The following is a 72089-nucleotide window of genomic DNA, read 5'->3' as shown; positions in this document are numbered from 1 at the left end:
TACCAGGCTTTAAAGCCACATCATACTTTATGTATCTTCACCTCTTGTGTTTATTCTTTCTTGCTCTTAGGTGAAGGAGGTGGAATGACCTTGTAAGATTTGAAAGGCTGGAAGAGCCACTGGATTTTCTATGATGGGAGTTGATGACAAAGACTGTTGTTGCTACCTGAGCCAAGCTAGGAAAAGTATCAGCACAGCCCTGAACCTTTGGGGCCAGTCCAACAGTGAATCAACCTAGCAGCTGAGAAAGTAAGTAGGTAAAACTATTGGTGGGGCTGCATTTAGAAGTGAACTTGGTGGGATGAATGCTCTGAAGCAACTTTTTAAAGTTACTGACCCTAGGTCCTGAGGTAGTAGAGGGGAAGATGTGCAGTCAGTTTGGGAGGGATGTTTATACTTCTGTTTTTACTATATCTTTTTAGTAAATATCCCAATGTAAAAAATAATTGATTGAGGAGATATCAACTGGTTGAATTGATAATAGGTCATTAATCATTGAATCCGTGATATTGAGGAGATATATGTGATTGGTATTGTGGGAAACATAACAGAATGGGAACTTAAGCAGATGGTATTTGAAAGGATACCCCTAGAGCCTTGAGAAGAAGGGATACAGTAGATCCAGTACTGAAATCCTGAAATCAGGAAAACTTAAGTTAAAATTCCACCTCAGATACTTACTAGCTGGGTGTGCTGCCAATCAGTGATTAAAGATCTTTCCCTGCCCATTCAGTAGGCCTCAGGTGGGGCTAGTTAAGGGAGACTTAATTAGAGGCAGGCCTACACCCTTTATTTACTAAGTGCTAAGGCTCAGGCCTACACCCTTTCACTGACTGGGTATGAGGCCCTCAGGCCCTAAGAAGAGTGTACCAGAAGGTAGTCATTGAGGTCAGAATTCAGCCCAAGGAGAAGAAGTAAGAACTCTGAGATGACAGAGCTGAGAATCTGTAGACTATCAAGCCATAGAACTCAGAGAGCTGGGGAAAGATGAGAGAGAGCTGCAGAGAGAGTGCAGAGTGGAGAGTGGAGACCAGAGAACTTCGGAGACCAGGGAACCAAGTGGGGAGAGAACGCAGGAAAGCAGACAGTTGGGATTTGTGAGTGTTTGCAGGAAGGCCCCTGCAGGGTGGGAAGGTTATAGGATGACTTGGTTCTTTGCTATAATACTGTGTTATAAATTCCTTGTTGTTACATTGAGGTGGACTTACTGGCTTTGGGATACAACTGTTGCTATGTTGGGTTGGAGTTATTGGTTTTGAGATTTAATTCTCTGGTGTCTAAATAAATGTTATACCTCCACTGCCTTCTACCTAGAGAATCTCTTATACTTTGTGATTCTGAACTATATAGTCATGTTCATGGTCATCTTCGAGGTCATAAATCTTGCCTTACTGTGTGATCATGGGCAAGTCACTTAACCTCTGTTTGCCTCAGTTTCCTCAACTGTAAAATGTAGTCAATAACAGCACCTGCCTTGCAAGATTGCTGCTACGATCAAATGAGATAATTTGTAAAAAGTGCTTAGGATAGTGCCTGGCTATAATTGGTGCTATATAAATGCTTATTCCCTTCCACTTCCCTTTCCTTCCCCTTAGATGACCAGGAGGCTGTGTCAAGGGAGGCAGGAGCCAGTCAAGTCCAAGGGACAATTTTGTTGCTTTTTAGGGAAAACATCCCTGGTGATGTGGGAAGGGGGGATGGGAAAAATGGGAACCCTGTGCCTATCATAGGGAGGAATGTAGAATAAGTTAGGAAAGATACTTTGTAGGTGCTTTTTTATAAGCACGGATTTGTAGCTAATTGGACAAAGCAGAATCCTAATGAGTGAAGAGATGGCAAGATTATTTACATTGCCCAGGTTGTCAACCTGAGTGTTTCTGTGAGCCTTGTTTTGCTATAACAAGATGTGGAAAGCTGAATGGATGACCCAGAATCCTGTTGGGTTAAGAACTGGTTGGGCTTATTTGCATTTCCCAGAGAGGCAACCAGAAGTGCTTTGAAGTTCTCTAGTATAAGGAAGATCTCTTTAAAATTCTCTACTGTCACTATAATAGCATAGTATTTTTTCAGCACCCCTTTAAGGGTGGTTGTGAGTTAAAAGAGCTTATCTTTACTTCATCAATTCCAGAGCAGGAGTGGATTTGCCTAGACCAGCAGGAGAGCAATGAGGACAAAGAGAGGAGCTAGCAGAAAAGCAGATTTTTATGGTGTAGATTGTTCTTGAAGGGATAAAGAATATCAAAACCTGCAGTTTAGTTTTGTGAGTTGTCCTGACCGTAGGGGGTTTACCTCACTCATGCGTCTCCCAGCTAGGTTTTTAAAGTATGTACCTATTCTCTTTCACAGACACTCTGTATATTGGTGGGAAAGTGTGCTAGAACCTTATGTGTAGACTACGATGTATTTATTATTACTGCAATTACCTTATATTGATTAACTATGATATTATAATTATTTTGCCTTCTTAAGTTACTGACCCTTGGGACTAAGGTAGTAGAGAGAAAGATATATGTGGTTTGGGAGAGATGTTTATACTATATCTTACTATGCTGTATACTTGCTATATACTATATCTGTTTTTACTGTATCTTTATGGTAAAGTTTTATATCCTTGTGGTTAAATACATTTTTTTTTTTTATGTTTAAGAGCTAATGTTTTCTTTGTGACTGATTTTGTATCAATAGAAAACACACTGGTAGGTGTTCAAGAACTATAGTGTCAGGTAGGCAGAGTGATTGCCCTACCAAATGGGTCTAAGCCTGGGACTCTGAAAGAGTTTGAAAAAAGTGGCGTTTGAGCTGAATCTCGAAGAAAGCCAGAAATTCTAAGAGGTACAGTTAGGAAGGAAAGCATTATAGGAATGGTGGAAAGCTAGTACAAAGGAACTGCAACAGGAAATGGAGTGTTGCATGTGAGGAGCAGCAAGTAGGCTAATCTGGCCAGAAGGCAGATTGAATGGAAAGGAATGAGAAGCATAAAAAGGAGTGTGTAACAAGAATGGAAAGATAGAAAGGTTCAGAAGCCAGGTTCTGAAGAGCTCTGAAGGCCAAACAGAGGAGTTTTTATTTGATCTTAACATGGTTAGGTCTCTGCTTTGGGAATATCGCTTTGGTAGCTGGGTAGAAGATGGATTGAAAAGAGGAGAAACTTAGGGCAGAGAGAACAATTAGTTGGCAACTTCAGTAGGTCAAGTGAGAGTCAATCGGGGCCTGAACTAGGGTGATGGCTGTATTGAGTAGTGAGAAAGGGATAGGCATGAGCTGTTATGGAGACTGAATAAATAAGACTTGGCAACTGATTGACTATGTGGGGTGAGGATGAGTAGGAGGTTGCAGACTTGGGTGATTGGAAAGAAGGTGGTGCCCTCAATAGAAACTTTCCCAGTCCAGAAAAGTTTTGAGAGAAAGATAATGAGTTCTGTCTTGAATATTTATGATTTGAGATGCCTATAGACCATCCAGTTCAATATTTCCAACAACCATTTGGTGATACGGAACTAGATCTCAGGAGAGAGACTCTGGCTTCCACGTAGATACCAGAGTCATCTGCATAGAAATGATAATTAAACCCATGGGAACTGATGAGTAGTCCTACAAGGGTCCTAGAAATCTTCATCTCCTAGGAGAATAAAAGAGAGATGATGCTTAATACATGTTTCTATATCAGTTTATGGGCTCCTGTGAGTGCTTTATGACAGGTTACTGTATCATGTTTTAAGTATTTATCAGTGTCTGGTTTTGAGTCTTTTGTGTTTTAAGCATTTGTTTTGTGGTGGGGGAAATAAATATCTGTCCTTTATTTGATTTACTTCTTACACCGAGTACTTTCTAGAAGGGACTTTGTTAATCCCTTTTGGGGAGATCCTAGACATGAGCTTTGTTTAGGAACTTTTCCCCAGAGTTCTCTTCTATGGTAGGGGTATAATGAGCCAGTAGTGAGTTCAGGAAAGAAGACTGAACTCTCTCATTTTGGGGTCAGACTCCCTCAGGAAATGAACTTACTCTTCGAGTTGAGAGCTGGGGTCCTTTGGTGAGAAGTGGGGTGTCCTTATGCCATACTATGGATCTCTGTAATGAAAATGTGCAATAAGGCTGTCAAAATAATGATTATAGCCACTATTTGGTTTAGAGGATGAAAAGGTAGAGAAATTCTATGAAAAAAGAAAAACTCTGAGTTGATTCAATATAATTTAATACTCAGTAACTTCAACAAAAATGTGACATAGAGGAGGACTGCAATAAATTGTTTGAAAACATGGTTCAGGAATTAGAAAGGAAAGGGAGCAGAAACAGGTAGACTAAATAGAAACCTCACACTCACATATGAGGAATATACTTTATTCAAGAGAGTTAGGAGATATTGGACATGGTAAGTATCAAATAGCAGCACACAACAAAATGAAATTGATTTTATTTTTACAGATGGGAGATAACTGGTATTGATGTGAGAGTCAATTAGCTGTCTGTGTGTAGTTAAAGCATCGACTTGTTAGAACAGAGATCACAATTAGTACTAATCTAGAAGAAACAATAAAAATTCAAAGAAGATAGGGTATGCGATTGAGGCAACTCCAACTTGACCTATTTAAACAAGCTGTTGATGCTGAGAAATAGGAAATGGATAAAATAATATTGTTTCTTAGGGAAGTTTTACTTGATGTAAATCAATCTCCCCAATGAGGAGATCAAGCAGATTTGATTTCCTTACCAAGCAATGAAATATGGTATCCAAGGAAAACACTGGTTTAGAACGTTTAAACTCATTTGTATAACCTTACAGAGAAGAGTGGTAGATTATGAGCAACATCATTTCATAAAACAGCTAGAATCAGTGGAGGAAAACAGTTTTAGAGAAAGCTGAGATCATTTAAAGATGAAACTGGAAAGAGGATAACAGATGGGAGAAATAGAAAAAAAAGATCCACAAACATGGGGTGTACTTTTTTTTAAACCACAGATTTCTTTCTATCAGCGACAATAAAATCGCTGCATTTGGGCTCAGCAACATAGTCTCCAGTGAGGAAGACAAAAGGGGAAAGAGCTCTGCTGGTATAGACTTAGTATAATACAGGGGAGGTCCATACTGAAGATGTCAGTTTTGAGAGTATTAAGGTATTTATCCTCAAGAAATCTGAAAGAGGAGAGACTATCAAGTGCTTGGGGAAAAAAATCATGAATCAATTGTTATAAGTCCTTAGCAAAAAAAACAAAAACAAAAACAACAGATGAGTAAGAAATCATCAGTAGCCAACAACCCAAATGTCTTCTTCCCTATGTCTACAAAATCTTTATGGGAATAGCCTACACATGAATCAAGCATATCTTTTTTTTTTTTTAAATCAACTAATTAATTAATTTTTAGTTTTCAACATTCACTTCTATAAGATTTTGAGTTCTAAATCTTCTTTCCCTCCTTCCCCTCACACTCCTCAAGACAGCATGCAATCTGACATAGGCTATACATATACATTCATATTAAACATATTTCCACATTAGTCATGTTGTAAAGAAGAATTAGAACCAGAGGGAAAAACCACGATAAAGAAGTAACAAAACTAAAAACTAAAAAGAGACAGAGAAAACAGTATGTTTCGATCTGCATTCAGGCTCTATATTTCTTTCTCTGGATGAGGATAGCATTTTCCATCATGAATCTTTTGCAATTTTCTTAGATCTTTGCATTGCCGAGAAAAGCTAAGTCTATCAAAGGTGGTCATCACACAACGTTGCTGTTACTGTGTACAATGTCCTCTTGATTCTGCTCACCTCGCTCAGCATCAGTTCATGTAAATCTTTCCAGGCTTTTCTGAAGTCTGTCTGCTCATCATTTCTTTTTTCTTTTCTTTTTTTAAAATTTATTTTTAATTTTTAGTTTACAACATTCAGTTCCACAAGTTTTTGAGTTCCAAATTTCCTCCCACCCTCTCCCCACCCCTTCCCGCCTAAGATGGCATGTAATCCAATATAGATTCTACATATACCTTCATATTAAACTTATTTTCACAATAGTCAAGTTGTAAAGAAGAGTTATAACCAATGGAATGAACTATGAGAAAGAAGAAACAACAAGAGAAAAAGAGAGAGAGCAAATAGTTTGCTTCAACTTGCATTCACATTCTGTAATTTTTTCTCTGGATGTGGATAGTTTTTTCCATCATGAGTCTTTTGGAGATGTCTTAGAACCTTGCATTGCTGAGAGGAGCCACGTCTGTCAAAGTTAGTGATCAGTCTGTAATCGTGTGTAATGTTCTCCTGGTTCTGCTCCCCTCATTGAGCATCAGATCATATATGTCTTTCCAGGTTATTATGAAGTCCATCTGCTCCTCATTTCTTATAGCACAGTAGTATTTCATTCATATACCACAATTTGTTTAGCCATTCCCCAATTGATGGGCTTGATTTCCAATTCTTTGCTACCATAAGAAGAGCTGCTATAAATAGTTTTATACACATGGGTCCTTTTCCCACTTGTGTGATCTCTTTGGGATACAGCCCTAGAAGTAGTACTGCTGGGTCAAAGGGTATGCATATCTTTATAGCCCTTTGGGCATAGTTCCAAATAGCTCTCCAGAATGGTTGGATCAGTTCATAACTCCACCAACAATGCAACAGTGTCCCAATTTCCCCACATCTTCTCCAGCATTTATAATTTTCCTGTTTTGTCATGTTAGCCAATCTGACAGGAGAGATGTGGTACCTAAGAGTTGTTTTGATTTTCATTTCTCTTATCAATAGTGATTTAGAACATTTTTTCATATGACTATAGATATCTTTAATTTCTTCCTCTGAAAACTACCTGTTCATATCTTTTGACCATTTATCAATTGGGGAATGACTTGTATTCTTATAAATTTGACTCAGTTCCCTGTATATTTTAGAAATGAGGCCTTTATCAGAGACACTGGTTGTAAAAATTCTTTCCCAATTTTCTGCTTTCCTCCTAATCTTGGTTGCATTGGCTTTGTTTGCACAAAAACTTTTCAATTTAATATAATCAAAATTATCCATTTTGCATTTTGTAATGCTCTCTATCTCTTGTTTGGTCATAAATTCTTCCCTTCTCCATAAATTTGACAGGTAAACTATTCCTTGCTCTCCCAAATTGCTTATAGTATCAGCTGTTATATCTAAATTGTGAATCCATTTTGACTTTATTTTGGTATATGGTATAAGATATTGGTCTATGCCCAGTTTCTGCCATACTATTTTCCAGTTTTCCTAGCAGTTTTTGTGAAATAGTGGGTTCTCATCCCAGAAGCTGGACTCTTTGGGTTTATCCAAGAGTAGATTACTATAGTCATTGACTATTGTGTCTTGTGTGGATTCTGCTGATCCATCACTCTATTTCTTAGCCAGTACCAAGTAGTTTTGGTGATTGCTGCTTTATAGTACTGTTTAATATTTGGCTAGGCCACCTTAACCAGCATTTCTTTTCATTAAGTCCCTTGATATTGTGGAGCTTTTGTTCTTCCAGATTAATTTTGTTATTATTTTATGTAGCTCTATAAAATAATTTTTTGGTAGTTTGTTTGGCATGGCACCAAATAAGTAAATTAATTTAGGTAAAATTGTCATTTTTATTATTGGCTTAACTATGAGCAACTGATACTTTTTCCCTTTATTTAGGTCTGAGTTTATTTGTGTGAAAAGTGTTTTGTAATTGTGTTCATATAATTCCTGCGTTTGCCTTGACAGATAGACTCCCAAATATTTTATAGTGTCTACAGTAACTTTAAATGGAATTTCTCTTTCTATCTCTTGCTGTTGGGCTTTGTTAGTAATATATAGGAATGCCAAGGATTTATGTGAGTTTATTTTATATCCTGCAATGTTGCTAAAGTTGTTTATTATTTCAAGTAGTTTTCTACTTGATTCTCTAAGTAAGTCACCATATCATTTGCAAAGAGTGATAACTTAGTTTCTTTTTTGTCTGTTCTAATTCCTTCAATTTCTTTTTCTTCTCTTATTGCTAAAGCTAACATTTCTAGTACCAAATTGACTAATAGGGGTGATAATGGACATCCTTGTTTCACCCCCAGTCTTATTGGAAATGCATCTAGCTTATCTCTATTACATATAATACTTGCTGATGGTTTTAGGTAGATGCTACTTATCATTTTAAGGAAGACTCCATTTATTCCTATGCTTTCTAGTGTTTTTAATAGGAATGGGTGTTGTATTTTGTCAAGAGCTTTTTCTGCATCTATTGAGATAATCATATGGTTTCTGCTAGTTTTGTTGTTGATATGATCAATTATGCTGATAGTTTTCCTAATATTGAACCAGCCCTGTATTCCTGGAATAAATCCTACCTGGTCATAATGTATTCTTCTTGTGATAAGTTGCTATAATCTTTTTGCTAGTATTTTGTTTAAAATTTTTGCATCTATATTCATTAGGGAAATTGGTCTATGATTTTCTTTCTCTATTTTGACTCTTCCTGGTTTAGGTATTAGCATCATATTTGTGTCATAAAAAGAATTTGGTAGGACTTCTTCTTTGCCTATTTTCCCAAATAGTCTATAAAGTATTAGAATTAATCATTCTTTAAATGTTTGATAGAATTTGCTTGTAAATCTATTTGGCCCTGGAGATTTTTTCCTAAGGAGTTCATTGATGGCTTGTTCAATTTCTTTTTCTGAGATGAGGTTATTTAAGTATTTTACTTCCTCTTCTATTAATCTGGGCAATTTATATTTTTGTAACTATTCATCCATTTCCCTAAGATTATCAAATTTATGGGGATACAATTGTGCAAAATAATTCCTAATTATTGTTTTAATTTCCTCTTCATTTTTCATTTTTGATATTGGCAATTTGGTTTTTTCTTTCTTTTTTTTTAAATCAAATTGACCAAAGGTTTATCAATTTTATTGTTTTTTTCCCATAAAACCAGCTCTTAGTTTTATTTATTAGTTTAATAGTTTTTTGATTTCAATTTTATTAATCTCTTTTGGTTTTCAGTATTTCTAATTTGGTATTTAATTGGAGATTTTCAATTTGTTCTTTTTCTAGCCTTTTCAATTGCATGCCCAATTCACTTATCTCCTTTTTCTCTATTTTATTCATGTAAGCATTCAGAGATATAAAACTCCCCCTAAGAACTGCTTTTGTTGCATCCCATAAGTTGTCTCATTATTGTCACTCTCTTGAATGAAGTTATTTTATTGTTTCTATGATTTGTTCTTTGAAGCACTCATTCTTTAGGATTAGATTATTTAGTTTTCAATTAATTTTTAGTCTATCTTACCATGGTCCTTTATGACAAATAATTTTTATTGCATCTGATGATGCATGATCTGAAAAGGATGCATTGACTATTTCTGCCTTTCTGCACTGGATTGTAAGGTTTTTATGCCTTAGTACATAGTCATTTTTTGTGTATGTGCCATGTACTGCTGAGATAAAGGTATATTCCTTTCTATCCCCATTCAGTTTTCTTCAGAGGTCTGTATATATCTTTTCTAAAATTCTATTCACCTCCTTAACTTCTTTCTTGTTTGTTTTGATGTTAGATTTATCAAGTTCAGAGAGGGAGAGGTTGAGGTCCCCCACTAGTATAGTTTTGCTGTCTATTCCTTCCTGTAAGTCCCTTAACTTCTCCTCTAAGAATCTGGATACTACACCACTTGGTACATATATGTTACGTAAGGAAGCGTCCTTCCTTATCTCTTTTAATTAGATCTATCTTTGCTTTTGCCTTGTCTGAGATTAGGATTGCTACCCCTTCTTTTTTTTTACTTCAGCTAAAGCATAATATATTCTACTCTACCCTTTTACCTTTATCCTGTGTGTATTCCTCTGTTTCAAATGTGTTTCTTGTAATCAACATATTGTAGGATTATGGTTTTTAATCCATTCTGCTATCTACCTCGGTTTTATAGGAGAGTTCGGCCCATTCACATTCACAGTTGTGATTACTATCTGTGCTTTTTCTCCATCCTATTCCACCCCCCATTTATGCTTTTATTTCTCTCTTCTCCTTTTCCCTCTTCAAAACAGTTTTGCTTTTTACCACCGCCTCCCTCAATTTTCCTTCCCTATCACCCCCCTCCCTTTTCTTACCCTTTTCCCTTACTATTTCTTCCATCCCTTCTAACCCCCCCCCTTTTCTTTCCTCTTTCCCCTCCTATTTGCCTGTAGGGTAAGTTTGATTTCTCTACTTAATACAGTATGTTATTCCCTCCTTGAACCAAATCTGATGAGAGTAAAACTCAAACACTGCTCTTCTCCCTCCCTTTTTGCCCTCTACTATAATAGGTTTTTGTACCTCTTCATGTGATGTAATTTATCCTTTTTTGCCTCCTCCTTACCTCTTCTCCCATTACAATCCCTTTGCACCCCTTAATTATGTTTTTTATCATCACATCAGTTAATTTATACCCACACCCTCTATGTATATCCTTTTAAATGTCTTAATAACTATACCATGCTCAAGTTTAACAAGTATCATCCTCCCATATAGAGATGTAAACAATTTGCGCATATTGAATAACAAGGTTTTTTTTCCTTGTTTACCTTTTTATGCCTCTCTTGAGTCTTGTATTTGAAGATCAAATTTTCCATTGAGCTCTGGCCTTTTCATCAGGAAGTTCTGGAATTCCCTTATTTCATTGAATATCCATCTCCTTGCCTGAAAGATTATGCTCTATTTTGCTGGGTAGTTGATCCTTGGTTGTAGTCCAAGCTCCTTTGTCTTTCAAAATATCATATTCCAATCCCTCTGATCTTTTAATGTAGAAGCTGCAAGATCCTGTGTGATCCTGATTGTACTTCTGTGATATTTAAATAGTTTCTTTCTGGCTGCTTGCAGTATTTTCTCCTTGACCTGATAATTCTGGAATTTGGCTATAACATTCCTTGGAGTTTTTAATTTGGGATCTCTTTCGGGGGGGGGACCTTGGGGCAATTTTCCTTGATGATTTCTCAGAAGATATTGTCCAGGCTCTTTTTTTCATCATGGCTTTCTGGTAGGCTGATAATTCTTAGGTTATCTCTCCTGGATCTATTTTCTAGGTCAGTTGTTTTTCCAATGAGATATTTTACATTTTCTTCTATTTTTTCATTCTTTAGATTTTGCTTGACTGATTCTTGATGCCTCCTAGAGTCATTAGCTTCTACTTGCCCAATTCTAATTATAAACAAATTGTTTTCCTCAATTAGCTTCTATACTTGTCTTTCCATTTGGCCAATTTTACTTTTCAAGGAGTTGTTTTCTCCTGTTAGGTTCTGTACCTCCTTATCCATTTTACTTTTTAAAGATTTGTACTCATCAGGGAATTTTTTCCTATTTAGTCCATTGTATTTTTTTTAAAAAAGAATTGGTTTTTCTTTTATCTCTCTAATTTGGCTTTTAAAATCCTCCTTGAGCTCTTCCAGGAATGCTTTTTGGGCTTGCGACCAGTTCATATTCCCTTTTGAGGTTTCAGATGTGGGTATAGTATCAATGCTGTCCTCTTCTGAATTCATATTTTGATCTTCCCTGTCTCCATAGTAAGATTCCATGGTCTTTGCTTTTCTAGTTTGCTTCTTCATGGTGGTTGCTTTTTTCCTGACTTTTAAAGTGGATCTCTGCTTCTGGGGCACAGGGGCTCTGTCCCAAGCTCCTTTTGTTGGGAACTAGGGGCCTGCTTCCTGGTTTTTTGTGTTTTGGCCTCTGGTTTTGTCAGTTAGAAGCTATATAATGCTGTAGTTCACCTAGTGCTGAGCTGGAGCTGGCTGGTGTGTGCCAAGCATTGAGGCACAGTGAAGCCTTTCTGAGTTTCCCCAGGGTTATACTGAAGCTTGCAGCATGAGGTGTGGGGCAGTGGTCTGGCTGCTGGAAGTCTCCTCTTCCCCTAGGGCTGCGCTATAGCATGGGTGGTCTCAGCCGTTGTCTGCACTGGTGTCTGCCAGTTCCCCTGGCTGTGCAAAAGCATGCCTGAAGTCCTGGTGTTTGTGCTTGCCAGCTCCACCCCCTTGGGGCTCAGGGACTCCTGGTTGTCTGCTGAAGTGGGGATTGCTGGGACGCCTCCCGTCCCTGCCAGAGCAAGAGGGTACTTTTTCCCTAGCTTCCCAAATGGAAAGACTGCTGTACTCCTACTTCTGGCTCCTCTATTCCAGGGTTTTTCCTAGGGCAGTATTCTCTGGGTTATCCAAGGTCAACAGGGGAGGGATGAAAGCACTTACAGTTTACCCCATCATCATGGCTCCCAGAAGTTCAAGAAGGTGACTTTCAAACATATAGTCTGTGGGCAGATAGCCCCAGGAGCAGCTGCTGCTGCAGCTGTAGGCTCTGTGCTTCTGTCTCACTTAGCTCTGATAGACTCCCATCCTGCACTAAGAGGTTTGGGGATTGCCACTGCAGTGGGTAATTCAGCCTGTTGGGGTCTGCTCCCACTCTGCTATGGTTAGGCATAGGCTTGCATGCACTTGGCGCTCTCCCAGCCTGGTGCAACAGATCCTTCCTGTCAACCTTCTGAACTCTCCTGGGCTGGAAATCTGCCAAACTGTGTTAGTAGATTCTACCTCTCTCAAATTTGTTTAGATTCACTTTTTTAGAGGTATCTGAAAGAATTTGTGAGAGAGCTTCGGTACATCCCTCCATCATTTCTTATGGAACAATAATATTCTATTACATTCACATACCACAGTTTATTTATCCATTCCCCAGTTGGTGGGCATCCCTTCAATTTCCAATTCTTGGCCACTATAAAAAGAGCTGCTGTAAATATTTTAATATTTTCGTACATGTGGATCCTTTTTCCCATTTTTATGATCTCTTTGAGCTAGAAGTGGTAGTGCTGGATCAAGGCTATGCATAGTTTTATAGCCCTTTGGGAATAGCTCCAAATTGTTCTCCAGGATGGTTGGATCAGTTCACAACTCCACCAACAATGCATTAGTGTTCCAATTTTCCCACATCTTCTCCAACATTTATCATTTTCCTGTTTTTGTCAAGTTAGCCAATCTGATAGGTGTGATTTAGTACCTCAGAGTTGTTTTGATTTGAATTTCTCTAATTAATAGTGATTTAGAACATTTTTTCATATGACTATAGATAGCTTTAATGTCTTCATCTGAAAACTGCCTGTTCACAATGTCCTTTGACCATTTATCAATTGGGGAATGACTTGTATTCTTATAAATTTGACTCAATTCTCTATATATTTTGGAAATGAGACCTTTATCAGAGACACTGACTTTAAAAATTGTTTCCCAGCTTCCTGCTTCCCTTCTAATCTTGGTTGCATTGGCTTTGTTTGATCAAGCATGTCTTTCTTGAAAGTACAGGAAAGTACAAATGTTTAAAATTGTTTTAACATGCAATTGGGAAAGAATAAGATATTATTTTAAAAAAGAAAGTACAGGAAAGGCACACACAGGATTTAAAAAATACATTTTATTGATTCCTTTTGTCTTTACATCATAGTCCCTTAACTACCTACACCACAATTGAATCCAATGTTGTGACAAAGAAAAATAATTAAGCAAAAACATTTAGCACAGGAATAATATTTGGCAATGCACATACTATTATGTCCTTATGGTTCCCTAGTTTTCTGCCTTTAGGGAATAGGGTATGTTTTATTTTCTGGTATCTGGTACTTTCACAGTCATGTTATTCCTCCCCTTGAGAATGAACTCTCCTTTGTGACAAAGAAAAACAAAAAGCAATAACATCTAATACTGAGATTGTGTCTGACAATTTATACAATACTCTATCATAGCAGGCTCCCACTGCTTTACCATGATGTGCAGGAGGTGGGGCAGCTAATGCTTCTCTCATCATCTTTTCTCTGAAACATTCACACCTTGTCTGTTACTCAGAGTTGAGTTCAATGTCCTTTAGTTTCTTTTAGTTATTCTCCATGCTCACAGTTTAACAGCATGGTATTTTTTTTAAAAAGGTCAAAAGAGGAGAAATATTGAGGAAGAGAGAGGGTTGCCACCAACATGAATTGGACAATTAAAAAGTAGATTCTCATTTAGTTTTCTGAGAGTGGAATTAGATTAAAGCAACTATGAAGTCTTACATACCTACACTAGGGTTAGGACAAAGAGTTCTTTGTAATCTAACTCATGGCTAGGCTCTGTGGATAGTAGGCATATATCCACCTGTCTATACATTAAAAGTTCCATAACCATGAGACTTTTAATTTACATTGTTTTAATTATTACATATATTTTTCTCTTACTTCTGTTTATTTCCCTCTGCACCCATTCCTACAAATCTTCCCAGAGAGACAGAGAGGAGAAAACATGGAGGTAACTAATGCAGATGGCTTTCTCAAGAAGTTTAACCAAGAAATGTAGGAGATTTAAGGATAAAACTAACCGGGCTGGTAGAAGGTTGTTGTTGTTATTTTAAGGATAGAGAAGACATGAATGTATAGCAAGGAGGAGGCCAATAGATAGAAAGATAATAAAGATAAGGTGGGGGAACAATCAGCATTGTACTAGGCACTGGGGATACAAAGGCATAAATGAAATAGTCCATGAGTGGTGAACCTGTGGCCTCGAGGCCACATGTAGCCTTCTAGGTCCTTGGGTCCAGCCTTTTGACTGAGTCCAAGTTTTACAAAACAAATCTTTTTTATTAAGGGGATTTGTTCTGTCAAGTTTGGAGTCAGTCAAAGGGCTGTACTTGAGGACCTAGAAGGTCACATGTGGCCTCAAGGCTGCAGGTTCCCCACCCCTGAAATAATTCCTATTTCTAAGAGCATACATATTGTGTGGTGGAAACAATATGTATACTAATAAGTGAGGCAGCAGAATGCACTGCAAAAAGCACTGGATTTGGAGTTAGAGGACTTTGGTTTGAATCCCAATTCTCCCAATTGTTACCTGGGATCTTGGGAAAGTCGGTGGACTTTCCTGTTTGCAGATCTGTGAAATGAGGGGAATGGACCACATGACCTCTAAGGTCTCTTTTTAGATCTAAATCTATTATCTAAATAATATTATTTTTGAAATAGAAATAAATCAATACATTTATATTTTTATATCTCATGCCTAGAATACATTTCCTTCTCACTTCTGCCTCGTAAAAACCTTTATTTTCTCCTCCTTTATGATAGCTCAAACACCACTTTCTAGGTGAAGACTTTCCTAATCCTCCCTATGGCTAATGCTTCTCCTGGCTCAGAGAAGGCACTTAATAAACACGTGAGGGTTGACTGACTCATCTTTTTCTCTCTCCCAGAACCTAGCAGAATGTAAGAGGCACTTAATAATAATGTGGGTTGAATTGAATTGGGTCCCTAGCATCAAATTCATTCATTTATATGAGCTTAAGACTGTATTGTGGTGAAAATCAAAAGTGGGGCAAAGAACAGGATAGCAGGAGATCGACACATTAGTGGTGATTCCAAAAGGGGTTTTTAGGCAAGGGTCTGATGGTAAATATTTAACGACTGGCACTCCCCCCTCCTCATCCCGCACTCCCACCCTGTATTCACAAGTTTAATCTGCTATTTTTTTTTTATGGTTTTGTTTTGTTTTTTTGGAGGGGAGAAGGCAAGGCAATTGCGGTTAAGTGACTTGCTCAAAGTCACACAGTTAGTAAATGTGTCAAGTGTCTGAGGTCAGATTTGAACTCAGGTCCCCCTGACTCTAGGGCTGGTGCTCTACTCACTGGGCCACCTAGCTGCCCCTAATCTGCTATCGTTAACATTTTCTCCATCACTTTCTTCAGTATGGTCAGTCAACAAAACATTAAGTCAAGCCCTGATTTGTAGCATTTGCCTATTTCTGAAGTATAAATGCTCACACTGAAAATTTAACAATCAGCTTTCCTGAGCCCTTATGAGCTGGCTCTAGCATACTCTTATTTTCACAACTCATGATGGATTCATTTTCCTTGTTATAGGTCCAGCACTAGCAATATTATTGTGCTCCTTAATCATAATCTGTGCCATTTCAACTCACAGATGGAACAAAGGGGCCCTGCTTTCATTGGACAATGAATTTTTTTCCATCTCAATAAAGCAAAATTTATTTGTGTCTTGGATCCTTTTTTTTTCTTTTTTGGTCTCAAATCTGTCTCTGAGTGATTTTTTTCTTTGATGCTGTCAGTGGTTGATGCTGGTAGCCTTGAATTTAGTCTTATTGTAAATGAAAGACAACTGGAAGTCAAAGAGGAAGAGGGCAGTTCCAGTGTGTCATCTGTGTTGTGTAGGGAGAAATCGATAACTTTGGCAAAGGTTTGGAAACAGGAAGGCACTTGAGTAAAGTAGGAGATGGCCATCTGCTTTGTGGAAGCATTCTAGATGATGCTCCATAACCTAAAAAAGAATTCTAGAAGAATGAAATGGCTATCTAATTACTTAACAATAATTCTATCAGGAAAGGAAAGTCATTTTTCTGTTTATGCTTATTTTTTTATTGGGCAGGATTCAAAAGATGTCATTCATTTCCAGCTGATAAGAATGTATTAGACAAAACCATAACATTGAAAACTATGAAAAAGTAGCCTACAGTGTGTTGTTTTTAGAAAACGTAGCAGCCTCACTGTGTTTGTCCTCTCAGACTTCTCTTCCTTTTCCTTTTCCTTCCTAATTCTATGTCAGATTCTGTAATGTATGGGAAGGAAGAGAAGAGGGCTCTTGTATGGGAATATCTATTCGTTCCGGCATCATACAACTTTAAATCTTTACTTGAAAGTAACTCTTGGCAAACATTCCAGGACCATGTGTAAGTAGAGAAGGTATCATAAAAGGACTCATTTCCAGATTCTAGCCCAATCAGATCACCTCGAATTTTGCGCCAGAAGTTGAGCATATCTTTCCGGTGCCCAAGGGCAACTCCCAGATGGTATGCATCAGTGGCTTTCTTTACCTGTGAAAGGAGAAGTTAGACATTGGAAATGAATACTTTGAAAGAGAGATAGATAGGGATAGGGACAGCATTCAGTACTTTGAAATACTGTAACTTGAAATAAATCAGAGTAAAGGAAATTTGTAGACTCTCAGGTAGGAGTGACTTTAAAGACTAACCCTTCCATTTTACAGATAAGGAGATTGAGGCCCTGAGAATTTTATTTGTCTAATGTCACATGGTAGGTTGATGGAAGAGCTAGGGCTTAAACCAATGTATAAGCTAATTTTAAGCTCCTTTTCAGTTCTCCCCACTGCCTCTTGGGATCATGTTCTTAAACCAGTCCTATTGGCTAATGCCAATGAATCTATCCATTAAATTTTATTTTTAACTTTATTTATATTTATTTTATTTTAATTTACTTTATTCTTAATATCAAAAAAGGACATTTCTATTCACATAGCAGAATGCACAAAAAGAATTCCATATGAAATTCATATATTCTATGTGAGACTTTTATAGGTAAATCTTCATTTTCTACTGTTTGTTTCTTTTAAAAAAGTATATATCAAAAATTTTACATGTTACTTTCAAAACTGTTCTGTTTGCCTGCACTTCCTTCTGGAGTTTGTCCGTTTAGTCAAAGCCTCTTTTGAAGGTTGGTGATGGAGCCATGTTCCAACAGTCTATTTGGTGTGTTGTTGGAACATAATCTTTCATTGAATAATATCTATTCTTTAAGATAGCTCCAATTCCATTTTCTCAGTGAAAGTTTTCATGACCCACTCCATCCACAGGCTCCTTTGAACTTCTGAAAATAGTACCAATTGTCTGCACCATTCACATGACTGTCTTGTATCATTAGCAAAATTTACACATGTATGTTTTCAATTAGAAATCCACAGAAGCAGGGACTATGTCTAGTCTCTGCCAGCTGGCACAGCAAATACTCTGAGCCTGGAGTCAGGAAATCCTGAGTTCAAATGTGGTCTCAGACATTTATTAGTTGTGTGATCCTAGGTAAGTCACTTAAGCACTCTCTCCCTCAGTTTCCTCAACTGTAAAATGAGGATCATAATATCATCTCCCTTCCAGTGTTGTTGTGAGGGTCAAACGACTGTTTGTAAAACTGTTTGTAAAACTCTCAGCACCAGGCCTGGAACTGATTAGGCACTTAATAAATGCTTGTTTCCTCTCCCCTTACACTTTATATCTCCCATCCATGGCCCATACACAGTATAGCAGATGCTCAGTAATATTTGGCTAAGTAATAGAAGGAAGCATATCTCCCCACATGCTGAAAACATTCTATCCCAAGTCTAGAAGTCTAGAAGGTGGGACTGGAGAGCATTGCTGCTGTTTTTGTCTCTGGGCAGCATGTGTGTGTGTGTGTGTGTGTGCATGCAGGTAAACTCAGAGGGGTAGGGGAGGGAGGGAAGGGCAATCTACAGAGAGAATGCACAGAAAACCTCCAGAGGAGAGCAGTAAGTCTCCTATGCTCATTCTCAATCTGTTTCTGAGATGCAAAAAGCTGCATTTCAGATACTTCTGCAGTGGCTTGGCCATAGGGCACCAGATTTCCTAAGTATTCAAGAAGATAAGCACACCTGAATAATTATAATAAACAAGATTGGTTCTGTAGAAGAGTTGAGAAAACATATCTCTCTCCATTACAGAGATCGGCATTATGTAGATGCAGTATCACATACATTGTCAGACATAGCTGACGTGTTGAATAGTTTTGCTGAACAGCTTTGTTTTCTTCCTTTTAAAATCTCTAGATAGGGGAAGGGGAAAGATGTATCTAGAAACAAATATAGCGTTAAAACAAAAGGCATCAACAAGAAGTTTAAAATTATTTTTTTAAGTTTAAAATTCTTAAAAAAAAGAAGATAAAAGTGCTTATTTACTATTATTTACTCATTTCAAACCAGGAGCAGCTAGTTCTCAGACAGTCCTAGGTTTCAGTCATTATCCTACTGGTTACACTAGTAAATTTGCAAGTGAAAAAGCTCTACAATAATAGTTTGTTGCTGTTGTTCAGTTGTTTCAGTTGTGTCTGACTCTTTGTGAGCCCATTTGGGGTTTTCTTGGTAAAGATTATGGAATGGTTTTGCCATTTCCTTCTCTGGCTCATTTTACAGATGAGCAAAGCGAGGCAAACAGGGTTAAGAGACTTTTCCAGGGTCACACAGCTAGTAAGTGTCTGAGGTCAGCGTCTTCTTGACTCCAGGCCCCAGCACTCCACCTACTGTACCACCTAGCTGTCCCTACAATAATAGTAGCCTGTAGCTAATTTTTTCCTATAATGAGAAGGATTTACATACATTTACTCATAATAAGGGACTAAACTGAGAGAAGACCTAGTCCTTTCTTTTCCACTGATATGAATCAGAAACAATCCAGAGGAGCTTCAGGAGCAGTATTTAAAAGTAAGGAAATTTTTCAGTGCTTGCTTATCTGGAGATAATTATCTTTCCTTACCTGTTGCCGTAGACAGGCTGCTTCAGCTACGGTCCATTGCCGCTTTTTCTTGATCATGTGAGCAATATTGATAATCTCTTCTGGCCAGTTTGAATTTTCTAAAGGTTTAAAGGATGCTGCCTTTATTCAAAAATAAACAAATAAATAAAGAATACATAAATTAGTAAGCAAAATTACCATCCAGTGCTACAATAAAAGGAAAATAGATCTTCCCTTTTTCTTTATATTTTTTTAAAAGACCTTATACTGTTGTTATGCACATCCAGAGCCCAGTGTCCAGTTCTCAGTGTCCAGTGTAGTACTGTGTACAAATATGTTCTTAATAAATCATAGGGTCATAGATTGCAGAGCTGAAAGTATCTCAAGACCCAACCTTCTCATCTTACAGATAAGGAAACTGAGGCACAAAGTGGTTAAGTGACTTGCTAATGGTCACATAGCTCATAATTTTCTGAGGCAGGGTTTGAGCCCAAGGTTTCCTGACTCCAAGTCCAGTGCCCTAATTCATTATGACATACTTCCTCTAAATCTTTTTCAATAACCATGAAGGATAGTGACATACATAGATCCATATAAAACTTATTTAAAATATATAAAACTTTCAGATCCACATACATTTCACCATTAGTCATCATATACATATATATGCATGTACATATATATATATATATATATATATATATACATATATATATATATTTATATATACACAGACACATATATGGCCTGTATTGATCCTGGACAACTCACTGAAGCACTCTCTGCCTCATTTTCCTCATCTGTAAAATGGGGATGATAATAATAGCACTTACCTTCCAGGGCTGTTAGGAGGATTAAATGATATAATATTTGTAAAGTGCTTACATAACACAATTTACATTTGTAAAGGGCTTACTTGGTCCTCTTGAGAATGAACAACAACAACAAAATTACAATAAATCCTCCCACCCTTCCCTTTTTCCTTCCATCCTTCCTCCTTCCTCTCTCTCCCTCCTTTCTCTCCCTCCCTCCCTCTTTCCTTCCTTCCTTCACTCCCTCCTTCCTTCCCTCCCTCCTTCCTTCCCTCCCTCCTTCCTTCCATCTTCAGAGAGTCTGGATTTGCCTGAGTCTGGGGGGTTGAGTATAAGCAGTGAGATAAGTGTGGTATGGAGAGGAAAAGAGTTTGTACTTAATTCCTAGGCATTCCAAATTTCCCAAATTTCTTGGGTTCTCTTTAACTTGCCTTATGTGGCCTTATTTATTTCTCTTAAAGGCAGCAAGGCAATGCAGTGGATGGAGGGCTAGATAGGGAGTCTGGAGAATGATGCTAAGTCCTGCCTCAGATACTGCCTATCTCTGCGACATTAGGTGATTCATTTAAACTCTTTCAACCTCAGTTTCCTCATCTGATGATAAGAGAATTAGACTTGATGACCTCTAAGATCCTTTCTAAAATTTATGATCCTTACATTTCTGAATGGCAGAAGCTTATTTGCTTTTTAGAAAAAAAAATACACTGTCTAAGTGAGTCAGTGTTGTCGTCGTTCATTTGTTTCAGTCCCTTTGTGACCCCATTCGGGTTTTCTTTTTTTGGCAAAGATACTGGAGCGGTTTGCTGTCTCCTTCTCCAGCATATTTTACAGATGAGGAAACTGAGGCACACAGGGTTAAGCAACTTTCCCAGGGTCACATAGCTAGTGTCTGAGGCCAGGAATGAGAGTCTTCTTGATGTCAGGCCCAGCACTCTATCCGTTGCACCATTCAGCTGCCTGTGAACAAGTCAGTAATTCTGTGTGATTCTTTTCCAGATTATGCCTGTATAAATGTTTCTCTTTCAAAGATAACTTTTTTTAGGGGTTTGAACTATATTTAGGTCCGATTGCCTTCCAGAATTGTGATGGTAGAATGAAATAGTAGGTATGAAAGCAAGAATTTAATAAATTGTAAAGGGATATATAAAAATGTAAGCTATTGATTTTATTTTTATGGTGTAAAAGTGGATAGGAAACCAGCCTTGGCGTCAGAAGACCTGGATTCAAGTTCTGCCTTTGACACATACTGGCTAAGCAACCCAAGTAAACTAATTCACTTGTCTAAGCACCAGGCAACTTTTGCAGATTGTAAGTTGCAGAGCAGATGCAGATTGGCATTGGCAGAGGGAAACAAGGCAGAGGCAAATAGGTTTAGTCAAAAAAACAAAAACCAAATTGCTCCACGTTGTCTACAGACAACCAGAGTGTTTCTATCCAAGCCAACATTTAGACATGTCCCAGTTTGCTCCAAATATTTGTCATATGGAGTCCTAACATCTGACATTACTCCTCAACTCTACTGTGCTTTTAACTTAATGTGATATTAACATTGTGATAAAACCCTTCTCTCACCTGTGCCTTCCAGTTTTTTTTATGGAAAAAATAGTCTTCGAAGAAATGTAAAGGCTCCTTTTTCCTCAGCAACTCCAACCTCTGTAAATCTCTGAATGGCTTTCCCATAACTGGCCCATCCATATTTGGAAACAGTGGAAAGATGGGTATTTTAGCATATGGGCTGTCAGAGGGTGGGCTGCATCCTAAGAAATGTAAGAAGGAGATTGGTATGAATCACTGAAGGTGAAGAATAACCACATTAAACAGAGTTTATAGGAACCACTCCCCACCTCTGCAATATGGCAGGAAGACCCAGTGTCTACTACATTCATTTGGTACTCTAGAATCTGGGTCTCCTTCCAGTAGTATATTAAGATTGCAAGTCAAGCTCACAACATTGTAAGACATGTGATATCAGAAGACTCTCTGAATGGAAGAGGCCTGCCGTTGGGATTTGGCTTGGGGCCTACTCTTTATGAATCTGACCTTTAGGACAAATTCTTCCCTTAACCCCTGGTTAAGAACAGGTGACCCATCTTACTCTTGAGCTCTTCCAGGAATTTCAACAAATCCTTCTCGCTCATTATTGCAATGCGGGAGGCATCAGCAAAGGCAGCTGTGCTAGTTCCCTGTTGGGCAATTGACTCCCTCCTGGACTTTCGCCTCTTTTTTCCACCAGCATCATAGCGCCTCCACAGTGGCCTGCTGGCAGTCTCATGATATTTTTTGCGGTAATAACTGAAACACAGGAGATAATTCAGGACGGGTTCTAAGAAGAGGGGCAGCGGTCCACCTGTAAAAATAGCTGAGCTGTCAATTTAAGAATGTTAGATGCCAAGTTGTAATTTATTTTGGTAGTTAATGTTTGTTGAATAGAGTTGAATTGAATTCCCTTATCAATTTACATAGAATAAGCACAAAACCTCATCAAATCTTCTTATTCCTTTGCCTCCAAAGTCCTTAGCCCTTGCCCTTACATCTTAGCTTCTCCCCTCCCTTGCAAACAACATCTTCGTCATGCTGAAAATTATTGGTTGGGCACTCCTTAGTTCCACTGTGGTTCAGTGAGTGTAACACAGCTTCCTCTTTATCAACAAACCATTAGTGAGCACCAATGGGGTCCATGGTACTGTCCTAGATGCTTAGGTACATATGCTAATGAAAAAAAAAGTACATTCATAGAGTTACAGATCTAGAGCAGGGAGGGACCTCAGGCACCATCTGGTTCAACCCCTTTAATTGACAGAGGAGGCACAGGGAGGTTAGCTGACAATATCCTATGGGTAGGAACAGGCAGAGTTTTGAATACAGACCTTTTGACTTGAAAGCCAATGCTCTTTCTACTGTAATACCTATCTTGCCTCCCTCACTTTCCCCTCCTTGAAATCTTGATTGTACAGTTAGCCAGCTCCACGTTATGCTGTTCTCTGCCCTGGACTCTCTTTGCTTCTATATCTTGCCATCCCTTATCCTTTTCTAAACCCCAATCTGGATTACTCCTGCTAGCAGCCTTATCTGCTGCTGAATATTCCTGGAGGAAGTCACCAGCTAGCTGCTGCACATTTTCACCTTAATATTCCACAGGCATCTCATATTAAACATGTCTACAATGAAACTCATCTTTTTCCCCAAATCCTCTCCCTTCCTAATTTTACTAGTTCTGCTAGTGACCCCACCATTCTTCCAGTTACCTAGGTTTGCAATCTTTGAGTCATTCTCTACTCTTCCTTTCTCCTCAAATCTAATCAGATGCCAAATCTTGTCCTTTTATCTCCCTCATGTCTCTTGCCTTTCCCTCTTTTTCTCATTCATACAATTGACATGTTAGTTAAGGTTCTTATCACTTCTCACTTAAATTACTGCCTAGTTGGCTTCAAGTTTCTCCCCTCTTGTGATGGAATACTACTCTGTGCTATAAGAAATGAGGAGCAGATGGACTTCATAATAACCTGGAAAGTCTGTATGATCTGATGCTGAGTGAGGGGAGCAGAGCCAGGAGAATCTTGTACATGATTAAAGACATACGGTATCTCTGATGCCTAACTTTGGTAGACTTGGCTTTTCTCAGCAACGCAAAGTTCTAAGACAACTCCAAAAGGCTCATGATGGAAAAAGTGATGCACATCCAGAGAAAGAATTATGGAGTCTGAATGCAGATTGAAGCAAACTATTTGCTTTCTTTTTTTTTTGTTTGTTTCTGTTTCTGTTTTGTTTCTTCTTTCTCGTGGTTCATTCCGTGGTTATAGTTCTTCTTTACAACTTGACTATTGTGAAAATATGTTTAGTGTGAAGGTATATGTAGAATCTATATCGGATTGCGTGCCGTATTGGGTGGGGAGGGGGGAGGAAAATGAGGGGGAGAAAATTTGAAACTTAAAAACTTCAGGAACCGAATGTTGCAAACTAAAACTAAAAATAAATTAATTAATAAAAAAGGTACAACTTGAAAAAAAGTTTCTCCCCTTTCAAATCCATCCTTCAATATTTTACCAAAGCCCTGTTCTGACCATGTTACTTCTTTCCTCAAGAAACTTCGATGGGTCCTTATTGCATATAGCATAAAATACAAACTCTTCTTTATGGAATAAAGCCCTTCCTGTTTTAACTCCTACCTATCCTTCCAGATTTCATAATACTCCTTTCTTCTGCACCCTATGATCTAGCCAATCTGGCTTGGCTTGCTGTTCTGTGTACATAACATTCCATTTCTCACTTCCATAGCTTATGTTCAGACTATCTCCAGTGCCTGGAAGACTTTCTCCTCACCTCCAACTCAGACTCTCTAGGTGCTTTTAAGGGCTTAACTCCAGTGCCATCTAATTGGTCTGTATGTCTCTAGTTTCTGCCTGTGGCTTATACATTGCTACCAGATTTTTTATTGGATCTTTTATCCCATTGGCATAGGGAACTACTGCTGAGAGAATTCCCTCTATCAGTACTGATTGTTACATGTTCTGTAACTGGTGGTTTTAGAGAGTTTCCTGGAGATAGTTAGAGGTTAAGTGAGAGGTTAATTGATTTGTTCAGGTTCATACTGTTAGTATTTGTTAGAGGAGGGATTTGAACTTAGCTCTTCCCAATTCGAAGAAAGTTGGGTCTCTATATTATGCTGACTCTTCCTATAACCACCAGATTAATCTTCCTAAAATATTTTAACCTCCTCCACCCCCATCCCACCTCTATTTTCTTAGACGTACAGCTCTAGGGTTGGGTTATAACCAGATCGGTTGCAGGGATGCATTTCTGCATTTTCCAGGTGCCTTTTCCTCCATATTTTATGTCAACTTCTGGGTCCTGTGTTTATAAGGAAGTGGTAGTCTTGTCCCTGTGTTACTTCAAGAGTTTTTCCCAAGAAAGAAATTCTTTCCCCCTGGGCACTCACCATACTATGTCTACCATACACTTCCTGGGAAGTGCTGAAGTTTCTACCAGCTTTGACAGCATTTCAAACAGCAGGATCCCCGTAGAATCAACAAGATCCGCGTTGGGGTCAGTTTCTGGGACTGAGGAGAAAAGAGAGACTTCAGAGTGCATTCTTTACTAACCATTTACCTTGAATAATTTCAGCAGTTTCATTTAGTAAAGAAATTATCGGCCATAAACATAGGAGGCAACGAAGTTTAGCAGAAAGAGCCCTGGATGTATCTTACTTATCGCTTATGTGATCATGGGCAAATCACTTCCCATCTCAGTTTCATTTTTCTCCTTTGTAAAATGAAATGGTTGGATTAGGTGATTTCTGAGATCCTCTTGAGACTACTCTGATGTTTTGCGGTTCTGTGGTTCTAACTGCAACTACAACCAAGTGACTCATTCATTAATATGAAAGGAAGTGATTAAAAAGGATCACATTGAGCATTTTCTCTAATTGGAGAGTAGTTTCACTTGACCTAATGTAAAGTCTGAGTTATAAAACATCTTTAATAAAACATCTTTTAATTTGATTTAAAACCTCTTTAATGATGTTTAATATAAAACATCAATGCAGAATGAAGAACTAGGAGAACAATATACACAATGATTTAAAAACTGTAAATAAAAGCCACATAAAAAGGCAATTAAATTCAGAATAAGTGCAATGACCATTACTGAATCCAGAGGCCATGTGACTGACTACAAGTGCTGAATGTGGCACAGGAAGATAAATTCAGATGTTTTATTGATTGGATTTGCTTGATTGTTATTCTTACAAAGGACAGTTCAGAAAAGTCATGGGTAAAAGGGAAGTGGTTGTTGTGTGAAAAAACAAAAAGGCATCAGGAACATTTAAATAAAATGAAATATAGTTCTATTACTGTCTTCAATTTCCAAGTAAATACTGATGTTGACAAGGACAGAAAAGATAGACACTAAACTACATATCTCAAGGGATATCATGTTGCTTCAACAAAAAGAAGAATCATTTGTGATTAATGTGTCCACGTGTCCGTTGTTGGAGTGTAAATGATGCTGTTAAAATAGTACTTGAAATGTTTCCTGTTTGTACGGTAGGCCGATCCCATCTTCTGATGGGCTTACAAAATCTGTTCATTTTCAGATGTGTTCATCTGTAAGTCACCAATTTGGAATGGGGACACTCATTATCTTAGAAACAACCTTAAACTTATTTTTAGGTTCCCAGGTCATCATCCCTTAAAAGCCTATTTGACTTAAAAGGTATCTGTGGTATTTATAGAAAAACTATTTCAACTAACTTAACCACCATTTAAACTAAACCTTTCAACTGCGGGAAAAATTCATTTCTCTGAGAATGTGTTGGAATGAGGGAGGAGAAGGATTGGTCTTAACAGCTGCTGTATCATCAGTTTGGGAGGTGGATAATTTTCTGTCCTCTACATTTGCAAAAGAGAAAGCTTTGTTCTTTCTTTTTTATGGGAGGGGGAATAGGTTCAGCATAAGAGAAGACACCTCTTGAGGTCAAATAATACCAAATAATACCTAACTCAGGTGATAAGAGTTTGGGGCTGCAGACTCACACTTCTCCAATACTAATTCCTATGAGAGTGTCAGTTGGATGACATACTTAATCTGCTTAGCCATTTCAATGGCAAAAGTATCACAGCCCAGTCAATGCATTCTAAATGAGTCCCAGTACAATTTTAGTGTCTATTGTCAGCTCTCTTCCCATTGGTTGAGTAGCACTTTCACTCACCAACAGCTTGGATAAAGCGATCATCATCTGTTAAAACAGTGAGAAAGTCTGAAAAATTCAGCTTTCCATCTCCTGCAATAGAAATCTGGGGATTAGCAAAAGCATACAAAGAATTTTAAACTCAACAGTACAATGATAAGCTGTTTAGAGTACTAGACTTGGACCAAACATAAGTTGAATTTTTTTGGTCTCAGCTCTTAGTACTTTATGCCGTACAGGTAGCAGCTAAGTGGTGCCATGGGACACAGAGCATACAGACTGCTAGGCCTGGAATCAGGAAGAAGTGAGTTCAAATATGGCCTCAGGCACTTTCTAGCTGTGTGATCTTGGGCAAATCACTTAACCTCTGTCTGCCTCAGTTTCCTTAACTCTAAAAAGAGAATAATAATAGCACCTACCCTCCTCCCAGGGTTCTTGGGAGGACTAAATAAAATAAAAATCATAAAGGGCTTGGTACAGTTCTGGCACATAACAGGTGCTTAATAAATAACATTTCCTCCCTCTCTTTCTTCCTCCCTCCCTTCTTTCTTTCCTTATAACCTTAGATAAGTTCCTTAATCCTTGTCTCAGTTTCCCCTTTGTAATATTTAACAGAGATGAATTCCTGTATTTATCTTTTAAAATTTACAGGTACAAGGCTGGGGGAGATCCAGCTGGATCTGACCTCTTAGAGGACTAGTAAATTGCAAACTCAAATACGAGTCAGCAGTGCGACGCGGCAGCACCTGGCATACCACTTAGCAGAGGGCAGGAGCTTGGGAAATGTTTATTGAACTGAAAAAAAAAAGGCAATGTGGTTTCATGCTGCATTAATGGAGGACCATAATAACTCACGTGTATATACACTTTAAGGTTTACAAAGCAATTTATGCATATTATTTATATTATTTCATCTGAGCCTCCTCACAACCCTGTAAGGCACATGTTACTGTTATTCTCATTTTATAGATGAGGAAATCGAAGCTAAGGGAGGGTTATAATGTGCTAATGTGCCTGAGGTAGGACTTGAATTCAGGTCTTCCTGACTTCCAAGTCCAATGCTCTGTCCACTGTGCTACTTAGCAACTCCCATAGAACTATCCAGAAAAAGAGAGGTGATATGGTGTACTCTCTTAATCAAGACCTACAGAAATATGTTCAGTTCTAGGCTACTGGATGGCACAGTAGATAGAGGGCTGGACCTGGAGTCAGGGAGACCTGAGTTCAAATGAAGTCTCAAATACTCACTAGCTGTGTGATCTTGGGGAAGCCACTTAACCTCTGTTTATCTCAGTTCCCTCAACTGTAAAATGGGGATAACAATCGCACCTACCTTCAAGAGTTGTGAGGATCACATGAAATTTTTTAACAAACTTCTGGTACATAGTAGGTGCTATATAAATGCTGTTATTATTATCATTATCAGCCACGTTTTTGAAGAAACATCGGCAAACTGGATTATACTCAAAGGAGGATCACCAAGATGGTAAATAGAATAGAAGCCATCTCAAATGAGATAAAGTGAAGAAAATGGGGATGTTTTCAGCCTAGAACGGATATGATAGCAGTTTAAAAATTTTTAAAGTGCTGTCATAGAAGATTAGATGTCTTCTTGTTTGTGTGTGTGTGTGTGTGTGTGTGTGTGTACCGACATATATAACATTTAAATATATATAACCTATTTATAATATAATGTTAGTATATAATATATAATTTTACAGTATATAATGTAATATACATACGTACACATGCACACGTACACACATATACACAGAGTCAAACTTCTGCTTAAATGTTGGGAATTTTCCTTGTTGGAGGCTCAAAACAAATGTGGTTGTACTCCTGATTTTTATTTGCTATAAACTCCCTAAGGCAGCAGGAGGAGGGAACCACATGGAGCTGAGGGGCCATTTTATTACTCCTAGGCTTGAAATAAGCTTATTATTGTAACTGCCACCACCACCACCACCACCACCATAATCACTACCACTACCACTACCACTATCACCACTACTACTACCACCACCACTAATCAATTTAGGCACTCAGAGAAGCTAAAGAAACACATTAGAAGGTTTTATCAAGGACATATAATTAGAAGTTTAAGTACTTACTGTCAATATCAGCAAACTCAAGTTCTTCCTGGATTTCTTGGTTTGTTAGCTCAATCCCCAATTTAGCTGCAGAGGTCTGTAATCCATGTGTATCAATGCAGCCACTTTCATCCTTCTCAAAACACTCATAGGCATCCAGGAATGCTACAGACATGGAATCAATCCAGCGGTTAGTTGGACTGGGCAACTAGTCAAGCAGAAAGGACGTTATATGCTTTTTAAAGTCAAATGTCCTAGTTGATGCTAATGTAATTAAGCCAGACAATATAAGCACAGCTGGTTCGAAATTGTGTTCTGAAGTGTTGAAGAAAACCCATTAACAGGAAGAGGACAAAATGTCCTTCCCGGAGATTTGAAGTGATTCATGAACCTAAAATTGGAATGAGCTGCAATCCCTGGCTGAAAACCAAACCAAACACCAGTTTTTTGTTTTTTTTTTTTAAGTAAAGGGAACCAAATGTCCATCCCGCTCCCAAATACTACCCACCACCAAAAGAAGTACCCAGCTAACTGGTTCAAACTAAAATCAGCCCTATATATTTTCTCAAATTGCAGAATGGGAACAATAGTAGATGATCATATTCTCTAAACCTTCCTGGAAACAGGAATTTTATTTAAGCTCAAGTGTTTACTTAAACTCAACCTTTATTTAAATTCATGCTCCTGGTTTATAGCCACATTCATATGCCTTGAAGATAAAGATGACTTTACATTTAAATGATGTACCCTATTCCCCTTAGAAACATTGCTATCAGTCTGACACAGTTTTATAATCTGCTTCTTCTCTAAGAGACAACCTAGGACTTTACACATATTTATACAACAATCCCACTTGATTTCACTGGTTAGCATTTGCCCCATATATCTGCCCTTCTTTTAGAAATATACACATGTGTGTATATATAAAAAACCATATATACATATATGTATATACAAACATATGTGTGGGTGTATATATACATATATACACACACACACACACATAAATACATATTTTAAAGTTTGGACCTTTATGATTTCTCATCATGGAATGAAGGTAATCCTGGGTCCCTTAAGGCTAGGCCAAGGAATGCAAGCTATAGCAAGGCCTTTTGTTTTGTTGTTATTCAGTTGGGTCTGATTCTTCATGACGCCCTTTGGGTTTTTCTTGGCAAGGATACTGGAGTGGTTTGCTATTTCTTTCTCTAACTCATTTTATAGATGAGGAAACCAAGGGAACAGGGTTAATGGACTTGCCCTGGGTCATATAGCTAGTAGGTGTCTGAGGCCAGATTTGAACTCAGGGAGATGAGCCTTCTTAACTCCAGGCACTGCATTCTATCCACTGTGCCACCTAGCTGCTGGTAGCAGGGCCCACTGAAGTGCAAAGGCTTTGAGTACAAGGCTAGTCTATCATCTTCAAAGTTCAAAGGGACTCACTGACAAGCTGGTTACTAGGTGACAACATTTTTTTCTACAATAATTCTTGAAGACCATTTATTAAAGTGTAGATGGATTGCAGTCTATGCCAATGGTGGAAGTATTTACAGGGTAAAATCATGGGTCTTTTGAAATATTGAAGTACCTAAAGGGATATTCTATTTTATTTCTTTTGTTTTCTTCTTCACTCATGCAATAAGCCTGTTTTTCCTTATGGACTACATCCCCTAGAAGACTTTAAAAGCATGATTGAGTATATAAATTCTAAAGATTTTCCCAGGGTCTCATAGATGCCTGGGCACCAGATTTTCAAGGTGAAGATGACACACAAAAATATGGCGGGGTGGTAGCCACAGGGAAGGGCTCTCTTCATGCTCTAGCCTACCTCTGCCTTGGGTGAAGATACTTCTCATGTTCCTAACAAAGCCTCCATCAGGTATGAGCAGCAGAGCAAATGGGGTACCCGTAGGCTAAGCCAGTACCTCAGAGAGGCAGCAGGGAGTAGCATACAAATTTCTGTCAGAATTAAGAGCAACAAACAAGAAATCTAGCCCCCAGCCAATATGAGTGACTCAAATCCATCCTCTTCCCTGAGCTATGAGAGTCAGGAGGTTTATTTAAACATCTGAACACTGTATTTATTTTAACCTTGAAGTAGAAGGCAAGAAATAGTGAAGATCTAGCCCAGTAGGCGTGAGATGAACTGAGAGAATTGTTGATTTGCACTTTGTACCATTCTCTTATCTAATCTGATTAAATTACTTATCAAGTTTCCAGCAATAGGGCTATTATATCACTCCCTCTCTTTACTGGCCCCCCCATGTTACTGATTTGTCTAAAAATAGGAAAATACTCTATTTTTGACATCAAATGATATCCTAGAATATTTCTTGGAAAAACAGCAAATATTTTAAGGACCTCATTTTTGGGGATGGTTAAACTCTAATTACATTACCTTCTAGTTGTCCTTGAGTTAATCGCTCTTTGTGTTTAACATGATCCTGAAGAATGCCTTGGAAATCTTTACCCCTGTGTAGAGATATAGTGAGAGATTAAAAACAAACTAGAAACTAGAGGATATTAGTTGCCCTCACCAGTTTAGTTTGTGGGAATGAAAGAAACCATTAAGCAGGATTAGTTTTTTTTTTTCCCCAGGGTCAGATTATGCAGGTCCCTAGCCTATTGTCTACACAGGATGGGAAGGGAGGGAGTACACAGATGCCTGGCCACAGGCTGAAGGTAGAATGCATTCAACTGTGGCCCCCAATTGATGTTTCCAGCTTCAGGGAGATCCATGTTGTGTCAGTAACAGAAATAAAGGTGGGTAGGTCTTCAAACTGGGGGGGGGGGGGAGAGAAACTTTATTGCCATGAACAGTACTCTGTGCGTTGTGCTCTCCCTACACTCACATGATAGCTTTGAAGAGTGTAAAAGATTGAGGAACTCAAAGGGAATAATGTCACTAGATGCTGCTGGCAGATATGAGTAACATCCCTCCCCATTTACCCAAGGAGGAAGTTTGGTACCTTGGAAAGGAGGCTTGATTTGGAATCAGAGGACACAAGTTCAAATTCTTACTCTTGTCACTTGATACCTGACCTTGACCATGGGCAAGTCATGGCAAGTCACTAAGCCTCAGTTATTCATCTCTAAAATGAGAAGTTGGACTAGGTGGTCTTTAAGGTCCCTTCCAGCTCTAAAATGTAGTATCTTAACATAATGTTTTAACTAGTAAGGCAAATGAGCGTTGCCTTCTTTGTGAACATGTTTAAGTGTGATGTACCTGGTAGTTGTAGCAATCCCATGTGACTCTACTTTAGTAGGACTGTGGCTAGAGAAGAATTGTCGTTGTTATATTCTGGCTCTAGTAAACCTCTAGGTCAGGAGATAGGCATAGTTAAATATTATTGCCAGATGACTCTAAGGGAGCAACCTAATTGCTGCATTGTAGAAATGTTATCCTGGGAGGAACACTTTTACAGCTGATCAATATGCTGATACCACACCAGCATATCTGCTCTCCGGATGTCATATGGCCATATGGACTGCATTATAGTGGCTGAGTGGGCCGTATGAATTCTCTTACAGGGGTAGGAACCTACTTTGGTTCAGTTCCACAGATCTTAGAAAATACTCAGTGAAAAGAGAGAAAAAGTGAGTGCAGCTAGAACACCATATAGAATATGTTCTTGCTTCTCTCATGGGACTTTTGATAAGCTTAGATGGAGAAAGTAGAAGCAAGTCTTGAGATGTCATCCCCTTAGAAGTTTATCAGGACAGACTCATTACTGGATGTGGAATAACAAGACAAATGATGAGAATCCTTAAGAGTTTTGGGCATTATTTATAGTTATCATCTTTTTCAACATGATCATTTATTGAGCTTGAAAGTAATAAAACAAGATGGTGAGAGCTCAAATAAATTGTCCACCAATTTAACTGTACTGAGGCAAGATGCGAAGCCATTGTCATAAATGAATGTCTGGCAGTCTGAGTATTCCAAAGAAATAAATGCCTTAAAGCTATAATCAAAGGAGCAAAAATTTGAGATGGAACAAGGAGCACTTTTGAGCTGTTGTTAAAAGGAGTCTGCAGCCACTGAGAAATTATTCTTCTAGAATAGTTTGGAAAAATTGGTATGGATTTTGAACCCAGCCTTCTTTGTCTTTATCTTTGTTCAACTATACCATGTAGTTATATTTCCTTTATTAGTCAACCAGTAATTGAAAGTCTTCAGTATGAGAATCAATTCCAAACCCCAATATAGCTTCTAGTGAATGCTTTCATACAAACAATTTTTAGTCTTGTTGCATATAGCATGACATGGAAGTACGATTTCCCCACAAAACCCTATAATTTATGGTGCTGATGGGTCATCATCATTATCATCATCATCACCACCACCATCATCATTGACTTACAGGTTATGAATGGCTTAGATTCTTTAGGCAGTTTCTCCTCTGGCTATGTGACTTTCCCATGTCCAGGTCAAGATATGAGCCAATCTGAGTTCCCATAGATTTTGGATAACCTGAGAAAATGGGTCAGAGAGGTCTTCTAACATTATGACTTCCAGGGGAGGTTGTATCCTAGGATCTGTGATCTGAAGTGGCAGATACCTCACGACACTTGCATGTAAGACTGCTCTTTTGCTAATTAGACACCTAGACTTAGATTTAGCTGAGTGGTGTAGAAAATAGAGCACTGGATTTGGAGATAGTAAGATCTGAGTTTGAATCCTACAGCAGAAACTTCTAGTTGTGTGACCTTGGGTAAATCATTTATCTCTCTGGGCTTCCATTTCCTTATCTGTAAAATGGAGATAGTAACATCACTTACCTAATAAGGTTGTTGTAGGGATTAAATGAGATAATATATGTAAAGTGCTTTGCAAGCCTTAAAGACCTATATAAATGCTAGATAGTATCATGATTATCAGATAAGGATATAGCCATAAGTAATAACATAGCAGTATAAATTTATAGAGCACTTTCCTTACCTGTGAGATAGTAATAACATCCCTATTTTTAGAATGTGGAAATTGAGTTTCAGATAGGTAAAGTGACTTTCCTGAGGTCATAAGATCACAGATTTAGTGTTGGAAGAGACCTTAAAGGCCATTTAGTCCAACCCCCTTTATTTTACAGATGAGAAAACAGGCCCAAAGAGTAACTTGCTCAAAATTATCCAGCTAATCAATGCTAGAATATGAACTGCGGTCTCTTGACCTCAAGTCCAGAGCCCCTGCCTGACACTATCTTAACAATGAATAAAAGTTTCTAGTGGTGCAGTTGTGGTGACATAATTGTAACTTGGTATTCCACATGCAACATCTGCAGTCAGGACACTGAAATGTAAGAAGTTCAAATTTGTGCTGTTTTCCTTAAGCCTAGAGGATTACAGTGGGTCATTCCATCAATTATCCAATGAGGGAATATAATATCTGAATTATGCAGATATTACATTCCCCTGAACCTTCTGTTGGTACCTTTGTGTCAGAAAGCTGCACATATGGATGGCCTTCTCTGGCCACCAGAGGGCACTAAGCCTACACACATGCCTTTAAGTCCCGGTGCAGGACAATTTAAATAACCTGTACTGCAGGGGTTTGGAATTTAGCTAATACGGCTTGTTGCTCAAACATTAAAAAAAAAAAAATCAATTATTCCAGAGTCATCACCCTAAGTCATAACTTTTTTCTCTTTCTATGACAGCTGACTTTCAGAGGACACAGCTACATGTACATACATACATACATACGTACATTGTGGTCTTCCTCTGAGAATGGCTGCCCCTCTTTCCTGGAATGCTCTTCCTCCTCACCTTTAACTCTTACTTTCCCTGGCTTTCTTAAATCCTTAGCTCAAGTCTCACTTTCTCAGGATCCCTAGGTGCTAGCGTCTCCCCCCACCCCATATTACCTTTCATCTTTTCTGCATATGTCTTTTTTAATTTTTTAAAATTTTTTTGGTTATGTCTTATATGTACCTAGTTATTTACATGTTGTCTGCATTTAAATATAAGCTCCTTGAGGTCAGGGACTGTTTTTGTCTTTGTGTCCCCAGCACTTAACGTAGTTCCTGGCACATATTGAATTAAGCAGCTAATAAATGCCTGTTGTTCAATTAATATAAAAATCTTCTTTTATAAAAAGGAACCACTGCTGAGACGCTTTACACAGATGTGTAGAACTATAGCTTGTTAGAGCTGGGAGGCTTCTTAGAAATCATCAGATCAAATCCCATCATTTATAGAGGAGGAAATGGAGGAATAGAGAAGTAACTTGCCCCAAATCACACAGCGAGTTAGTGACAAAGTTAGAAATAAATGGAAGGATGGCTCACAGTCTCTCTTTGGAAGGCAATTAAAAGAGTGGTTTTTAACAAAATTCAGCATGTAATGTCTCTGTAGAGATTGGGTCTGTCATATTTTTATGATGCTTTGGGGTTAGAAGACACTGTAGGAGAATGGTCTGAGCTACATGTCCTCTGATGCTTTTGAACGTCCTTGGAGTGGCAAGAGATGAGAAGGCAGAAAAAGGCACTGGTAAGAAAGCAGAAGAGGGGGAGAGATAGCAGCTTCAAGACATCTTCCTTGAATCTCTCTTTTCCTTCAATCTGAAGACAAGAAGGTATTTACCTATAGTAGCAAGCAGTCAAATATTGATAGAGTATAGTGAGTAGAGAGTTGGCCTTGGAAGACCTAAGTTCAAATTCAATCTCAGACTCTTAGAATTTGTGTGACCTTGGGCAAATCACTTAACCTCTCAATGCCTCAGTTTCCTCATTTGTAAAACCATGGGGTTGAACTCAGTGACCTCTAAGATCCCTTGTAGTCCTAAATCTATGATTATCTGATTCTAGATAGTAATGTTGTGGTGATACAGATTGCCTGGGAGTGAACACAGCAGAGCCAGACGTCAGGAGCATTAAAAGTTTTTATAATCATTTGAGAAACGCTGAGAGGGCCAGTGTACTCCAAGAATTGCAGCAAGGTTCTCAACTACTCTCTGTGAGTGAATGAACTATTTCTTCCTCTCACAATGTTGGGAAACAGGAAAAAATGAAGAGGCACCAAGACTATCTATTTTCTCCTCCCACTGAATAGAGGCTTCATGAGGAGTATAAAGAGATCATAATACAGCTTCTGAGGAAGAAGCTTCAGGTTGGCTTCAGGAAGCACATTTAGAACAGATGTGAAAGCGATGGTAATGTTTTTTTGTGAGCTATTATTGTATGCCTCTCAATGTCACAATTTTCTGTTTTAAGTAATTTGTATGTGTGTGTAAGATGTGAAATCAAATAATTCAATGACAATTGATCTGGGAAGGAGTAAAATTCAGGGTGATTGGAAGCTCATGGCTATTAACTAGAGTAGATTGAAGCTGAGCCATGCTTTGGAAGCTTGGAAGTTGCTAGGGACATAATATGCCTAAAAGCAACAAAAAATATAATTTCACTGGACATTTGTTAATCTCATATCACCATGCCCACAATGAGCATTTGCAAAAAGACCAATGTGATAGTAACTACAGCATAGGGATCTATATTAGTTGTAGAGAATGAGGAAGCAGAGCAATCCAGCTAAGAACTCTACCAGATCCTCCAAATTAAGTCAACATATACCTTAATACTAGGTATCTTTTATGCAAAGGTGGGCCTAGGAGATGAGAATGAAAAATACATTGGAAAATATGGTTATGTAGCAATGATATCCATTCCATCTTTGTGTAAAGGTGGTTGCTACCAGCTTTACCTTCTTCTTGATGTGTTACTAAAATATAAAATTCTTAGACATTAAACTAGAATGTTTGCAGGATATTTGTTTTGTAAAAATATTTTTAGGTAGGAAATAGAAGAGGCCAAAGGCTTTTAGACTAGACAGAGCCTCAAGGCTATATATTATGAATATTTTTTTTAAGAAGAGTATGAGTAGGTTATGGACATGGCAAGCAGCAAGTGACATCCAAAAAGTGAAACTGATTTTATCTTAAGCAATAGGAAAGGACTTGTTATCAATGGAAAAATCATTTCTGAATCAGGTGTCTATGCAGAGTCAGAATATAGACTTATTCAAAGAAAAATAAAAATCAATACCAAGTTAAAAGAATAAAAATGAGAATATTCAGTAAGCAGTTAGAACTAACATGATCTAGTTAAACTACTGACACTGAAAAAATGGAAATAGATAAAAGAACAGACAATGACTCAACAGACAATTAGGAGGGAAAGAAACAGATAGAAAATGGAAAAGATCTGTATTATTATAACAAACTGTTCTCTCCATCAATGACAATGGATAACCACATTTGGATTGAAGAAGTGAAAATAGTGGAAAAGAAAACAAAACTTGCAAGAGTAGCAGGATTAGATAAAGTACATAAAGAAAGATCCATGGTGGAAATGACAAAGTTTTGAGGATATTGAGGGATCAATTCTCTATTTGAAAGAGGATATTAAAGACTAGGAAAAAAATCATGGATGTTATTACTGTTTAAAAAAAGAATATTTGAAAATATCAATAACTGGCCTACTCTTCTTCTCTACAAAATTTCATGGGAGTAATTTACACACTGATTTCATTCTTTGATGAAGGAATGAAAAGGCAACAGGTAGGGTTTTTCAAACAAGCTTTTAGAGCTAACTATATCTTTGCAGTCACAAAACTGACTAAAAGATATAGGGAATATAACTTTTCACCATGATTATTGTTTGTTCACTGTAATAAAAATATTTGATTTTGTAGAGCAAAACACCAACAAAATGCTCTCCTCCAGCTAGCAGCTTCTGATGTATATGTCAAAAATCAAAAAAAGAATCCTTGAGAAATGTTAATGCTAATTTCATTTACTGACTCTGAGAGCCAGGCATAAAACAATGAGAAAGGTACTTGTTACTGTTATGAAGTGCATTTAGCATAAAGTCCCAATCAAAAATAGATCCTACGTTGTTCACAGCCACAGATATATGGATTCCATGAGGACCAACCCTGACATACTTCACTCTTCTCAGCAACCTAAGGTGCAAGGACAACTCCAGGGGACCCACGATGGAGAATGCTATCTTCATCGAGAGAAAGAACTGTGAAGTTTGAATACAGATTGAGGCGCACTACATGCTCGCCTTTTTTGCTTCTCTTTTGTTTTTGTTTTCAGGTTGTTTTTTTTTTTTTGGTTCTGTTTCTTCTTTTTCATGATTCATTCCATTGGTCATAATTCTTCTCCACAACTTGACTAGTGTATAAATTAATGCAATGTGAAGTTATAAAAAAATAAAAAAAATAGATTCTAGAGAGAATAAAATCCTTTAAATGTTCCAGTCACCCAATAAATATTTTTTAAGCACCTACTATTTGCCAGGCACTGTGCTATGTTCTGGGGATATAAAGAAAGGTAAAAGACAGTTTTTACTCTCAAGGAGCTCACAGTCCAATGGGGGAAAATTTCATGAAATCCCAGAATACTACAGAGCTTCTCAAATGAGATCCAAAACCACTCAAAAGAATTTGGTCTGAAGTTGAGCTATCCTATTTGGTGAGTGAAAGGTCACTCAACCTCATACCTAGCTGGACCCAGATCATGCTTTACATCTAACTAAGACATTTACCAGGAAAATCCAAGTGGATGAAGAATGCCTATTATTCAGATTATGACATGCAGTTGGATAGAGAGTCCAGGGAGCTAGTGTAACAGTACAATTAACTTGAAGCAATGAATTGGGCCCATAATTAAATAGGAGGAGGGGGGGGATTGGGTCAGATTACTTTTGGGAAATTGTTCAGTTCTTATAAAGATGCCCATGTTCTTCCCTTCAACAAATGCTCATTTTAAAAAATACATTGGTGTCTAATTAAGCTACATTGATTCTTCTCATGGTGCTGTATCACAATAAAGTCTGGAATATCACAGTTTTTACAGAACTAAAGTTTCAGGTCACCCAAAGGGCAGTACCAATAATCCTTACTGAATACATGAGTCAATGGGACATGTATGGTAGATGAAACTGCAGCATATTGCCAAGAAAGAACTTCAAAATTAAAATGGTCTAAAGGATATTATAATATAAAATAATATTAATATAGATATTGTAATATAAAAGGATATTATCTGAGAAACATATACCCTGAAAAGGAAAAAGTCTCGTTTATCCTAATTAGTGAGTGGGTTACTAGAAATGGAAAGCTCACCTAGGCTATCCCACTCCACCCCTTTTGTGTGTGTGTGTGTGTGTGTGTGTGTGTGTGCATATAATGCAAATTTATATTATATCCCACTATAAAATAGCTGTCCCTAGACTATGTTTCATATTCTATTCAGCCAAACCAGCAAAGCGCCCAGTCACTATAGGCAACTTGGCATCTGCCTTGCTTCTGCTTCCCCTTCTCCTCACTAGGAGAGACTTAGCCCTCCAGAAATACTCCTCTACCTCTCCCCACCATAACTATACCTCCTTAGTTAATCTATTTTGGCATTCCCTAGAGGTTGACTTTTCCTGACCAGAGGTGGGGTGACTGAGTGAAGAGGACAGTGAGGTGGTGCAGTGGATAGAGTTCTGGGCTTGAAGTCAAGAAGATTCATCTTCATAAGTTCAAATCTGGCCTCAGATACTTACTAGCTTGTGTGACCCTAAGCAGGTCACTTAATCCTGGTTACCTCAGTTCCCTCATCTACAAAATGAGCTGGAGAAGGAAATGGCAAACTACTCCAATATCTTTGCCAAGAAAACCCCAAATGGGGTCATGAAGAGTTGCATGCGACTGAAACAATGCTACAACAACAACAACTGAGTGAAAGCTGGCCCCAGATCAAGTTTCACATCCTCTCCAGCCCATCCATTAGGAAGCTAGGGCCTGCCCAGGATGGGCGTCTTGTCATCCATGAGTATCCTCACTCCTTCCACCTCCAACTTTCTACCTTTTGCTTTTGCTCATACCCTGGGAACAATTATCAAACCATTGCTACTAGAAAGGGATCTATAGCTTCACTCAAAATCTCTGTGGTTCCTCTGACCAAAACCTCCTTCCTTGGACCCCATTCTCCTATGTATTATATCCCCCTACCAGAATACAAGCTCCTTGAGGAGAGAGAGTGTCTTTTTGTTTTTGTATCCCATACCTAGCACATGATAGGTATTTTTAAAATCCTTATTTATTCATTCTTTTAAAGCAAGGGATAACTAATGGATAGCTTGTGTTTTCTACTTGTGTATCCACACAACATCAAGAGGGGTGCTTTTAGCATGTTGAGTGAATACCTTGGGTGAGATTTATAAGACATGGATGAGAATGGCACAGGATGAGATGGTGTAGGGGGTTGTAATTATCATTGTTGATGAGAGAGTACTCACACTGATAAGATCACTGATCAACAGAATTTAGAGCTTTTAAATATTGAATTAAAAATATTGATAATACTTACAAATTTACTAAATTGACTTTTAACAACTTTTTATTGATTGTTTTATATCACCTTCATTTCCAAATGTACTCCTTCCCTACTCCGCAAGTAATCCCTTTCAACCAAGAATAACAAGAGAAAAAGAAAAAGCAGTTCAGCAACACCAACCAATATAATAACCGATTTTGATTGTATCTTGATTGTTTCATACTCATGGTGGTTGGTTATAGAATTGACCAGACTTTTGAAGTCTTTCAAAGTTGTTTGTTGTCATTACATCATCTCCTGGCTCTGCCGACTTCAGTCTATATCAGTTTATACAAGTCTTCCCAGGTTTCTCTGAAACTGTTCCTTTTGTCATTTCTTATGACACAATAGTATTCCATTACATTCATATATCTTAATTGGGTCAGCCACACTTCAAGCGATTGCCATTCCCCTTAGTTTCCAGCAAAGTGGCAAAAAGCCACTTAAAAAAGTACAATAAATATTTTTGTGCATATGGGTCGTTCTATTCTTTAATCTCTAGCCTGAGTATAGGTCTAGCAGTGGTGTTGCTGAATCAAAAGGAAGGCACAGTTTAGTAACTTTGGGGCATAATTAAAAATTGCTTTCCAGAATATCTTGACCAGTTCAAAGCTCTGCCAATATTATAGTAATTTGCCTGATTTCCCACAGCATCTACAACAATTCTCATTTTTTTTTGTTAAAGTTGCCCATTGGATGCACATCCTTTTATTTTTCAAATGAGAAAGCTGAGGCCCCAGGTAGTTACATAACTTGTTCTTCGTGGGATCAAAAGGAAGAACTAGAAGAATGGGTGGGAGTTGCAGTGGGACAAATTTAGGCTTGACATCAAATTCTCTAATCATGAGAGCCATCCAAAAGTAGAAATGGGCTGCCTTGGAACAGGGTGGGTTCTCCAACACTTAAGGTCCTCAGGCAAGGACTAGATACTTTATCTTTAGTTCTGGGATTCTATGTTTTGGATTCCATGGAACATGGAATGATGTCAGAAGAGTCACAATAGCAAGCAACATTAATGGCAATGGACATGGCGGTGAGCTTAAGGTACAGCTTATGATAAGATATGACCTTTGAGGTTGAGAAGGTCTCTCAAAGATGCCATTAAGGACATATTTGACTGGAAAAGGAGATGGGCCAGTGTGTTGGGTGGATCCTTTATGGATAATTTATAGAAGGATAAGGACAAAAATTAAGTTTATATCAGCACTGGAGGGATTATCCATACCAATGAGATCACAGATCAGTTTGAAGGACTGAAGGAGAGGATGATGATTTGGTAAAAACTTAACAGTAAAACTATTATCAGAAAAGTAACAAAAAAATTATAATGTTTTCCTGACTTGTGTTTTCTACAGTGTTATGAAGGAGTAAAATGTCTCTTTCAGAAATAGAGTGGAGAAAAAAAAGAATAGGAACTAACCCCCTTTCTGCCCCTTCATCCCAAACTTATTGAATACCCTTGTCAAATCAGTTTTTTCTTTCTCCCTTTCTACTCTTAGCTTCTTTTGTTTCAATTTGACCCATTTAATGGACTGAAGCTTTGCCTGGGAAAAGCTTCCCATATTTTCTAAGTAGTAGTTAATTTCTTGATTTGGTGTGACTTAATGAACATATACCAATTTATTTAATTTATTTAACGCAAGAGAAGATAGGAGGAATCAATTAGAAGCAGCCGAGAGGGTGTGTGTTGCAAAGACCTCCTGTCATAGGCCTGTGGTTGCTTGCCAGAGTCCAGACTTCTGAAGATATTTTGTGCTCTGCACTGCTTACAGAACTGTAGACTCTCAGAATTGGAAGGAACACTTCTTACAAGTTATCTAGTACAATCTTAATTCAGTGGAGTTTAAGTGAGTTCAATCCAGCTTATTAAGCATTTATTAAATGCTTTATTTTGTGCAAGGCCTTGTATTTGGGAACATAAAAACAAAAAGGAAAAAAAAACAGTTCTTGCCCTCGAGGAGTTTATATTCTACTATGGGGTATAACATGTACATAGATGAGTAAATTAAAGAAAATTTAGGAAATTAGAGAGCCTAAAAACTTCCACTCAATGTAGGGTTTCCCTCTACAATCTCCTTGCTGGCTGTCCAGCCAGCTTACTCTTAAACATATCCTTCCTTCATTGTTGAATAATTCTAAATCTTAGAATGCAAAACCCACTTTTGCATCCTTGTTTCACCCAAAAGTAACTTTCCAAAATCGGGTCCTATGGTTGCTACTTGCATTGCAGTTCAGTCAGATGTAATAGCAGTGTCTCATACTTTTTTGCCTGTGCTTCTTAGATTTTGCATCACACCAACTGCAGAAAACAAAATTTGTTCTACGTCCCAGTAAAGTTTTTCCGAAGATCATCAGTTTCTAATTGGAAGGGACCTCAAAGGTCATGAAGTCTAATCTCCTTATTTTAGAGATGAGAAAACCGAAACCCAGGGATTATCATCTCCAAGTTGTTATAGGCAGGAAGTTGCAGAGACATTGGTTCTCTCTGTCTCCAAATCTGGTTCTCTTTCCACTATCCTGTGCTGTATCCTGTCCTTGTAGATAGAGAGTCTCAAAAGTTGATATTAGTGGTAGTAAGGGATATCTGTCAAAAGCCTTATTCATATATAGTGATTATTATAGTGATGTATCTGTATCTGGAAGGAAGAAAAGGACTTCAGTGGGTCATGATGAGAATGGATTATATTCCAGGCAGGGAATATAACATAATTATCTTTCTATTACAAATTTTTTTGAAAATATTTTTGTGAATAAAAGTCCTCTTAAATATTTCCCCCATCATTATATAAATTCACAATTAATTTTTTTAATTTTAAGGAAGTTCTACACTTAAAACATAATTAGGCCTTAACATTCTATTCCATTCATACAGAAAGTAGATGTATTGTTTTCTGATAGCAAAGCTCTGATTTTGACTCATCTGGGTTCTTGAACAGCTCCCAAAGTAAAAATGAAAGTGATTTGTTTTAATCTGGAGGTGAGTAGCTCCAGAGAACAGGACCAGCAACTTTGAGCAATGGAGAGAGGTGGGATCAAAGAAACATTCCTACTGGAGGAGTAGGATCAGCTGAGGGAATAATGTACTATAACTCACATACATTCGACAAATACTTATTAAATGCCTACTGTGTGCAAGGCCTTATGCTTGGCACTGGGTATGCAAAGATGCAAAAGTATATAGTCCCTGCCCTCAAGGAACTGACTGTTCATTATGTGTATGATATAACCAATAAGCGTAATACAAGGGAGAATGTGATGATGTATTTGTATCCCCTATCCAGAAGAACCTAGCAAAGTACCTCATACACAGTAGGTGTTCAATAAATGCTTATTGATTAAAGCCAAAGAGAGAGAGACTGATAAAGTGCCTAGGAAAACTTGCAGGAAAGGTCATTTTCAACTGATTTCCTTGTCCTCTTTACTACTAAGTAAAGGAAAGCCTTCCCCTACTTGCCTGAAGGAGATTATTCAGGATGACTGCAATTATAGTGCTATCTAGAATGCTCCACAATGAAAATGGCTTGCTAAAGGTGTCACAGCCAGTAAATGGCAGAGCACTGATTCAAACCCAGGGTTCTTTCTGACTCCACAAACATTTTTCCCCCAGCAGGTAAAGGGAGGAGGTTGTAAAAGGGTAGGTGTACACTCATAAGGACTAGTGGCATTTGTTGTTGTGGCCAAAAATGTGATGTGAGAGCTCAGAGGTCCAATGATATTATTTCTTAACTTGGGATCCATGAACTTAAAAGAAATTTTTTTTTTTGATAACTGTATTTCAGTGTGAATGCTGTCCCTCGTAACGTTACGTATTTTATTTCAAGTATATCCAAATCCCATTCTGAGAAGGGATCCATAGGCCTTGTCAGAATGCCAAAGGGGTCCAGGATACAAAAACGGTGAAGAACCTCTATTCTAACTGCTTTTCATTCTGACTTTTTGTCTTTTACTCACCCACCTGATGTGAGTCGATGGAATTTTTGTCAGGGGTTTCAGCTTATACTTTAGCTTAGAATCAGAAGAAGCCGACATTTGGCTGGTGACTCCGTCTGGAATTCAGAAAACAGATTTATTCCTTTGTGCCCTGCCTGTCCCCCCACCCCCACATCGTACCAGCTCAAGACTTTCCTAATTATAGTAACAACTAGCATTTATGTGCTTTAAAGTTTGTAAAGCATTTTACACATGTAATCTCATTTCATCACCACAATGATCCTGCCAAGTGGATGCTATTATTATCCCCATTTTACAGATGAGGAAACTGAGGCAGACAGTCATGAAGTGACCTGGAGAGTCACACATTTAGTTAAGTGCCAGAGGCTGTATTTGAACTCAAGTCTTTCTGACTCCAAGCCCAGCACTCTGCCCACCATATCACCTAGCTGCCTCTATACTATTGTAACATGGACTCAGAGGGAGGAATAAAATTAAGGAAATTTTTCAAAGTATGGCTGGGCCATCACCTGTGTCAGGGTGGGTAAAGGAGACGCAGTCTCCTTAGCACCTCTAGAGAGCTTTAAGGGTTGGGGCAATATCTACCTCCCCATTTTCAACAGTGTAACCTCAGGAAGTCAAGCCAGGTAGGCTCTGAGGGAAAGTCAGTAACTTAGAAATAAAACTTGCCACAAACAAGGAACAATCTAATGTCACAACCAGAGGGAAGTTTGTAACATTTATTTCCATCTTGCAGATGCCAAGTCACTCACAACCTGGGGTGCCTAAGCTCTGCTGTGTGTAGGTTTTTTCTACAGTGTTTTCACTGTCCCATGTGCTCTCAGCCTGGGTGGCCTGTCCTTACTTTTCCACCTTCTGTAGGCATCACTGCCATTCTGTCCTTTGTTGCCCAGTGTGAGGCTAGGAGCAGAATGGTGGTCTAGTTAAGCTGGACTCTTACTGAATAGACCCCAAGGCCATTCCCACCCCCAGCCCCATTTCCCTACTCCCGCCTTATGAGTAATGTCTGATTGTCAGACTTGGGGGGGTCATGGACTGGGTTGGTAGGGACTTTTCCTTTGTTTATATGCTTGGTTTTCATGTTGTAAATTATCTTCCAAAAGAAGGCAATTTCAGAGAACAGACAATGTCTCCAGCAAAGTTGCTGAGGAGGAAGAATGGAAGATGAATTGTTAAATAGTGCAGTCAGAACAAAAACAAAAACAGAAAAACAACTCTATTTGATTTCTTCTGAAGGTGCCCAGTCCACAGACTAGAAAGTAATTGTTCCTGAAAGTTAGTACTTGGGTGGGGAACTTATTACCTAGCCAGAAAGCCCAAGAGGGGCCCCCCAACCCTGACAATATAAAATCTATCCCATCATTCAATATTAGTATTAGTTTTGACTTTTTAACCCCTATGCAAAAGTGACAGGTGGCAAATCAAAACTGGGATCTTGGCATAGAATCCCACTGAGTTCTGAAGTTTAAATAACAAATTTAAACTATGCCACTCACCACCTCTGGGCCTTGATCAGCAAATGATCAAGAGCCCAATAAGGGGTTTATTCCATCATACAGCTGTGACCTCACTGCTCATTCTAGTGGAGAGAATGACGCAGAGGATCCTCGCAATCTCAGAGTTCCAGGTTTTTCAGAGTGGCTTGCCCAGTAAAGGAATACTCCTGCAGGTGCGTGTGTGTGTGTGTGTGTGGTGGAAGTGAATGATGATGAAATCTTAGAATTTTAGAATTGGTCAGAAATTTTGAACAGGACCTATGAGAAGGGAAAAGCTTTTTCTTAAACTTTCCATGAACAGACTTGCTTATTGACAATTATTTGAGTTAAAGGCAGATTATAACTAGCCATTCCATTCCCAGCCCCTGACCACTCTAATCCCTCAAAGTCAGGATGAATGGTATAGAAGGAAAATTTCACCAACTGGTTAAGCTATGATGGCTGGAAAGGGAAGGAATAGGAGATTGACTAATAGTAAATTGTAGAGGAAAGAATACCAATGCTAGGTGTTGGTGATTTCCCATTATAAGTGGATATTGCTGCTGCTATCTCTGAAATTAGGAATTGGAAACCTGTTGTTTCTAAAAGTCTCTGTACATCATCTTTCTCAGGGAAACATTTGAAAACCTAACATGTACCCAGGAAACCCCCAGAGGCCCTATCTAGAACAAGCAAAACCAAAATCCTTATAAATTGGTAAATATTTAGTATTTCTTGAGAAGGTGGATTTAAAGAGAGGAATTAATAGACGTGACTAGTGTCAATTTTACATTCACAACATGGTGTCTTAGAAATCTAATTTGGCTAGGATACTCAGCTTTCAAAGTGATTTTCCTTGAGTTCAATAGATCTGATGACTCCCCTACTATTCCTTATGAACTCTAGTGCCTTGCTCTAGGATAAAATATATGAACTCAGATTTTTAAAGCCTTTCACAACCTGGCTCCATTCTGTCTTTCCAGCCCCATTCTATATTACTTGAATCTAAATTCCAGTCCAAACTGGCCTTCTCTCTATTCTTCATGTAGCTCTCTCTCTCTCTCTGTCTCTGTCTCTCTCTCTCTCTCTCTCTTTGCTTTTTCTCTGGTTGTACTTCATGCCTGGACTGTATTTCTTCACTTTCAAATCATGGAATTCCTTTCCTCTTAAAAATGGAGCTCAAACATCACTTTCTTCTACATGAAGCCTTTCCTCTATTTGCTATAGCAAAGCTTCCCTCTCTGATTGCCTTGTATACTTTTTATATTTACATATGTATATTGTGCTTCTCCCTAATAGACTATATAAATTCCTCAAGAGTAGGGATGTTTTTTGGGATATTTATATCTCCAACACCTAGCACAATGCCTGGTACACAAGAGGCACTTAATATTTGCTTATTTGATTTTTTCAATTAACATTCCTCTATAGCAAGAGCAGCCATCTTTTTAGCTATTAAGTATGGCTAAACAATTACCATAAATATCAATGACACTTCTAAGGTCTAGGAAGGGAAGAATAAAAATGTAAAAAAATAAAGGATAGGAGGGAGTTAGGAGGAAGGAAAGGAGTACTATATGTTTGCAAATCATAGAACACAATCTCAGAAAAATTAAAGTTAAAAAAACCAAATAAAGGGCAATCTAAAGTCTCATGGTGGATATATATAGGCTATTACAGCATGTTGCATGTTAATAACTATGACGTGTGCAAGACATGGCCTAAGAAACAGTACTGAGGATAAGTATGCTTGGGGGGAAAAAGAAAAAAAAACCAGACTGGTGAGGTAGTAAGAATGAGAGACAACAGATGGGCTGTTGTACTGTCTTAGTATTTTTAAGACACTAAAAAATAAATAAAAGCAGAAAGACTATGTAGCCCATTGGATAGATCACCTACAGTGTATTAATGGGGAAATTTTAACTGTACAAGATAAGGGTACTTGGAAATCATGATTTGTGTCAGTGGAGGAAGTGGCCATACTGAAGAAATAGTAGATTCACTGAATGACCTAGGTGAAATCACCCCATGCTATTTTGTTGGTTTGAGACAGTTTCACAGATCGAAAAAACAACTTAAAATCAATCTTCACCACTTCTAATTTTGCCTCCACCTTGTTTTTAATCTTTCCATCTAGACATACACAACCTTCCCCACAACTATTTATGTTGTTTGCAGGGCACACCTATATCCTTGAGGCACCCCAGTGGCACCCAAGATGCCTAAAGAGTGTAGGACTGAAATAATAACTGCTAACTTTTTTACTTGTTTGACTTAGAATTGGGCTGTTTGTATATTACCATGGGAAAAAAATTTGTTTTGAAAAAGCTGATAGGATGAAGCTTTCAAACAAAAATATATTTCAAACAAAAAAAACTTATTTGCCAAAATTCAGAGTTATGCGGAGAAAAACTAGTTAATATTTAGAATTTAATGATCTCCTCAATAGATAGCTTAGGAAATAGGACCAACAAATCAAGTATAGGAAAAAGCAATGAGATTTTTAGGAATAAATGTGAGGTTCTAAAATCTCAATTCTACAGCATCTTCTCATATTGCTTATTGCTTACCTTTAATGCCCTTTGTAAGTTCTATCAATTTGTTGAGATCCACTTTCCCATCATCTGTAAGTCATGGACAAGATAAGCTTTAGAAGCAGTGATAAGCAAGATAGTTTTTAAAATGGCATAAATAGAATACTATTGTGCTATGAGAAGTGATGAACAGGATGCTTTCAGAAAAACCTGGAAGACTTACATGAACTGATGCAAAGGGAAATGAGCAGAACCAGGAGAGCACTGTACACGGTAACAGAATATTGTATGATAATCAACTGTGAATGACTTATCTATTTTCAGGAATACAATGATTCAGGACAATTCTGAAGGACTTAGGATGAAAAGTGCTATCTACCTCCAGAGAAAGAACTGATGGAGCCTGAACGTAGATTGAAACATACTTCTAAAACTTTTAAAAAAATTATTTTTGGCTTTTTTTGGTCTTTGTTTTCTTTTGCAACCTGGCTAATACGGAAATGTTTTGCATGAATGCACATGTATAATCTATATCAAATTACTTGCATCCTCAAGGAGTGGGGAGGAATAGGGAGGAAGGGAGAGAATATGGAACTCAAAATAAATAAAACCTGAATGTTAAAATTGTTTTTACTTGTAATTAAGAAAAAATAAAAATAAATATAAAAAATAAAAATGGTATAAAATGATGAAAATTAGCATAAACAGCTATTTTCTCTGATTTGTCTTTAAATTATATCTTATCTGCACAGAGGAATGGCAAACTGAAAAAGGGATTTTCAAATGTTATTTCTATCTATTTTCACTCACTCTGTTTCAAATGAAAGAACCAAAGGCAGCCAATGGAGGAGGATTGTTAGCAGATCTAACACTCAAACTAAACATTCTTTTGTATCTCAGCTCCAGGGAAGGTGGCAAGCAATGTCCTGGTGGCCCTCATTCTATTGGCCAAGGGATAAAAGCATCTGCTAGTTAATATATTCTTGCTGAAATTCTGAACCAGTTTGTTGGCTAAGGGTCTATGCTTTCTAAAATAGAGTCTAAATGTCAGAGCTTATAAGGGATCATGAAAATCATCAAGTCCAATCCCCTACCTTTTACAAAGGAGAGGTAGAGTGACTTGGCTCAGATCATGCAGTGAATTAGTGGCACAGCTAGGTCTAGAATGCAGGGCTTCAGACCCCCAAGTCCAGTGCTCTTTCTACTATTCCCTGCTAATTCTTAGCTCATCTGTATAATATGTAGGCACAATATATAATGCATCAAACAGTGATAATCAGTCTTTTTCCCTTTTGTGGTCATGCAAACATGTCAGTGAACAAATACGTGCTTTGAATGTATTTTCACAGCAATATGGAAAATGTTTGGTGGTACCATGGGACCATTATGGCTGTGCTAGATGTAATGGAATAATAAAAGAATTTGTTAAACACCCACTATGTGCCAAGAACTGTGGATACAAATAAAAATCATATAGATTTCACTCTCAAGGAGGTCACATTCTAATTAGGGGAGAAAACACATGTAAGAGTGTTCAGTTGCAGAGCAGAGCTGGTGGTCCTTTGAGAACAATGGAGAGGCAGGTGACAAAGCCCAGGAGTCCTTAGGGTCTCATATGAGGTCAAATGACAACACCCAAGGGTTCAAAGGTCATATTGGCAGGGCAGATGGTAAGGCCCTGTAGGCTATCATCTTATAGAGAAGATTGTAATTGGTAATTCCCTTCTCATTCAAGTGGTGTGAGCAACCCTATCCTTTGACCAATGACTGCTGGGAAGGGGGTATAGTTGATCTAAGGGTTGAAATAGAACAGGGCTCTGGGCTACCTCTGGTAGATGTGGGGTTAATAGGGGTGGGGTCAGTATCCAGTCAGGAGGGGGTGTCCATCACCTGGCAGAACCTGGGCAATAAGAGCCGAGGTGTGAGAAGGAAAGGACTAGATGATCTACTAGAACAAAAAGAAAAAGAGCTAGATATATCCACAATAGAAAATATTTTTGGGGAAATGGAACTACTAGCTGGGGTGTGTATGTGACAGGAAAAGCTTCATGCAGAACGTGGTACTTGAGTTTTGAGCAAAACAGAATTCTTACAGGTGGAGGTGAGGAGGAAGTACATTCCAGTTATGGGGTACAGTCAGAGCAAAAATAAGAAGACAGAAGATGGAGCACTGTGTCTCACTCAGCAAGGCTAGTTTGGCCAAACCGTAGAATGTGGGAAGTGCAGGTTGTGAATAAGTCTAAAAGCCAAATGGAAAAATTCAATTTGATCTTAGAGGCACTAAAGGGATTTATTGGAGCTTATTGAATAGGTGAGTAACACAGTCAGCCCTGTGCTTTAGGAAAACTACACCAGCAGCTGTCTGAAGGATGGATTAGAATAGGAAGAGACGAAATAGGAGGGTATTGCAATCATTTAGACACGAGATGATGAGGGCCTGAATTAGAGTGGTGACTGAGTGAAAAAGAAGGGCCAGATATGAGAGATCTAGCTTTTAGCATAGTGCCAGGCTTATAAGAAGTGCTTAATATTTATTGATTGCCTGTGGATATAGAAATGGTAAGATTTATCAATTGGTTGGATAGCTGGGGTAAAGAAGAATGAAGAGTTAAGGATAATTCTGAGGTTGTGAATCATTTCATTGGAAGGACAGGGGCATTCTTAGTAAAAATGGGGAAGTTCAAAAGAGTGGTGGGTTTGGGAAAAAGGATAATGATTTGTGTTTTGGAAATATTGATATGGCTAATGGATACCCAGTTTGAAATGTAGTAAGATTTGAGATTTTCCCTCCACTTTCCCCTCCTTCAGATACCTTGAGCAATAATCCCATGAAATCCCCCAAATTGTATTTTTCCCAGAAAAATCTCCTTTTGGTTGGGATTATCTGACCTGCCATTGTTCTATAAAGTCCTTGGGACCTTGCCACCTGTTCTGATACTTTCTCTCCCAGAATCTCAATACTTGTTGGCATTTCTATCTGCCATGAAATGAACATGAACATGAATATGAATCTTCTTTTATGTGTTTTTTCCTCCATTAGAATGTAAGAGAGCAGGGACTCTCAGTTTTCTTTTTGTATCCTCAGTACTTACAATAATGTTTGGCACACAGTAAGCTCTTAATAAATACTTTTCCATTCCATTGTACTCAATTTCATTCTTGGTCTTTCCCCATCTTTGTTCTCTTCAATGCCAGTTCCACTTTCTATATAAACATGTTTGTGACTGTGATGTTAGAGTCCAGATGTGGTGGCTTCACTGTCCTTGATGGAGAATAGTTTAAAAAAAATCTGCAGCTCTTCTCAAGTTTTCACTTGTTTGTTGTCCTTCAAGTTTAATCTTTAAATGGTTTTGAGATGACTTTGCTTATTAGGGTTTCTTGCCAAGCTTTGTTTAAACCAACTTGTCTCCCCAGTTTTTTTGAATGTTTTATGAAGTGATACTGTTCCTAATATCATTTTTATTCTTCTAGCTTTGTATGAGTTTTAATCTTTACTCTGGTAGTCTGACAATAAAAAGATAGTTAATTTAGTAATGATTCTCATATAAATAACAAGACATTTCTTGCCTGTTCAAATATAATTAACATCATTTTTGGGTACATATTAATGTAATTAATATTGTTAATGGTGCAGAGGCTTGAAGTTTCTCTGTAGTCTATAGTTCTTTGACCTTTCTCAATCTTTACTTCCGTAATTTGTTTTCCAGAATATCTTTTGCATACTATATATGTGTCCATTCATTCATTTACTTGTCCAAAGAGAACCTGTGAGACATTCTTCTATTTAGCTTCAACTTCCTTTTGTCTTCTGGTGTGATTTATGGGGAGAATGTCAAGATTGGTATGAATGAATGAAAAATTAAGAAGCATTTTAAGTGTTTACAATATTCTAAGCACTGTGCTTCGTGCAAGGGATATAAATACAAAAGAAAAAATCGTCCCTGCCTTCAAGGAGGTTACATTTTAATAGGAGGAGTCAATATAACTAGGGGAGTGATGACTCAGAAGGAGTACTTTGGTCCAGAAAACTACAGGGCTTTTGAATGGGGCCATAAAGGAAGAGAATGACATATCCCTTCCAGGAATAGTGGCAGAGTTGATTTGATCATGTTTCCATAACAGGAAAGCAGGGGGTGAGGGGATCTATACATAGAGTAGCAAGACATCTGATGTGGAGGTGGTTGTGGATCAGGGAGTTAAAAAAAGCATGGCCATGGGCCAGGTGAGGCATATACCAATCAAGATAGCAGGGCTCCGGGGTGGGATTTCTGAACATTAAAAAGTTAAAATCCCCAGAGCATGGTCTCAGGTCCTAGAGGTGATGAGAAGATGGCTAATGAAGTAAATAGGAATCATTTCCTCCAGCAAACTGTCCATTTTTTGGTTGCTGGATAAGAATCTTACATTTAGAGTACCAGTAGCTAAGTTGGTGTTTATAGAAGGTCTAAAAAGAATGATTTTTAGCATCCTCTGTCCTTTTCTTTGCCACTCTTCCTCTGTCACTGCAGAAGCACAAGTGATCAATGGATGACTGAGACCCATTTTTGTATTTTTTTGTTTCATGAGTTGCCACAGCCATAGAATTCTTCACCAAGTTGGCCAGCCTACTGATAGGGCTCTCTGTACAGCCTCTTTGTACTTGGCTTGCCTGGTCCTTGGAAAGCAGACACTGTACAGAGAGACTGTACTCAAAGCCTGCCCAGCATAGGAACCTGTCAGAATATGTACTACTACAGCCTAGGCATTGAGAAATTAGGTCTGACAATATAGTAACAAGTCATTCCTACCTGCTTGAATAGAATCAATTCTATTTTCTGCTGTTATTTGGAGCTCACTTTTTGTTCCATGTCATGATGATGCTTCAGAGTAGGACTTTGTATTATATCATTTGTGATAACAGAAGAAAAACCAAACCAAGCAATCTATGGTTTATATACTTTCTTAAATGTACCTTTCCTTTCTCTCTGTTATTTTTCTTTTCCTCTTCTACTCCATTTTTTGTCTACTTCCTCACTCACATTTTTCTTCCTTACCTGTGTTTTAAACCCATGAGTGGTTCCTGTATCACTCCTAGGTACTGATTACCTTGGCTGGTGGCATTTATAAATCGAGAGATTTCTTTCCCTAACCTAAAGGTAAATAATTAGTCATGTTTCTTCTTACTCTAGGATGGGTTCTTTAAACTATATTTCAGACCATCTCTATGATCTCGAAGCAGAATAATTTCACAAGTGCCCTCACCCAGCCCTACAAGCTGAGACCCCTGGTACAACAGGATATGATAGACTCACAGTCAAGTGGCAGAACTGTCAGTAGTTCCTGAAGCTGCTGATCTGTAAGGTCCATCCCCAGGTTCCCCAGGACATTATCCAGTTCATGGACATCAACTTTTGCTCCTATAGGAAAAATAAAAATTGTAAAAGACAGGAATAAGAAAAAAACCAGATGATATTAAAGTGTGAAAAACCTTCTACGCTTGCCTACATTAACTGACTGAAAAGGAAAAGCATCATGAGGCTTTTTAAAGTTGGTTGAGTTCATGTGGAGGGAGCTCATGAAAGCCCTTTTGCTTCTACTCATTGATCTTAGCTGTTTTGGAGACAAACCACTTTTGGTCATGTTCAGCAAATCCAAGTGGCATATATCTGTTGTCAGCCTTTACTATTCCTGCATGAAAAGGGGTCTGTTTGTTCCAAAAGTATTTCTATAAAATATTAACCTGTTTATCATTTGTTCTGAGAACATCTATCAATCTTTTCCCTCCTTTTTTCCCGAGCATTCCTGTTTTATTAACACTGCCTTCCAGATTTATCATCTATTTTACAATGTCAGTAATACACATTAAGACTGGTATTGGTATAGGTATTCTGGTATACCTACACTGGTATAGGTATTCATTGCTTTAGATCTAAGTCTTGTCTTCAGGATTACCATTGGTCTCTCAACATAGGCCGTCAACAAGCATGTATTTGTTAAGCGTTTATTATGTGCCAGGAACTGTGCTAAATGCTGATGATACAAAGAAATGCAAAAATAGTCCTTTAAAAAGCTCACAATCTAATGGTAAGGACAACATATAAATAACTATGTACAAACAAGATAAAGACAAGAAAAATTGGAGGAAACCTTGGAGGGAAGGCGTTAGCATTAAGGGGGACTGAGGTAGGTTTCTTGTAGAAGGTAAGATTTTAGCTGTGACTTGAAGGAAGTCAGGAAAGCCAGGAGGCAGAACTGAGAAGGAAGAGTGTTTTGAGATGTGGGAGACAGCAAATAAATATGCAAAACTGAGAGATGGAGTGTCTTGTTTGAGGAACATGAAGGAGGTCAGCGTTACTGGATCATAGAGTGTATGGAGAATTGTAAAGTGTAAGAAGACTAAAAAGGTAGGAAGGGGCTTAAACTGTTTATCTGGAAGATGGTACATCTTATATCAACAGTTCTTGACATTATTGTGTTAGTGGTGTGTTTCCATGTAGACATCAAAAATTCTAGCATTTTTGCTTATAGCTTATACATTTGCAGCACATGAATAAGGCTTAAATTAAATTGAGTTGAAGGCTTTATGATAATCAGTGAAGATAGTGTATATGTTTCATTGTTTTCAGGTGAGTATTTAATAATCACTAAATCAACAGTGAGTTGCTTTTGACATCTCTGGGACTTTTTGGTATACCCTTTTTGCTCCTCAGCTAACATTTTTTTGGGGCGTTTATAGATTTTTTTAGAATGATGAAAGTAATGAACACTTCATATAAAGTACATAAATATATAATTGACATATTTGGAGGAGTCAATGGTGTTTTTATCTTTTGGCAATAAATATGTGATTTTCATTTTTAAAAAATTTTCATTATCTTAAAAAAAGGTGGAATTCAGGCTTGCATCAGCAAGCAAGCTGGTAAAGACTTTGTCAGTAAGCCATGTACCACTGTGAAATACTTAAGCCGATAATTATGGATCTCATCTAGACCAGCCACTTCCTTAGTGGCCTTGATGTAACTGTTCTATCACTCATTATACTAACGGTATACAAGATTTCTGTTTCATCTTTTATCCAACTTGTGCTTTTGTGGTGTTAAGACTTCTTTCAAACATAAATTTTCCACATCTTCCTGATTTAGGGGTTTTCTCTCTTTTGTCTAATTCCTTTGCTTCTCAAGGTTCTATAGTGTAATTCTTGATTGATGTTGAATTGTTTATTTTTTGCACTGATTTTGAATCCTTTTATCTTTAAGGGTACCAAGGATATTAATGGTATCAGTTTCTGATCTACCTTTATTTTCTGGATTTACATTGTGTCTGTCACATTTTTGTTGTTTTTAATCGGATAATATGACTTTCAGAGTGTCCTTGTATTGTTTCTTCTGACTCCTGTGTGAATTCTTCTGCATTGTGTGAATTCTCAGTATGTTTGGCATTTGAATAATATGGTCAGCCCATTAGAATTGCATTCTCTACAATAGAGTTCGAATGCTTGGCAATTCAGTTTGAGAAAGGACCTTAGTGTCTGGTGCCTTATCTTGTCACGTGATCTTCAGAATCTTCCTAAGACAATTCAGATGGAAGTGATTTAGTTTCTGAGTGTGGTGCTGGCATACTGTCTAGGTTTTACAGGTATACCACAATATGGTTAGCGCAATGGCTCTGTGGACTTTCAGTCTGGTGGGCAGCCTAACATGGCATGCCCACATCAAAAAATGTGCTGTGCTTTATGAGCAAAGCAGAATTGCAGTAGCTCAAAGGAAAGTTGAGATGCTCAAATTTAGAGACATCTCCACTTCAAATGTTCATATGGACTATTTGTGCCTGGCCTATGGGAAGGGCTTCCAGGCTAGTATTGGTCTGATCAGCCACAGTCGTACACACTATGCCTTGACTCTGACATAGTGATGTCATTTTGGTCCTCTTTAAGTACAAAGGACAACAACCAACAATTGTGGTTTGGTACCTAGCTAGATATTTGATGTAATCTTCCAATGTCTTTCCATAGGTCTTCAAGAGTTTTCTCAAGCTGCTTTTTGCCATGGTAGTATTTGATGCTTTTCCTTAGGAATGTTCTGAGATAGCTCCACCTTTCCTCCTATGGTCCTTATCATGGCAAAGGCTGCAGTATATCTATGTTGTTGTTTGGTCGTTCAGTTATGTCCAACTCTTCACTATCTCAAGTCCATGAGGTTTTCCTGGCAAATATACTGGAGTGTTTTGTCATTTCCTTTTCCAGCCCATTTCATAGATGAGGAAACTGAGGCAAATGGGGTTAAGTGACTTGCCCATGCTTACACAACAAATAAGTGTCTGAGGCTAGATTTGAACTCAGGAAGATGAGTTCTCCTGACTCCAGTCCCAGGGTTCTATCCATTGCTCCACCTAGCTGCCTTTATACTGCTGTGTACATGTCCTGAAATGTTTCTGTACTCTCTATAAAATATAATAGGAGAATGTAAATTCATGTTGGTTATAGCAGACATCAACCTATCTGAATTGCAGTCTTGGTAGTTGGTCTGCTATTTGTATATTTAAAAAGAGCTCTTCAAAGTTCTAAATATGCCCATCTCTTCTTTTCAAAATCATTTGAAGACATTGGCATCAATTTCTCCATCTATTTAATTATTGGATAACAGACTTTTGGAGTTTGTGTTGTTTTGACTTTTTCAGTGCTTTCTGGTTCTTTAGTTTTTCCTCTTCTCAGTTAAATGTGAGCTACTTAAATGTAGCTTCTCAGTTTCTGATCTTAATTCATGTCATCTGGGTTTTGAAATAAAGTTATCTTCCCTTGATTCCTCTGCAATGTATCTGCAATACAGAGCTGTTAAAAAGAAGTATAAAGGCCTTGCCAGCAACTGGTAAGATCTGTTTCCAACTTTGTTATGATGTAGTTCTGGTACATACGAGAAGCAATCATATTTTTAGTCCATTTCATATACAGTAGTTGTTTGCCTATTTTAGTAGTCATTGTAGGGTATTGGTATTTCTGATTTGTTCTGATGTATCTTGTCTTCTTGCAGCACCAGAACATGCAGTGCCATTCCATTGTCCTTTGTGTCCAGGTAACCATCATGATGGTTCCAAGTAAGGTCAGCCTGTGATACCCTATATTTTTCTTAGATTCACAGGGACAGTCTAATGATACTGGCTGAGGTACTTATTACCAGGGCCCAACTTATCAGCATTTCAGGGTTCCTGCCAAGCATTCAGAGCTCCTGTGGCTGTCTTAAGATACACAGTGTCTCTGCTGTACATCATCTTGGTTGGTATTCCCTAATTTTGCTATGCCTTTCCTTTCTTCCCTTTCCCACCTCACAACATAGGTGATGGGTTGGGCTTTGAGGGGGTTATTATTATCTCATTGCTCTCATCTTTTTAATGGGATTCAGATAGAAAAAGTGTTGGAAAATTTGATACCCTGCTATTATTCTTCTATATTTAATGTTCTGTGGCCTTCTGCATAGTTGGATAAAATAACTACTTTTTGCAGGTGAAAAAAGTTTCAGTTTCAGTTTAATCCTCTGTAGGTCTGCTGAAAGCATCCTTGATAGCATACAGGACAACAGTGATCATATGTACCTTATCCTGTTTCTATATGATTTTTTATTCTATTCCGCTAGATCTCTGTCTTTTGAATGTTTTTTATACAGTGTTGCTAGGAAGTATGAGTTCTTGGTTTGAAAACATATACTAAAAATAATGAGGCTTGAGAACTGTTTGATGGATTAGGGAAATATAAACCTCTATTTCCAAAATTTTATAACATACATTAAAGTGTTTTACAACTTCACTTGACACATCATATTCTTGAGGTTTTGAAGGTATTAATTTATTTTGATAGTGGAAGTAGGATAGAGCATTTATTCTTGTGATAAAGAAGAAAAGTAGTCAAGGATAGAATTGTACTTACTTGACAAAGATAGCAGTGGAGAGAAAGGGGAAAGAGAAGGAATTTGAACAAAGAAAGGGGAAGGAGAAGAATTTAGATAACAGAAGGGAGAGACTGGAGAGAACACGGAAGAAGAGAAAGAAGAAACCAAGAAAAGAAGGGGGAAAGAGTTGGTATAAAAAGACATGCTTTATAGTTTATAAAGTGCTTTTACATACATTATCTCATTTGTGACATTCAGTAACTCCGTGAAGAAGGTAACATGTTAGTATTATTATAATTATCAGTGTTCTAGTAGAATGAAAAATTCTGAAGGGTGGAGATTCTCTCATTTTTATATTTGGATCCGCACTGCTTGGCACATAGTCAATGCTTAATAAATATTTATTTATCGATTGATCCTCATTATATAGATGAGAAAGCTGAGGTCAAGAGGTAGAATGATTTACCCAAAGAGACACAAATAATTAGTGACAGGAGAGAACTAGAAACCAGATCTTTTGGCTCCAGGCCTAATAAATGTACAGTATTAGGGTCTTATAGTTTCATAGATTCAGAGCTGGTAGGGATTTCAGAGGTCAGTAATCCAACCCCCTCATTTTACAAATGAGGAAACTGAGGCTAGGGAGAATAAGCTATTTGCCTATGGTCCCACAGGTTGTGAATAAAAGAGCTAAGACTGGAACCCAGGTCCTGTGGCTCCAAACACAGTATTTTTTCCCACTGTACTACTCTTAATCGGTTTTAGTGTCTTCTTATAAATTCTCACTGACCTTTAAGATCCTTCAGGCAATTCATCAATTTACTCTTCTCCACCTTTCCGTTGTCTAAAAAATGCAATAAGACACAAAGACTTTAGACACTGAGATAAGTGATCTATAAACTCAGCATTGAGGCAAATAAAGTGCAATGATGAAAAACAATATGGAGAAAGTGGCCAATTTTTCTATGGGAGAGAGGAATTAGTGAATTGGTTTGCCTTGGAAAATTGTTTATAATCTCTTCCTCCAGATAATATTATAATTAAGGAAAGGAGAGTCATTTAAATATGATGAATTAATACAGTTCATTAATGTCCTAGAGAAAGAGTGTGTGTGTGTGTGTGGGGGGTGGTGTTAAGGTCAAAGCACAGGTGAAAAAGTTAGGATTCGAACAGTGGAGAGAGATATTTTCCTCCTAAAGGGACATATGAAGAAACAGACATATGTTGGGGTACAGGGGAAGGAAGGGAAAATAAAGGAGCTTCTGCCTATTGGTCTTGTTTTTAATATTTTAATTTTAGGGAAATGGAGGAATCTCAGTCCAATTTTTTTCTTTCCTACTTTTAGCAGATTCTAATGGAGAAACAGATAAATACTGTTATTTCAAAGGTAGCCATAGGTCCATAGGTATAGAAATTTATCTGACAAAATAATCAGCTTTGCCAAATAATCAGTCACTATCATAGAATCACTAAAAATGTTTCTGTGGTCTTCTTCATTGCTTTGCATGTAGAAGATACTTAATAAATGTTTAGTGAATCCAATTTGGTAAAATACACTAAATACAAATATCTACACTAAAAAAGACACTAAAAACCAACATGTCACATTTCTGTAACACTTCTTTGCCACATGTTCTTCTCACATTGACATTGTGAAGTAGGTGGTGCTACTGTTTGCCTCATTTTATAGAGGAGAAACTGAGTAAATGTCAGAATCAGTTCTTGAGTTCAAGTCTTCTGATTCCAAGGCTACATAATCCTAGATCTAGCTGGAAGGGACTATAGTGGCTATTGAGTCCAACAGATGAAGAAACTCAGAGTAGGAGAGGTTAAGTGACTTACTCAAGGTCACACTGCTAGTGAACGTTTGAAGCCCTATTTGAACTCAGGTCTTCCTGATTCCACACGTAGCACTTTTTCTATTGCACCACCTAACTGCCGTGAGTGCCTCCAGTACTCTATTACTTTTCATTTCATTCACTCATAAATGCTCATTTTTAAAATGCTTACTCTATGCACTCAGGTCCTACCCATGGAGAGTAACAACAAAGCTGAGATTTAAACTTCAGTCCTTGATTCTCAATCTAGTCCTCCTTTCCATGACCCCACACTTCCTCTTTGGAGGGATCTGAGGAGTCCTTTTAACAATAGCCCAGGAAAAGTTTAGACAAACACGAAATACTGTGAATTCCCAAATCTAAAGGAAACTGTTTACCGATTATTTCTAGATTTGCCAGAGTAGCAGTTTGGCTTGACTTTTCATAGTCTAATGAAGGACAGGAAAATGTCTCCTACATTTCTACAACTGAAACTTTATAAGGAGTGTGGAGTGTCACCCCATGGTGAATACCCCTGTATACCTTTGTCCTGAGACCAATAAACTGAGCAGCTTTGCCTCCTGTTTCCTCTCATACTGCTCCAGCTCTTTTGGTCCAGAATCCTGAGGCCCCTGTTCTAGGCCACTTGGGTTGGGTGGAAGTAAGATCACTTTCCATTTGAGGCAATACTGAGTTACTTTTCTATCATCCTTAATGCTGCTCTTTTCAACCTTCCCTCACCTACTTCCTTTATTTTTGTTCTTCTATTCATATATTTTCATTTTACTTGCTCCCTTTTCCTTTTACTATTCATTAGACTTTCTAGTTGCTAAAATGGTATTATCTTCTCCTGGTTAGTTTTTATGCTTGCACTGAAGTTGAAGAACTCTAACCTAGGAAGTAGTCTGAGGCATCTTTCTTTAGAAAGAAAGTATCAGTCATTTTCACAGAAGCAAGCCCAAGTTCCCCTCATGGCCATGGCGTAATCTAGAGCGCTTACCATCAATTGGCAAGTGTTTCAGGAGATCTTGATGTTCATCTTCTGTGAGTGTGATCCCCATGTCCTCCAGAAAGTTTTTCAGGTTTTGAGCATCAATGTTTTCTGTTTATAGAAGATGAGAATGGTGAATGGTGGGAGTATGAGAAATCTGTAGTGACTCCAGAGGGTGAAAGATACCTGTGTTCTATCATCTCCAAATGCAACAAGAAGAGGAAAGTTAGCCTTTGATATGAACCTACACATAGAGAGAAAGTCACATGGGAATTCGGAAGCAGAAATTATTTCCTTCTGGTTCAGGGGACTATGCTAGATTGACGAGGCCTACACTGAGGAATGTGAAATGGTCATTAGACAATTGTCTGGTGAAGACTGACAAATTAGTGATGCATTAAAGCTACATAAGTCTAGCTAATAAGTCAGGTTTAGTTTTCTTTGCCTTTATTCCAATAGTTCTATTGGTCATATTGTAATGCTACACTTTAGCACAAACTTGGAGCCCTACAATTTTGTCTGTCTCAACACTGTAACAAAAGTGAAGCATGAACATAATTCATTCCAGAAAATTCACGACTTGCTACAAAGAGACCAGAGAGTATTTGGCAAACTTGTAAGTGGATTTAAATAGAGTGATGATCATTTAGCACAATCCATCCACAATAGGGAGTGTCACAGTTGTTATCTTGGACTCCTGACTCTCACCATCCTATATCCAATCAGTTGCTAAATCTTGCCACTTCTCCATCCATAACATCCCTCACATCTACAGCCGTTTATTTCTACTCACACAGCCATATCCTTAGCTTAAGTCATCATCCACCTCTTCCTTGAAGAGATATTATAAGGATCTCTAATCTAATTCCTTGCAACCAATCAATCTTTCACAGAGCTGCCAAAGTGATTCTGTTTAAGTGCAGATCTACTGACCATGTCACTCAATAAATTCCTCTGGTTCCCTATTTCTCTTGGATCAAATACATAAATTCCTCTCTCATTACTTTCCCCTGCCTATTTTCTGTTCTTCACATATGGATTGCATTTCCTAGCTGTTCCCTGTGTTCTCCTAACTTCCACCTCAAAGTCCCTCTCTTTCTTCAAGGTGAAGCACAATCTTTGCCTTCCATGAGGAGGCTTTCCTGATCTCCCTCCCCTCTGCTAGGATCCAACCTCTCAAATTATGTTGTATTTATTCTGCATATATTCACATACATACATGTTGTCTTTTACAAGAGAAGGCAAACTCCTTGTGAGCTGGAACTATTTAATTATTTTTTTTGCAAATCCAGTGCCTCGCACAGATGTTGTATGCACTTAAATGTTTACAAATTGATCGCCTCGGTCTATGTAGATCAAAAAATTGTTTATCATATATATTGTTAGAAAGCTGCCTGAGAGGGAAATAACTTCTCTCACAGTCACACAGCTAGTAAGTGTCAGAGGCAGGTCATGAAACAAGGATTTTTGACTCTAAGGCTATACCTCTCTCTACTGTGCCATGCTTCCTTTCATGGATTTCTGTGAAAAACATTGAGATGTCTGTTTTTACCTGCCTTCTTATCATAACTTCTTACTCACCTTGAATAGATTTAATGTTATCCATAATTTTATTCAGGGCGACCTTCCCATCAGCTGTAAGGCAAGGCAGAGGTTAGACAGAGACCTGAGGATGCAAAATCTCACCAAAATAGTATGTTACATTCTGAAATTATGTGATAAGCTAGAGAAATTGAACAGTTTTCTCTGAAAGAGAGAAATTTTATCCTACATTGTCTAAAGACTCATTTTTAATAGGCAGCTGAGGAATGAAGAATGCTCTCAATTTATATATTGATGATAATTATTATAATAATAGGAGTTAGCATTTACATAAGACTTTAAGGTTTGCAAAGTGCTTTTCAAACATTAGCTCATTTTATCTTCACAAGAACCCCAATAGGCAGGTGCTATTATTATTTCCATTTTTCAGATGGGAAAATTGAGGTTTAGAGAGATCAAGTTATTGCCTAAGTTACACAGATAATATGTGCCTAACGCTTTGAGTTCAGGTCTTCCTGACTTTGACCAGCTCTGTATCCATTGTACCACTCAGCCACCTCACAATCATTCTGGGATCTTCTTTTCTCTTAGCTGTTGAGTATCAGAAGAACTTGTAATAAGACATTTTACTTTAGCATGTAGGATTCAGGATATTTTAGGAGAAAGATCAAAAGAACTGCCCCCTTCCTATCTTCTGGTCTTCACTTCCTCTTCTGTGAAATGAAGAGGCTAGACCAGGTGATCTCCAGGTCCCTTCCCAGCATGGATAAGATATAACTCTGTGTACTAGGAAATTCCTTTTTTTTGACAACAAAAAGAAAAGAGGAGCTATTTTTTTCCTTTCAATGTTCTGATCATAATCTTGTATTTAGTTAACATTTTATGTATCTTTGCAAATTTGCTTTGTCTAATTGTCTATGAGGAAACAAATATGTAACTTTGTTATAAAGATAATATATTTAAATGGTATATAAGTTATTCAAGTGGAAAAAGGTATGGCCCCTTTAAGAGAAAAATTCCTGTTAGGAAGCTGACTTTGTTAAATGCCCAGAAATTGAAGCATTTAACTGAAGGACAAGCTTATGCTATTTAAGTCAAATGTGGGATAAATGACATTTATACATCTCTTTCAAAGGTACAAAATATATTACATAAATAATATCACTTAAGCCTCACAACAACCCTGTGAATTCAGTGCTACAGGAATCATTACTGGATATATATATATCCTCCTAGTATCACCCTCAATTCTTCCCTTTCACCTCCTCCTCACATCCAATCAATTGCCAAGACTTGTTGATTCTGCTTCTACAATCTATTTGCTTCCATCTCTCCACCCACAGTCACATTGTGTGTTTTTGCAGGTGTCAATTTAATTTAGATATAATATTCACTTTTGGTTTCTGGCCACAAGTGACTCTCAATGGCAGCCTAAGAAATGAGAAAAGGTTTGCAAAATGTGTTAGTGGAGAGAATACTCACATTGACAAGGTCATGGATTCTTGAAATATTGAAGATTCACATTCTTTGACAACTGGTAAGAAGGGCTTAGAGCTGTAGACCCCATTTTCCCTCCTGAGATCATGAATCTAAGCCCAGTTAGAGGCTCTGTTTAATCTTTTCAAGTGCATGCCCTTTTTAAAGGAGCTTGGAATATAATTTGTCTTCGATTACTATCGTGAGGTAAATTAAAAAAAAACTTTGCTAGCTAATCATTATTGGTCTCCTGTACAAGACCAATAGGTCTAAGTAGATAAGAGATCATTGTCAGAAGGTTGGCCACTATGTGATGATATTTTTTTTTGACCAAAGGAAAATGAAACGGTATATTTAGTGCATATGGGTTACAGTCTGCTCACTTTACTCACACCAATGAAAACACGATCTTTTGAAGTAATAAAAATACCTAGCATTTACGCGACACATGAAGAGTTGCAATACAATATGTATTTATATGTGTATATGTATTTATGTATGTATGTTTTCTCATTTGGATCCTCAGAACAACCTTATGAAGTTGATTCTATTACCATCCCTATTTTACAAATGAGGAAAAGGAGGTTAAACATGAACAAGTGACTTGTCTGGGATCATACCAGTGTCTAAAGCAGGATTTGAACTCAGGTCTTCTTGAGCCCAAGTCTAGTACTAGAAAATTTCATCTGGCTGGTTAGGATTTCCTGATTCACATTGGGCTCTTCTCCTTAAAGAGGGTCACTAGACAGCTCAGGTGGTAAAGAGTAAGGAGTCTTCCATTCCTGTATTCTATTCAGTGGCATTCTGGGAGACTCTTGACTTGAAGGTTCAGTCAGAGATAATATTTCATCATACATTATGATGGGCTTTCTCTGTTTATGTCCTTTTATGTGATTTAAATAAATATTCTTTAGAAATTCTTAGACAGAAAGGAAAAGCTTCCCTAAAGGCACACAGGGGCATAAGAAATGCTCACCATCAGTTGGCAGGCTATTCAGCAGTTCCTTAATTTCTCTGTCTGTGAGCTTGACCCCCAGGTTTTCCAGAACCTTGTCCAGGTTGTTAATGTTAACATTCCCTCCTTCAGAAAGGAGAAAATTGAGGAACATAATCAATAAATTAATCAAGCATTCATTAAGTGCCTATTATATATTAGGCACTGTACTAAATCTTGGAAATACAAAACCAAGTCAAGTCAACAAGCATTTATTAAGTGCTTACTATGTGCCAGCCACTGAACTAAATGCTGGAAATAAAAAGAAAATCAAAAGCATCGTTGTTATTGTTGTTCAGTGAGGTCTTCATGACTCTGTGGACCATACTATCCATGGGATTTTCTTGGCAAAAGTACTGGAGTGGTTTGCCATTTTCTTCTTCAGTGGATTAAGGCAAACAGAGGTTGAGTGACTTGCCCAGGGTCACAGAGTTTATAAGTATCTGAGGCCAGATTTCAACTCAGGTTTTTGTGACCTGAGTAGCTAGGTGATGCAGTGAATGTAGTGCCTGACCAGGAGCCAGGAAAACCTGAACTCAAATCTGGTCTCAGATATTTCCTAGCATTGTGACCCTGGACTAGTCACTTAACTTTGTTTGCCTCAGTGTCCTCATCTGTAAAGTAAAATAGAGAAGGAACTGGCAAAACCCCACATGGGGTCATGAAGTGTTGGACACAAGTGAAATGACTGAATAACTTCCTGACTCCAGGCTCAGTGCTCTATCCACTGAGCCACCTTGTTACCTTCAAAAGCACTGTCCCTGCCTTCAAAGAGTTCACAGCCTAATGGGGGAGACAAATAAGAAAGATATGGAATTGTGACAGAGGGACAAATTGCATAAAGACTATATACAAAGAATTTGAAAACTGGATTCATTATTCCTAGTTTGAAGGTGAGGTAATACAAATAACAATTCACATTTATTAAATACTTTCCGAATACTCTCCAAACTCATTTTCAAAGGCACAGTGACAATTTTTAAGGACAAAAATGGAGAGTCATTGAGAGAGCTAGGAATATGATTTGTTCCTGTAATCCTGGTCCAAGGGACCCTGACAAATTTTTCAAGAGAAGCCTTTATTGCACACAGTAAGGAATGAATTGGTCAAGGCTCATGGATTCTGGCAAAGTAGACAGATAATCTACATACTTCTGGCCAAGGGGTTTGAAGTTCTCTACAGTGACAAAAACTGGTGAATTGCCTCCTCCAGGGTGGCTGTACATAGAGAACTGGAGGGCATGAGGCAGAAATGCTGAATCAGCAAACTAGAAAGTTAATAGAATTCATGTTATAATCACTGAGAAGAAATAAAAGTTTCTTACTCACCATGTAGAGTCTTCACAGCATCCATTATATTTTTCTTATTTATCTTCCCTTTGGCTGTAAGAGAAGGTAAAATTCAGGTCACAGAGAATTACAAAAAAGACGACAAAGTTTATCACTTAGCCTATAAAGATTGTCCTATTTCCTTCCTTTCTCCACCAAATAAGAATGAAGTGAAGAAACAGACAAAATTTTCAAGTAGATGAATTAATCTGTTTTATTAAAATAGATTCTTCTTACTCTGTGGTAACAGAGTCCATTACAGTTAATGGAAGATTTATTACAGATAAAAGCTTTGTTTCAATCAAGCATTATTTCACAAGCTCTTGACTCAAGTATCTTTATAAAGGAAGGAGTAGACAGTACTGGTTTGGAAACAGGCTGTTTTTCATATCTAAAACTGTGAATCTCTTTTATGTACAACTTTTTAAAAAAATATGATAAATTTATCAAGGTATCTCCAAGTCGTGCTTCTCTGTGACTTCTTCTAAACTCCTGTTCTCCTCTGTGCATTTTATAAATCTTTCTTTTTTGCTTTTCATTTTTTGATCACTATCACTATTTCTTTCTCTTCCCCATAACTTCCACTCTTCTACCCCCAGTAGGAACCCTAGCTTATAACAAATAAAAGTATAGTCAAGAAAAACATATCCATACACTGGCAAATGGTGAAATTATATGTCTTGCTCTGCTCCTGTAGTCTTTAGCTTCTCTGACAAGAGATGAAAATTAAGATTCATCACCAGTCTTCTGAAGTCAGACCTCGTTGCATCAATCTTAAGTCTTTTAAAATTGCTTTTGTTTAAGATGTAATTATTTTATAAATTGTTTTTTCTTGGCTCTGTTCACTTCACTCAGCTTCAGTTCATAAAAGTCTCTGAAGCTATCCTTTGTGTTATTTCTCATAGTGCAATAATATTCTATTACATGCATATATGATAATTTCCTTAGCCATTCCCCAACTGAATTATAACCTGTAAGTTTTTAGTTCTTTCCTGATATAAATTGTTTTTCTACTTATGGGTCCTTTATCTCTTTCTTTGATCGCTTTAAGGTCATAAACCAAGTAGTGATATAGCTGGGCCAAAGGACATGAAAATTCTACTTTTTTTAAACTATAGGCTCGAATTGCTTTCAACCCTCACCAAGAGTTCATTAAAATACCTGTCTTTCCAGAGTCTCTTCAAATTTTCTGAGTAAGAACATTAATTTAGCTAGTATTGTCATTTTTAATTATATTGCCATGGCCCAAAGATGATAAATTACCATCTCCATTTATTTAATACTATCTTTATTTCTGTAAAGAGTGATTTGTAGTTGTGGGCATATACTTTCATCTCAGTAGTTGGATTCCAAAATATTTTATAATTCTATAGTTATTTTTATTGGAATATTTCTTTCTTTCTCTTCCTACTATGTTTTGTTGGTAACATATGGAAAGTTTGAAATTTTGTGTGGTTTTATTTCATATTTTTCTACTTTGCTGAAGTTGTTTCAATCAATTTTTAGTTGAATCTGTAGGATCTTCTAAATAAGTTGTCATATCATTTATAAAAATTGATAATTTTGTTTCCCTTCTGCCTGTACTTCTTTCTTCAATTTTTTTATTGCAATAGGTGGAACGACATCAAATAATAGTTGTGATTATGGATATCCTTGTGTTATCCTAATCTTTTTGGGAAAAGTCATTCATTTCTCATCCTAGAATAGCCCTATTTGTTGCCAAATAGAACATATTCTTTTAAATAGAAAAGCTTCCCTGGTAAGTTTCTCAGTAGGATAAGGTACTCAGACATATTCAGACTGATCTGTTTGGGAGTTCCCTGCAAAGCTGCAGATGGCAGAATGCTAAACTTGGAGTCTGAGATTTGGGTTTAAATTATACTTCATATGATTACTAGCCATGTGACCGTAGGCAAATCATTTAACCTCTCTAGGTCTCAGTTCCATTATCTATAAAATGAGGAGGTTGGACCTGATAACCTCTAAGATCCTTTCCAGCTCTAAATATATTAGCAACCCACCCATGCCTGCATATCTTGTCTGACTCTTCTGAAATGGTGGTGGGAATTGAGTGAACCACACTAACTCCATTTTATGACTCAATTTTAAAACTAGTTCCCTTTCTATTCAATTATGAGTTTAGTCCAATTTTTCTCCTGTGAGAAAACTTTATTCAATTAAGGGAATTGTGAAAAACAACTTTATTACACTGTTTGAACCTAGCCCTGCATGGCTGGGAACCTGGACAACCCCAACCAATTGCTTATAGACCGTTAACTAAGGACCTAGGAGATCATGCTGACCAGAAACCCAGTTAGATCTGAAGATTGATGCAAAGAGTTTTCTCACAATTATACATCTCAAGCAACTCATGTTTCCTGTTTGAGAACTGGCCCCATACTGATCAATCAATTATTGTTTTCATGTTCTTTTGGTTGAGTACAGACACTTGGGGGGGGGAGTGAGACACCTCTTTTCCTTAATTTAGGGAATTGCGCCTGTTCCTTCTCCCCTTCTGAACTTAGAAAGTTCCTAATCTTTCTGCCAGTTAGAAATCAGATTACTTAATGTTGCATCCTGGTTAATTGTTCCTTTTAATTAATTGGTCTTATTTGATTAATTGTTTTAAATATATAAAAGTCTGTTTCCCCTTGTATTTGGGGTCCAGTGCCAAAGCTGAGGAAGGCTACTCATCCTGATCTGTTGGGCAATTGGCACACATTACTTAATAAATATTTATGTTTGGAAGCTAGAAAATTTTTCCTAAGTCATTTCATCTTTCATCTGTCATCTCTCCCAGAAGTTTTCCATAAAGTTACTATGCAGCTCGCTGGCTGTCTTCTTCACCCTATACTGACACTGTGAAGGTATCAGTGGAACACTCTGTTTATCCACTTCTTAATGCTTCACGCTTGCCCTTTGAGAACCATATTTTACTCTTGTTCTTCAGAGTTCCTCATTGGTTATATTGGTAACAGCCACCATATACCTCTCTATTCCTCTCTGTGTAATATAATTTTTCATTCTTTGGAGAACATTGTTTTCCATGTTTCACTAGAAGAAATACTGGCAGAATGTTGGTACTAAAAATGGACCTTTCTTTCTGCAGGAATCTTGGCATAATTAATGGAACCTTATGTTTCTCAAAGACAACCCAACCTACTCTCCTCATCTTCAACTCTGGGAAGAATTGGTCCATCTTTATTGTTTCTCCCAGATATATATATACTCAGGGGACAAACTCTTTAGGTTTTTTGACATAAAGGAATGTCATGATCTGCCTAACATATTCTTCATCTACTTGGCCTTCTTTGTGCAGATGGACAAACTCTTGAGTGGTTACAGAGCTCTTTCAGGAGATTCTGCAATATTCCAGTTTTTGATGCAACCAGCAAAATGTCATTCTCAAACAGCACTCCCCAGAGGACTTAACCATCCACAAAGAAACCCTCTTCAACTTTGACTCTGCGCCAGATCTCCTCCAACACATTGGTAAAAAACCTTTGGGACCATATATATCCCTGTTTTATGCCTCACCTGATGTTTGTGATCGGAGGTTCATTGAACATGGTTATTTCTGTTATACTTTTCAAGGAATCTAGATTGATTTTTATATATGGATAGGAGATACCCTATTGGAAAAGAGACTCCACGGTGTTCTATTGCTCTATTCGATCAAATACTTTTTCATAATCCGCAAATAATAAGCAAAATGGGATCTTATTTTCTACATCTTTCAGTCTACTACAAAATGACTAAGATATGGTCTATTATTGAATATCTCTTGCAAACACTTGTTTGTTCCCTAATAATATCTTCATCAAGGATGCTCTTGAATTGTGTATTGATGACTCATATAAAGACTTTGTACTGGTGGGATAGTAGGCATACAGGTTAGTGACTGTTGATGTTTTCTTGGTCATCTTTTTGATATTAATAAAGTCCAATATTTTTTCACATCTCGCTCTCTTTCAGACACCTTCCTTATAGAGTGTTCCAAAAAGTCATAGAATAATTTAAAGCTATTAAAGCTTAAAATTTCTATAAGGCTTTTGTGACAGCCTGTATATATAGCAGTACTCTCACAACTGTGTCTTCTTCAGAACAAATCTCTATAATATCTATCTGGTCCAACTGGGAAGCTTTTCTCATCTTTGTTATTTCTAATGTCATTTTTCTTCCTCTTATAAGCTAATCTTGTATTGTGATGTTTGGGTAGAAGTGTTCTCTTTCTACCGTCTTTGATTGTCTGTTACAGCAATCATTAGAGATCTTTCCTATTGTCTTTAATTTATTGTTCTACAGGGTGTCCTTAAAGTCTGGACACATAGGAAAATTGACAGCAATGTGGAATTATTTCATCTAGTTCACATGAATCTTACAAAGTGCATCAACCTTTCCATCACAAGTGATAGAAATCATGCTGAAGATGTTATTTGTTAATATTCCAATTATATAAATTGTGGTTGAAAATTTCATTCATTTCATTTCTTGAAAATATGCATTTTTGCTTATGTGTCCAGACTTTAGGAACACCCTGTATATTTATCCTTAACTGTACTACCATGCTTGGTGGGATGCCTTACAAAGGTTTCTTTAAATGAGTTTACCTTTGCACAGCTTCTCTATTCTTTGTCAGACAATATTCCTCATAACTATGTCCATCATCTATCTCTAGGGGATTTTACAAAGAAGTTTATTAACTAAAAACGATTGTTGCCATATTTCTTTACCTGGCAGTAGATAAACATTTACCTGACTAAGGTGCTTACTGGGCTCTTTTGTTTTTCCTCTTGTGGCAACAGATCAGAATGGTTAAACTTCTGTCTTTTAATGGCCATCCATGTCATTTTTGATGCCTATTTTCCATTTTGTTTGTTACTTCTTTAAATAATTCAGGATTGAATTATTTCAACTATGTGCCTTATCTCTTTCTTACTATTATGTTCTTGTTATATTCTTGATATGACATGTAAAAATCATATCCAGAACATTATAACAAGAAGGTAATATATTCTTGTTATATTCTATTGTTTTTTTTTTTTGCAGGGGAGAAGGCAGGGCAATTGGGGTTAAGTGACTTGCCCAAGGTCACACAGCTAGTAAGTGTGTCAAGTGTCTGAGGCTGGATTTGAACTCAGGTCCTCCTGACTTCAGGGTCGGTGCTCTACTCATTGCACCACCTAGCTGCCCCTCCTTGTTATATTCTGATCTTTTTTCTTGAAAAGGCATTGGTCTTATTGTTCATAACTGATCCAGTGATTATTCTTACAGCAATAAGTTTTTTCTTATCTGTTAGACATAATCTATTTTTATTTTTATATTTTTGTTATTGTTTATTATTTTTTATTTTTCTGTTTTCTATTTTTTAATCTATTATTTTGCATGCTCTTCCATGTTTGCCAATTCTAATACCTACCAATTGTTTTCTTGAGGAAGCTGTGCAGAAAGCTTCTGTATCATCTATACATCCCTGACTTTTCTCTTTCCTTTATCCTGAATGCTTATCCTTAGCTCCACAATAAAGGATGACCAAATATTCCATGAAATGATGTTTCTTGTTGCCCTTGGATGTTTGATAAGACTAACTCCACCAGTTCCTTCTGTTTACCTCCTCAAGCCATTTAACTGTGTGACTATAGCTTTAATTTAGTTGCAAAGTGTTTTAAAAATATTAACTCATTTTATACTTGTAACAATCCTGGGAGGGAGGTGCTATTATTACTTCCATTTTGTAGATGAGGAAACTGAGGTTCAGAGAGGTTAAATGACTTTGCCCGAGTCAAACAGCTGTCTGAGGCCACATTTGATCTCTGGTCTTCCTGATTCCACACAGGAACAGCTAGTTGCTGTGAGTGCCTTTAGTACTCATTACTTTTCATTTCATTAACTCATAAACGCCCATTTTAAAA

General features: G+C 37.6%; 1 protein-coding gene across 1 annotated transcript; it reads right to left on the bottom strand.

The window, feature by feature from the left end:
- Positions 1-16367: 16367 nt before the first annotated feature.
- On the bottom strand, positions 16368-53791 carry EFCAB3 (EF-hand calcium binding domain 3). The gene is made up of 12 exons (XM_036755640.1): positions 53779-53791; positions 53464-53568; positions 48209-48262; positions 44168-44258; positions 31246-31319; positions 28872-29015; positions 26779-26850; positions 25009-25129; positions 22168-22364; positions 21645-21829; positions 19282-19401; positions 16368-16818 (listed from the first exon to the last, which is right to left on the bottom strand). The coding sequence occupies exons 1-12, from the start codon at positions 53789-53791 to the stop codon at positions 16489-16491; spliced, it is 1506 nt and encodes a 501-aa protein (XP_036611535.1). The 3' UTR covers positions 16368-16488.
- Positions 53792-72089: the final 18298 nt, after the last annotated feature.

Source organism: Trichosurus vulpecula, chromosome 4 (genome assembly GCF_011100635.1).
Source record: "Trichosurus vulpecula isolate mTriVul1 chromosome 4, mTriVul1.pri, whole genome shotgun sequence".
In the NCBI taxonomy this organism is placed as follows: domain Eukaryota; kingdom Metazoa; phylum Chordata; class Mammalia; order Diprotodontia; family Phalangeridae; genus Trichosurus; species Trichosurus vulpecula.
This window is presented reverse-complemented; position numbering and strand designations above follow the sequence as displayed.

Bases quoted from the DNA above. Each gene is read 5' to 3' on its own strand.
- EFCAB3 (XM_036755640.1), bottom strand. The intron at 31,320-44,167 runs GTGGGTGAGTAA...ATCTCTACACAG, and splicing joins ATTCCATCGACTCACATCAG to GGGTAAAGATTTCCAAGGCA. The intron at 16,819-19,281 runs GTAAGGAAAGAT...CTCCTTTCACAG, and splicing joins CAGCCTGTCTACGGCAACAG to GTAAAGAAAGCCACTGATGC.